We start from the raw sequence: 72,089 nt of genomic DNA, 5'->3' as shown, positions 1-72,089 counted from the left end.
GGTTGAAGCATTGAGATAAAACCCAAGATCTATCGAGTCAATAATGGGGAGAGAGTTCCATCTTTTTGAACTCCCCCACATTCTATTATTTGATGCTCTCTCTGACCAGAGATAGAAGCAATGAGGCACACCCCTCATCTCCTTTCATCTGCTTCACCTTGGCTCTCAATGTCAAGGTTAAGAGCACACTTCACCCCATTCCAGAGGTTTGTTTGTTGAGGTTGATATGACCCCTCGACTAAAACCTAACTCTTGTGTGAGCCTCTTGTGTGTATATAGTGTGTGCTATCTGTGATTGTGATTGCTTTGCTTCTTAGGCTAGCTTAGACTTGCTTCCTGTGCAAGTTAGGTTTAGTTTAGACTAATCCTTGTTTGCTTTCGCCCTCGTTGCGATCCTTTCTCTCGCCCTCGTTGCGATCGAGCCTTTTCCTTTCTCTTGCCCTAGTTGCAATCGAGACCTTTGTCCCTCCGTAGCCGAACTACGGCAACTCTGATTCTCATGTTCAGATGAGATACGTAGGCACGAGATGCGATGTCTTGTCGAGTTTGACTAACCGCTAACACTAACTCTTTTCTCTCACCCCTGTGTGATTGAGATCTCTCCTTTCTCTCGCCCTTGTTGCGATCGAGACCTCCCCTTTCTCTTGCCCTAGTTGCAATCGAGACCCTTGCTTCCTGTGCAAGCCGTGTCTAGGATAGGTTGGCCCTTGTGCCAGTTAGCTAGAAACCTTAACTTAGGGTCGACTTTGCATGACAACATTTAGGCTCGAGTCGTAGTCTCCCTAGTGTTGTGTCTCCCTCTGTTATCTGGTTAGGCTAGATCCTTTTTCCCTGCGTAGGGGAACTACATCGCCCTGATCTTCACACCAGATGAAGTATGTAGGCAGGAGATTGAGCTGATCTCTCCGGGCGCCTTTTCTTTTCTTTTGTGTGTGTTGTTTGACAGTTATAGGCTCGAGTCCCCGACTCCCTATTAACTTGTTATGTTGTTGTGTGCTTGGAAGCCGATGTAAGTCCATCGAGTGGCATTTGAGTTCCAGTGTGTGTGTGTTTTGGTTCGGATGCTGATGTAAGTCCAGTGATTGGCATTCGGGCTCCATGTTTGCCTGTGTTTGCTTTGCTTGTGTGCGTGTCAGCCGAGCTACGAATGCTCTGATTCTTCTCTCGTCCGAGGAGATACGTATGCATAGGATGCGATATCCTAGCGAGCATGTGTCGTTTCCCCAGTCCGAACTACTTCGACTCTGATGTCTATGCCTGATAGACTAAGTAGGCCCGGGATTCGATATCCTGCCGAGTCAGTTTCAGTCAGTTTCTTTTGTCTCTTTCAGCCAGTGTGTGTGAGTTTGAGCAGTGTTTAGCAACCAATTTATCCTTCCTTTTGTGCGTGGATCCCGTAGAGTACTACGGATGCGTAGGGGTGCTAATACCTTCCCTTCGCATAACCGACTCCCGAACCCATTCTCTTTGGTCGCGAGACCATGTTCTTTCCTAGGTTTACTTCGAGCGTTTCCTTTCCCTCTTTTGGGATAAATAACGCACGGTGGCGGCTCTGTTGTTCTTTCTTTTCCCGCCGGTTTTTCGCGTAATGCGACAGGCGGCTTTACTGGAAACTTGATATTTACCGATATCAATGTCAGCGAGGCCATTTACCGATGGCGGATGGGAAACAACATCCAAAGGAAGCGGGACCATTTACCGATGGTGGCTTCAACTGGGAATTTGTCATTAAAAGGAAGCAAGACCATTTACCGATGGTGGCTTCAAAACAACTTTTGATATTTACCGATATCAACGTCAGCGAGACCATTTACCGATGGCTGCTGGGGAACAGATGTCACAGAAAGCGAGGCCATTTATCGATGGCGACTAAGTTGGGCATTCGATATTTACCGATACCAAAGAAAGCGAGGCCATTTACCGATGGCGGCTTGGAATAGTCGACTTGATATACACTGATATCAAGGAAAGCGGGGCCATTTACCGATGGCGGCTTCGACTGGGGAGGAAAAAGATATTTACAACTGGAACCAGACAAGACGTTTACCGACGACTCTACTGGGGATTTTGATATGTACCAGAAAAGGGATACATGACCAGACATTGACCGATGACTGGGGAAAAGGATATACAACCATACGTCAATGGACGAATGGGAAAAACTCGACGTTTACCGACATCGAAAGATGATGTTTACCGACACCAATAAAAGGATGACCAAACATTTACCGATGACTGGCAAAAAGATACACAACCAGACGTCAATGGACGAATGGGAAAAACTCGACCCGACATCAACGGATGAATGGGAGAAAGAAGCCACGACCAGACATCGAAAGATGATGAATGGGAAGAGAAACCACGACTAGACGCCAACGGACGAATAGGAAAGACTCAACCAGACATCAACGGATGAATGGGAGAAAGAGGCTGATGTTACGGACATCGAAAGATGATGTCTACAGACACCAAAAAAGGACCCACACAGGGATCAACACGACACCCATTGGTATCACAAGGATGACATCTACATATGTCAGGACAAGGCCAGACACTTGCCGGGAACCACTCTGGGGAGTCAAGCTTTCCTTTCACTGACGGGTGAGGAAATAAACCTCTCTGGGGGATTATCAATCTTGAATGCTGTCTGTCAAGAGCAACTGCAGCAACTGTGCCATACAGATGTTTGCAAAACGGTCCACTTCTGCTGGGGATATCGTCCAATTAGTTTTAGCACATGTGTGCATATGTTTGAATTTCTACGGCGTAATGCTCCATATTGAATGGAAATGCTACGCTATTTGATGATGCAATGATTACTACATGCGAGATGCAAAATGAAGAAAACTCCCGCTGGGGAGAACTGGTTGCTCCGCTGAGCACACAATTCTGATTTGATCCTCCAACTCTGTGGGGAGACGCACTGCTGGGGGCGCTTTGCTGATCTGATACTCTGGGGACGACAGAGAAACCAAGTCAACTGGGGAGTCTCTGGCTAGGGAACACATCAACCTCTCAAACGGGCTGGGGAATAACACTGCTGCTGAAGAAAGGATAAATCCCACCGGGGATAACTTTCACTGAATCCAATCCACTTAGAGACTCCGCTAGGGGAAACAACCAATGCTCCCCTCCACTGGGGATAAATGCCAACCCACGGGCAGGAGTAACCCTACTAGGGATAATTCTCACCGAATCCCATTCACCTGGAGACTCCGCTGGGGAAAACCATCAAGACAAACCTCCGCTGGGAAGACTGCCCACTTCAGACTTGCTAGGGAAAACATTCACAACCCTGCTGGGGAAAAGCAAACTCAACCCTGCTGGGGATTACAGTACTTCAGACCCGACTGCTGAGGAACAAACTACCCACAGACACCTCTGCAGGGGAAACGGCAACCTTCAGACTCAGTGGGGACTAACAATCTTCAGACCTGCTGGGGAAAGATCAACTTTCAGGCCTGCTGCTGAGGGACACACTACCCACAGACGCCTCTGCCGGGGAAGAACAGTTCTAATAGTTTTCAGACTTGTTGGGGAAACGTCCTCAACCCTGCTGAGGAATCCCTGATCTCGAATACGCTAGGGAGACAAGTCCTGAACTTGCTTTAGACAACCCAACTTCTCACATTACTGGACAGTGCTGAAACGTCTCTGAACAAACCGTGGCTTATCTGCTTCAGCCAGGAATCAAAGGTAATCACCTGTAAAACAGCAAGACATACCCAGGGGATTGTATGGACAAGATACACCCGAGTGTATTCAACATTCAAAATGATTTTCAAATGTTTTATCTTTCTGCACGTTATTGCCTAGCCTTCATGTTTTTTATATGCAATGTTTATCAAAAATTTGGACGTTTTTGCAAACAAAACAGTAAAATAAAAAACAAGAGAGCAATTTAACTGAATAACGACTTTTTATTGATTGAAAATGGGGCCTATAAAGGCAAATACATCAGGAAGCAATTCCTAGGAAGAGGTAATTACGCACAAAAGGAAATAAACTATCCTATTGGCAATGTGAATACGGCATCCACTATTTTCCAATTCTGTTATGACTCGTATGTCCTCAATTTCCCCCAAATTCCTTGCTTTCTGAGAAGAATGATTGGACTGGTCATATCCTTCGAGATGGTAGATGATGAAGCGCGATGAAGTACAGATAACTCAGACTGTAGCCTTCGCTTTAATCCCTCTTTTGCCTGGATCTCCCTTTCGGGTTTTCAATCCACCGGGATACCTATTTTTGCCTAAGCCGCCCTTGCGGGTTTTCGACTTACCGGGTGTACATATTCTTTTCATTCTTTATCCCTAACTTTTGCCCGAACCTTTTCTCTTTTTTTTGGTTCGCCGGCATGCCCTTTTTTGCCTGGACTCTTTTATTCTTTTCGTCCAGCGGGTCAATTTATGCGAAGTATTTTTTGACTACATCTGAGTTAACAGGGGACGGAAAATCTTCACCATCCATAGTTGTAAGCATCAAGGCTCCACCAGAGAAAACTTTTTTAACAACATATGGACCTTCGTAATTCGGAGTCCATTTGCCCCTGTTGTCTGTACCGGGAGGAAGGATCCTCTTCAAAACCAAATCACCGGTCTGATAGCTTCGAGGACGCACTTTCTGATCAAAGGCATTCTTCATCCTTCTCTGATACAATTGCCCATGGCACACAACTGCTAACCGCTTTTCCTTGATAAGGCTCAACTCGTTAAACCTTGTTCGAATCCACTCAGCTTCGTCCAGCTTAACATCCAGCAAGACTCTCAGAGAAGGAATCTCCACTTCAACAGGTAGGACTGCTTCCATACCATACACAAGGGAGTAAGGGGTTGCCCCGGTCGACGTATGTACTGAGGTACGGTACCCATGCAAAGCGAAAGGCAACATCTCATGCCAATCCTTGTACGTCACGACCATCTTCTGCACAATCTTCTTAATGTTCTTGTTTGCCGCCTCTACAGCACCATTCATCTTTGGTCTGTAAGGAGAAGAATTGTGATGTTCGATCTTGAAATCTTTGCAAAGCTCTTTCATCATCTTGTTATTGAGATTCGAACCATTATCAGTAATGATTCTCTCGGGAACCCCATAACGACAGATAATCTCTTTCTTAATGAATCGGGCAACCACCTGTTTGGTAACATTGGCATAGGAAGCTGCTTCCACCCACTTGGTGAAGTAATCAATCGCAACCAGGATGAAGCGATGTCCATTAGAAGCAGTAGGGTCAATCTTCCCAATCATATCGATGCCCCACATCACGAATGGCCAAGGCGAATTCATGACATTCAGAGGGCTTGGTGGTACATGCACTTTATCTGCATAGATCTGACATTTATGGCACTTCCGAGCGTATTTGAAACAGTCGGATTCCATAGTCATCCAGTAATCACCGACTCTCAACAACTTTTTGGACATTGCATGACCACCAGCATGGGTACCGAAAGATCCCTCATGTACTTCCTGCATCAACATGTCTGCTTCGTGTCTATCCACGCATCTGAGCAGAACCATGTCAAAGTTCCTCTTGTACAACACATCATCCTGATTCAAATAAAAGCTTCCAGCTAGCCTTCTCAGGGTCTTCTTGTCATTCTTTGACGCTCCTTAAGGATACTCCTGGCTTTTGAGGAAATTCTTGATATCATAGTACCACGGCTTCTCATCAAAACCAAACTCGGCTGCAAACACATACGCAGGCCTCTCGAGTCGATTCACAGCCACATGTGGCCCATGATTCCACCAATGGACTTTGATCTAGAAGACAAAGTAGCCAAGGCATCAGCCTTCTGATTTTCATCTCGGGGTACATGATATAACTTCACTGTCTTGAAGAAAGTTAGGATCCTTCTAGTGTAATCTCTGTAGGTGTTTAATTGGCTGCATTATATGGTAAAACACTAGCTGGTTACTAATGTCTTGACTGATGTCATGACTTGGTATGTATGTGTGACTACATTGTAGGTTAGAATATCTAACTGTACTCTGATGTCTTGACTGATGTCATGACACACTTGAGTAGTCATTGCAGGATTAGCTAACACAGGATTTATTGAATGTCAAACTGGATGCTGTGACATTCATACCTGTCAGCAGATACTAAGGAATAGAACAGCTGGTGTTCTGTTAGAACTTAGTATTTATTTCCAGTCTAGTTATCAAGGAAAGACCAGATCTGGCATAAGGCCTACTGAATGTCAAACTGGATGTTATGACATTCATCATTGACAGCAGCTACTGAACATTAGACAGAGTGGTGTTCTGCTATACTTCAGCATGTTACTTAGTCTGTTCTTCAAGAGAATAACAGAACTAACTTAAGGCCAAATGTGTAAATGTTAAATTGGACACTTTGACATTTATTAATGTAAGCTGTTACTGTAGTATGGTCATTTTGATCATGTACAGGTCAGCAAAATTGTACAGTCTGTTTTCTGGAAAAACAGACTCAGCATATGGACCTTGATGTCAAGCTGAATGTCGTGACATTCATTCCTGACAGCATATGCTATATTGTAGGTTGTTCAGTTTTCTGTTTCAGCTTTTTCTCAGGCTATTCTTCAGGGATTCAACAGCTTAGAGAAAATCCAGGAAATCAACAACCAAGCTACATTTAATGAACCTAACAAATAGCCTATTTGTTAGTAACCTAAATGTTGAATTTATGGGAACTTGCGTGACCTTAAATTCAGGAAAATACAAGTGCAAAAGCCCAGGTACTGCAATATAAAAGGAAGGCGTTCCTTCATTCAGTTTCGGGGATTTTGAGGCGTGAAGATTTTGTGTGTCCATCATACTTCACTGCTGTATTTTTGTGAGTCTAGGATTAGACGTAACTTGTAAGCCAAGCCATTATCAAGTAGATGATTGTTGTGGCATAGGGTGTTCATTGAGTTGTAAGTGTTGTGTCACTAAAGCTTTTAAGCGTGAGTGCTGTGTATCTTGATTAAAGCTGTGAAGCACAATCAAGAGTTGTTTGAAGTGTGACTTCAAGTTGTCTTTAATATTGATTAAAGGTAGTAATCACTGAGGTGATTGAGGGGGAGTGAGTAGGAACTCTGATCTTAGTGTAAGATTGAAATTGCATTGGGTAGGGATTAAGTGATAAGTTGTAAACGAGTGAGTTTAGCTTTGAATTGATACTACTAATAATGGATTTCCTCCCTGGCTTGGTAGCCCCCAGATGTAGGTCATGTTGGACTGAACTGGGTTAACAATTACTTGTGTTATTTACTGCACTTACGTTTAAGTTCTGCATAATTCCTGTCTGTGCAGAATTGGATGTCATAACAACCCGTGTGACATCTAAAGTCTGATAACTAGAATTTCAATTGGTATCAGAGCAGGCACCCTGCCTGTCAATTTCTGGGTGAGATCTAGGGAAGTTACTTTCTAGTACCATGGACAAGGATATAGGACACTCAAATAGACCACCCATGTTGGATGGCTCAAATTATGATGACTGGAAGCCTCGTATGATAGCCTTCTTAAGTTCTCTAGATAGCATAGTCTGGAGAGCTGTCAACAAAGGATGGGAACATCCAACGAAGACAGGTGAGGATGGAGTCAGTGTGCAGATTCCTGAAGAAGAGTGGGACAAGGAGCAAGAGGCATTAGCTCTTGGAAATTCCAAGGCCTTGAATGCATTGTTCAATGGAATCAGTAAGAACATCTTCAGGTTGGTGCACCACTGTGAACTAGCTAAGGAAGTTTGGGATACCCTCAAGGTAACTCATGAAGGTACTTCCAAGGTGAAGATGTCCAAACTTCAGATGTTGACCACCAAGTTTGAAAATCTGAGGATGAAAGAGGATGAGACTATTCATGACTTTCACATGAATATTCTTGAAATTGCAAACACCTCTGGTGGACTAGGTGAAAAAATGGCTGAAGAGAAACTTGTAAGAAAGATTCTCAGGTCCTTGCCTAAAAGGTTTGCTATGAAGGTCACAACCATAGAGGAGGCACAGGACATCTGCAATATGAAGGTAGATGAGCTCATTGGTTCTCTCCAAACCTTTGAAATGGGCTTGGATGAGTATGCTGAGAAGAAGAACAAAAGTATAGCTTTTGTATCTAATGCTGAAGAGGAGTCAGAAGCAGGATATAGTGGAGGTGATGAAAGTATATCAGAAGCCTTAGCCATGCTTGGGAGACAGTTCAACAAGCTCATAAAGAAATTTGATCAACAGGGTAGACCTAATGTCAAGAACATCCCGTCTGACATAAATAAAAGATCAACTTCTGAAGAAAAGTTCAACCAAGGCAAGGGAATCCAGTGCCATGGATGTGAAGGATATGGTCATATTAAGGATGACTGCCCTACCTTTCTCATAAGGCAAAGGAAAGGGCTATCTGTCACCTGGTCAGAAGAAGACACTGAGAGTGAATCTGAAGGAGAATCGGCCAAACATGTCACTGCTCTGACCAGTGTCTGTGCCTCAGAGGATAACTCAAGTGGAGATGAACTCACCTTGGATGAACTTGCTTCCTCATATAAAGAATTATGTGTTAAAAGTGCAGAAGTTTGCATCCAAGGAGAAAAGCATAAGAAACTCATCAAAGAGCTAGAAGCTGAGAAACTAGAGCAGCTGAAAGTCATAGAGGGTCTGAAGGGTGAGATTTCTTTGCTGACCTCTAAGCTAGACCAAATGACCAAATCCATCAAAATGTTGAATAAGGGATCTGACACCTTGGAAGAGATCCTGAAGACAGGACAGAAGTCTGGAACCACATCTGGTTTAGGCTTAGGGAAAAGATCCTCAGCTGAACGCAAACGCCCAAAGGCTAAAGTTCAGAAATCCAAAGGGAAGTCACATCCAAAGTCACAACATCGAGGAACCAGAATGAACAATCATCAGAAGAAGAAATTCAAGAGATGGAAATGTCATTACTGTGGTAGATTCGGTCACATAAAACCATTCTGCTATAGGCTGCATGGTTACCCAAACCATACCTCTCAAGGTAGGCCTAAGAAGAAGGTGTCTACGCATAATGTCCCCATTAAGAAACAAACATGGGCGGCTAAGCAGACACCTCAGGTCAATCCTAAGCAGCTGGCATCTAAGATTCACTTCTCTCCTAAGAATCAACAGTGTGTTGCTAACCTTGCTCACACTTCTTCAAGGGGACATATCAGACAAGATTGGTACCTTGATAGTGGCTGCTCAAGGCATATGACTGGGATGAACAACCTAGTGGTGAATCTACATCCTTCTAACACCAAGTTTGTGACATTAGGTGATGGAACTAAAAGAGAAGTCATGGGTGTTGGGAAGCTGGACTGTCCAGAAACTCCAAAATTGAGTGATGTATTGTTAGTAAAAGGACTAACTGTGAACCTCATAAGCATAAGCCAGCTGTGTGACCAAGGATACAAGGTGGAATTTACCAAGGGAGGATGTGTGGTGTTGAATGGGTGCAATCAAGAAGTGATGAGAGGAGACAGATCCAAAGATAATTGCTATCTATGGAAATCTAAAGACTCTCTCAACTTTCCCAAGTGTCCTTTGGCCAAGGGAGATCAAAAAGGGAAGTTGGGACATGGAAGACTTAATCCCCTTCAGGTAAAAGGAGTGAAGAAGAGCATTTCCAAGGGAGCTATGAGAAGAGTCTCATATCTGTCTTTAGATAAAAGGACAGACTGTGGAAAGTGTCTGATCAAAAGTAATGAGCCCTTGGTACCCATTGGTCACCATACAACTGATATGACAGCAAGGGATAGACAGAGGTGTGTATTATTGACGTCTGCAGAAACTCAGTACCTAGCTTGTGGTAGCAGGTGGTCATCTCTAGTATGGAGGAACCTGATGCAGACAGAGTACAATGTCACCCGGAATGTCATGACATTGTACGTTACTGAGTGTGAAACTAGTAAGGGCAAAGAGGGAATGCGTGCGTCTGAAAAGTTATAGCAACTAATGAAGTTAGTTAGCTACCGTTTAATAAGTCAAATTATTAAACAACAAATAGTGAGCTCTGAGTGGTCAAAATCTAATAGACATTACTCTTGCATAAAGCGTTTCACATTCAGTCGCTTCAAACTCCATTCGTGCAAACCCTCGTCCAAAGAAACGGTTCATCTTCCCTCTGAGATTTTCAGCATGGCTCATCAATCTTATACCACCTCCTATACCACCGTGTCCGATTCTCACAGCACGGAGTTCAGCAATCCCAACCAGGAGAAAGTTAGTGTCAACGCTGCAACGTCATCCCATGCAAGAAGACCAAAAGAAACGGTCTCCAGAATCTCATCAGCTATTGCGCTGGACAACCCTTCCAAGGAAGGATCGAGGTACGTGCACAATGCCATTGCCTCTATGGTCACTAAGATTTTGTCAGGGGATCAAAATGTTCCTGGGGTTTCTGTACCCTTGAACACTATCGTTCCCGATGATGGTGCATGCCGTGAAACCGCAGTTGTGTTAAGGGAAAATGTGGTTGGGTTACCTGAAGAGGGTCCTACGAATGATAAACATGTAAGCCAGGTGAGAGGTGAGAAAGTAAGTGTCCCTCAAGATGTTAAAGCCAACCCTGTTGAAGCCAACCCTAGAGCTGACACAGTCAACCTGGACGAGTTCTCTGATAACGAACTGTTGGCCTCGGTTATCCCTAGCATAGCCAAGAGGGTCAGGACTAGGAGAGGGAAAAAGACAGTGATGCAAAGGTCTCCAGCCAAAGAAGTTGATGAGACAACTCCTCACAGGCAAACAGGGACAGAAAGTGCACTCAAAAGGAAAGGCCATGGACCTGCCAAAGCTTGGAGCAAAGAGTGCCCAAGAAGTTGAAGACCAAGGCGGTGGTGGTGGAGTCTGAATCTGATGTCCCATGTGATGTCACAACATCCATGTCCAGGACGATGCCTTCTTCGAGCAAGTTGGCTGCTAGTGTCCCAGAAGTTCCTATTGACAATGTGTCCTTCCACTTTGCCTCCAGTGTTAACAGGTGGAAGTATGTCTACCACAAGAGGCTGGCCCTGGAGAGAGAACTTGCGCAGAATGCACTGGACTGTAAGGAGATTGTGGATCTCATCAAAGAGGCAGGATTGATGAGAACTGTGTCTCAACTTCCTAAGTGCTATGAGACCTTAGTGAAGGAGTTCATTGTAAATCTGTCAGAGGAGTGTGCTGATGGGAAATCCAGAGAATTTAGAAAGGTCTATGTGCGTGGCAAGTGTGTGACCTTTTCCCCCTCAGTGATAAATCAGTATCTGGGAAGAGCGGATGAAGTGCAACCAGAGCTTGAAGTGACTGACAATACAGTCTGTCAAGTCATCACAGCAAAGCAAGTCCGAAAATGGCCTCTCAAAGGGAAGCTGGTAGCCAGCCAACTAAGTATAAAGTATGCAATGCTTCACAAAGTTGGAGCAGCCAACTGGGTACCCACAAATCACAAGTCAACTATGTCTGTGGCGTTAGGGAAGTTCATCTATGCAGTGGGAACCAAGACAAAGGTGGACTATGGTGCTTACATCTTTGATCAGACAATGAAACATGCTGGGAGTTTTAGTGTGAAGGGACCCATTGCCTTTCCATCTCTCATATGTGGAATTGTGCTGAATCAATTTCCACATATCCTGACAGATAATGACTTTGTGAAAAGAAGAGAGAGTCCATTGGCTTTCAGCTACAAACTGTTCCTGGGCAAGCATGTCCCTGACATTGTCTTGACATCGGGAGAAACATCCAAAGCTGGCAACCAACCAGACAAAGCTGATGTTATTGCAGTTCTCAAAGAGACCTGCAAAGAGCTGGAGGCTAGAAAGCATGCTCTGGAAAAGCTCATCTTGCAATTGGAGACTTCTGAGGACACGGATGGAGCTGATAAGCAAAGTTCTGAGGAGGAGGAGGAGGCCAGCTCTGAAGAGGAGGCTGATGATGAGGTTGAGGATTAAATACTTGTCTTTCTGTGTTTTCTGTCATTTGTGTAACTCTAATTACTATTTGTGGATCTGTAACTTAAAGTGTTACCTTGGCAACATTTTTGACAAAAAGGGGGAGTGACAAGTGATACCCCAAGACAACAGAAGTTTACTTTGTTAAACTTTGTTAAAACAGGTTCTCATTCATGACAGATTGAAGTTTTCCTCTACTGCAGCTAATGTGTGATGAAGTGTGTATGTGGCTTCTGTTTGTATGTTGTTATGTGTGTGAAGTTTTTATTTAACTTCTCTCCCCTGCAGCTATTGTGTGTTGAAGTTTGGAGTCAACTTCTGTATGTGTGCTGTTGTGTGAAGTTTTATTTAACTTCCATGTGTTCCATGTGTGTGAGTGTGCTGCCACTCTGAGTGTATTAGCTAGTATTATTTCCTGCTAGGTGTGTGATTCCGCTGCTATGAACTCTGTTATGGGGATTAAAGTGTTTTAGCCAAAAATTTGCCAAAGGGGGAGTTTGTAGGTGTTTAATTGGCTGCATTATATGGTAAAACACTAGCTGGTTACTAATGTCTTGACTGATGTCATGACTTGGTATGTATGTGTGACTACATTGTAGGTTAGAATATCTAAGTGTACTCTGATGTCTTGACTGATGTCATGACACACTTGAGTAGTCATTACAGGATTAGCTAACACAGGATTTATTGAATGTCAAACTGGATGTTGTGACATTCATACCTGTCAGCAGATACTAAGGAATAGAACAGCTGGTGTTCTGTTAGAACTTAGTATTTATTTCCAGTCTGGTTATCAAGGAAAGACCAGATCTGGCATAAGGCCTACTGAATGTCAAACTGGATGTTATGACATTCATCATTGACAGCAGCTACTGAACATTAGACAGAGTGGTGTTCTGCTATACTTCAGCATGTTACTTAGTCTGTTCTTCAAGAGAATAACAGAACTAACTTAAGGCCAAATGTGTAAATGTTAAATTGGACACTTTGACATTTATTAATGTAAGCTGTTACTGTAGTATGGTCATTTTGATCATGTACAGGTCAGCAAAATTGTACAGTCTGTTTTCTGGAAAAACAGACTCAGCATATGAACCTTGATGTCAAGCTGAATGTCGTGACATTCATTCCTGACAGCATATGCTATATTGTAGGTTGTTCAGTTTTCTGTTTCAGCTTTTTCTCAGGCTATTCTTCAGGGATTCAACAGCTTAGAGAAAATCCAGGAAATCAACAACCAAGCTACATTTAATGAACCTAACAAATAGCCTATTTGTTAGTAACCTAAATGTTGAATTTATGGGAACTCGCGTGACCTTAAATTCAGGAAAATACAAGTGCAAAAGCCCAGGTACTGCAATATAAAAGGAAGGCGTTCCTTCATTCAGTTTCGGGGATTTTGAGGCGTGAAGATTTTGTGTGTCCATCATACTTCACTGCTGTATTTTTGTGAGTCTAGGATTAAACGTAACTTGTAAGCCAAGCCATTATCAAGTAGATGATTGTTGTGGCATAGGGTGTTCATTGAGTTGTAAGTGTTGTGTCGCTCAAAGCTTTTAAGCATGAGTGCTATGTATCTTGATTAAAGCTGTGAAGCACAATCAAGAGTTGTTTGAAGTGTGACTTCAAGTTGTCTTTAATATTGATTAAAGGTAGTAATCACTGAGGTGATTGAGGGGGAGTGAGTAGGAACTCTGATCTTAGTGTAAGATTGAAATTGCATTGGGTAGGGATTAAGTGATAAGTTGTAAACGGGTGAGTTTAGCTTTGAATTGATACTACTAATAGTGGATTTCCTCCCTGGCTTGGTAGCCCCCAGATGTAGGTCATGTTGGGCTGAACTGGGTTAACAATTACTTGTGTTATTTACTGCACTTACGTTTAAGTTCTGCATAATTCCTGTCTGTGCAGAATTGGATGTCATAACAACCCGTGTGACATCTAAAGTCTGATAACTAGAATTTCAATCTCGATAAGGAATCAAATGCGGATGACGAGTATTCCAATCTCCATTGACCTGGTTAATCACTAGAGCGGAATATCCATATATGTCTAGAGTTTTGATTCTTAGATCGATGGCTTCTTCAATCCCCATGATACAAGCCTCGTACTCAGCCTCATTGTTGGTTACTTCAAAAGTTAACCTGGCAGAAAAAGGCAAAGGAGCACCTTTATGATTAATGAGTACTGCCCTAACACCGTTACCATTCACATTAACCGCTCCATCAAACATCAATGTCCACTTGTCATCAGGATCCGGTCCTTCCTCGACAAGAGGCTCTTCGCAATCTTTCATCTTTAGATACATGATGTCTTCATCAGGGAATTCAAACATCATCGGCTGATAGTCATCAATCGGTTGCTCGGCAAGGTAATCAGACAGAATACTACCCTTGATGGCCTTTTGCGACGTGTACTAGATATCACATTCTGTTAAAATCATCTGCCAACGAGCCACACGCCCGGTGAGAGCCGGCTTATCAAAGATGTATTTCACTGGATCCATCTTAGAAATCAACAAGGTAGTATTGTTCAACATATACTGTCTCAGTCGGCGAGCAGCCCAGGCCAAAGCACAACAAGTTTTCTCGAGCTCCGAATATCTTATTTCACAGTCGGTAAACTTTTTGCTAAGGTAGTATATAGCATGCACTTTTCGACCAGACTCGTCATGCTGTCCCAATACACACCCCATCGAGTTCTCAGTCACTGAAAGGTACATTATCAGAGGCCTCCCAGGAACTGGAGGTATAAGGATTGGAGGTTTCTGCAAATACTCTTTTATTTTATCAAAGGCTTTTTGACAATCATCATTCCACCTGATTGCTTGATCTTTTCTTAGCAATTTGAATATCGGTTGACACGTGGCAGTTAGGTGAGATACAAACCGTGCAATGTAGTTCAATCTCCCTAAAAACCCACAAACCTGCTTTTCCGTTCTTGGTTCAGGCATTTCTTGAATAGCTTTGACTTTCAATGGATCAACCTCAATCCCTTTCTCACTGACAATGAAACCCAACAACTTTCTGGATCTCACCCCAAACGTACACTTGTTTGGATTCAGCCTCAATTTGAACTTTATCAGTCTTTCAAACAACTTCTGCAGGTTTACCAAGTGCTCCTCTTCTGTCTGAGACTTCGCAATCATATCATCCACGTACACTTCAATCTCTTTGTGCATCATGTCATGAAAGAGAGTCGTCATAGCCCTCTGATAGGTAGCACCGACATTCTTCAGCCCAAATGGCATCACCTTATAGCAGAACGTGCCCCAAGGTGTAATGAATGTCGTCTTTTCCATGTCTTCTGGCGCCATCTTGATCTGATTATAGCCAGAAAATCCATCCATGAAAGAGAAAACCGAGGATTGAGCCGTGTTATCAACCAATACATCAATGTGAGATAATGGGAAGTCATCTTTCGGACTGGCTCTGTTTAAATCCCGGTAATCGACATACATCCTAACTTTACTATCCTTCTTCAGCACGGGTACAATGTTGGCCACCCACGGGGGATAGTTGGTCACTGCCAGGAAACCTGCATCCAACTGCTTCTGAACCTCCTCTTTGATCTTGACAGCCATATCTGGACTAGTTCTACGAAGCTTCTGCTTCACTAAAGGACAATCTTCTCTGAGAGGTAGCCTGTGCACCACAATATCTGTATCCAACCCAGGCATATCTTGATACGACCAGGCGAATATCTCCACATATTCTCTTAGCATTTCAATCAGCCCTCTCTTGACATCTTCCTTCAAAGCAGCCCCGATCTTGATCTCTTTCATGGCGTCCTCGGTACCAAGGTTAACAATCTCCAACTCTTCCTGATGAGGTTGGATGACCCTTTCCTCCTGCTTCAATAATCTGACCAGTTCTTTGGGGAGTTCACAATCTTCCTCACTCTCCTCTTCGGCTTGGTAAATGGGATTATCGAAATCATACTGAGCCATAACAAAACTGTTTTTAGTGGATTCCGCGAGATCGATTCTGCATGTTTAATGCTTTATTTTAGAAAAGAGTTCAAGAAAGTCACAAAGAAACAAAAACATTGCCATTTTTATTATTTTGAAAAACGAAAACAAAAACAGAAAGACAGTGACCACAAATTTGTTTGCAAAACGTCCTTTATTAATGATAATCATTTCAAAACATGATGTGGCCCTACAATGAACCACTACGCCTCGGGCAGAACGTAGGGTTTTTGTGCAGAATGAAAAAACAAAAGAAAATTACTCTGTCTGAAGAGTAACTTGGACCATTTCTTCGGCTGTCCAATTATTCACCATCTCCCCTGGAGCACACGGGCGCACCCAGTTGTCCATATCATAATCACTGTCCCTGTCTTCACTACCAGCTGCAAAGACGTCACCATGATTCATCAACCCATCGCTGGTGAAGGTACTCGGCCCTTTCTGCACACCCTGCTCTGCCTGAAGAGGCTGGTAAACAATACCGAATTTGTCTTCTTTGACGGGTAGGTAAACCATCTTGCCCCAGCCTTCTACATTGCCAGACTTAACAACCTCCACAGCCTGCTTGTATGACGCAATTGAGACACCCGACTTCTTCTGCTCGACAAAAGCCACCTTCTCGATAGCAATGGTCTTAAACGCTTGGCACAGAGTTTCATGAATCTCACCATCCATCTCCACATACTTGAAGGAAGACAGATGACTTACGAGAATATCATCCTCGCCACACACAGTCACAACCTGACCATTCCATACGTACTTTAGCTTCTGATGGAGAGTTGACGAAACTTCCCCAGCCCCATGTATCCAGGGACGCCCCAATAAACAACTATATGCTGGCTGAATATCCATCACATAGAAGACAATATCAAACACCTCTGGGCCAATCTTCACAGGCAAGGTGACTTCACCGAACATAGATCGCTTGGACCCATCGAAAGCACGGACGATGAGATCACTCGGAGTGAGGACAACCCCTTCAACATCCAGTTTGCTCAAAACCTTCTTGGGCAACACATTCAAGGACGAGCCTGTATCCACCAACACATGCGACAACACTGCGCCTTTACACTCCATGGTGATATGTAGAGCTCTATTATGGTTACGACCCTCAGGTGTTAGATCCAGGTCTGTGAACCCCAAACCATGTCTTGTGCTCACATTCGCAATAACACCCTCCAACTGGTTGATAGAAATCTCCTGAGGCACGTAAGCCAGATTCAACATCTTCAGCAAGGCGTTACGATGTGCCTCAGAACACAGTAACAATGAGAGGATAGAGATTTTGGACGGAGTTTGATTCAGCTAATCCACAATCTTATAGTTACTCTTCTTAATGATCTTCATAAACTCCTCTACATCTTTTTCAAAGGAACCCTCCAGCACCTCCTTCTGCATAGGTCCTTCTTCAACCACAGCTTGCTTACCTTTTACTTTGGCAAGAGCTTCAGCATTATTATCTCTCAAAGTCTGGGGTGCAAACAGGCGGCCACTTCTTGTAAACCCTCCAGGTCCTCCCACATTGTCCACAGCCGGACCAACAGTTACTGGAGCTTTAACTGGCACACCAATGGTCACTGGAGCCTGATGCACTGGTCGAGTCTGGCTTTCTGGCCTTCTGCTACTGCGGAAAGCATTATCATACCTCCAAGGAATGGCCCTACTGTTCTCAACAGGTCTTCTATTAGAAGCAACAATAGTAGTAGGAGTACCAACCGTTACTGGAGCAGATATGGTGACAGGGGTACCAACAGTTACAGGTGCATTAACATTTCTCGGAGCACGTCCAGGACCTTCGAACGGTTTGAAGTAAATGGTGACAGTTGATACCACTCCACGATCTTTTACAGCCCGAGCAAACTGCAAGCAACCATCATCAATCAGACCCTGGATACCGCTTCTCTACTTTTCACAGTCGTTCCCACGTTCATCACAGTCTGGACAACCTTCATCACAGCCCGGGAACACTCCCCCTTTCAACAGACGCTCTTTTACCACAAACAGCGACGTCTGAATATCTTCAACATCAACTACCAAATCCAAAGCCTCCTCATCTTCCACATTGTTTACCCTGGTCCCCCCATGTTGAGGCATATTCGGAACAGGAGCAAAGTTGATTGTCTTAGCATCAATCAAATCCTGGATCTTATGATGGAAAGCCCGACAGTTCTCAATATGATGCCCCGGAGCACCGGAATGAAAATCACAATGAGCATTGGCATCATACCCAGCAGGAATTCTTGTCAACGGAGCCATGGTGCGAAGCTCAACAAATTTCAACCTGAGCAGTTCAGGAAGCAATTCAGCATACGTCATGGGCAACAGATCAAAATGACGCTCGGGCATTCTCTGCCTTGGTTGAAACGGGCGTTGCTGTTGTTGTTGTTGTGGAGCTCTTTGTTGTTGTTGCTGAGGTTGAGTTGGGATGGTCACAGCAACAACCTGACGATACTGTCCTCTGTTTACATTCCTTCTGTGTTGCACAACGTTAGTCTCACCCTCTCTCCTTCGGGGTGCCCCAGAAAATGGCTTCTTAGAACTGGAAGATGAAGAACCAACATCTTGAATCTTCCCTGCTTTAATAAGGCTCTCAGTCCTCTCTCCACAGATTACCACATCAGAAAAGCTACCGAATGAGCAACTTCCCATCCGGTCCATGAACACCCCCTGTAGGGTCCTAATAAACATGTCAGTCAGCTCTCTCTCCAACATAGGAGGTTGCACTCTTGCAGCTAACTCACGCCACCTTTGGGCGTACTCTTTGAAACTTTCACCAGATTTCTGGAATAAGCTCTGCAGTTGGGTTCTGCTCGGAGCCATATCCATATTGTGCTTATACTGCCTCAAGAAGGCTTCCCCCAGATCTTTCCAGCTTCTAATGGATTCTCTCTTCAGCTCCATGTACCAGTCCAAGGAAGCTCCGGACAAGTTGTCCTGGAAAAAGTACATCCACATCTTCTCATCATCTGTATATGCTGAGATTTTTCTGTAGTAAGCCTGCACATGGGTGCGAGGACAAGAAGTGCCATTATATTTGTCAAAGGATGGCGCCTTGAATTTGTAAGGAATTCTCAGCCCATCAACCAAGCCCATATTGGTTACATCGAATCCCAAAGAGTTCTGACACTCCATGGCTCTGATCTTCTCAGCTAGGGCATCAACCTTCCTATCCCTCTCTTCAGTTCTTACCACTTCATCTTCATCACTAAGAAGGGTAAACATATCTTCCTGTCTGTCAACCAACGAAGCAGGATGGCGCACTGGAGCACGGGTTGCTCTGACATTAGCAGTCTCTGCAGCAAGAGGTTGTCCATTGATCCTGATACCACTCAACTCATCACCCACAACATAGTTGTTGACGGGAATAGTAGCAGCAACAACGTTGTCATTAACAGGGACCCCCTCTGGTGAAGCACGGTTGACTGGTGGAATCACAACCTCCTGTCTCTGGGCTAAGGCACGCAGCTCCTCTTGCCCTTGAACGACCCCTTGCATCATGGTCATAAACTGGGCCATGTTAGCCCTCATCTCTGCCAATTCAGCTTGAACTTGGTCCATACTTCTCAGTTGATTCAGTCTTGTACGGTAGCGGTGCGGACGACGATCAACAATCCTGCCTAAAACAGGAACCAGAATGATAAGCCTTGTTCAAGAACACCTGTAATTCAAGAATGATATGATGTGTATGATGCGTATGATGCGTATGATATGTTCATTTCTCAGGCATTTAAGAGCCTAATTCATCTTTTTGAAAAATGGCAACCTGCAATATAAACAACAAAGAAGCAACCTACACAAGACGATGAGCACAAGTGAACCATCAACAATCTCATCTATAAACATGGGCAACAAGGATCATACAACATGGTTCAATCAAAGATTCAAATCATCAGAATACAACAATGAATCCCATCCAACAATCCTGGAGGTGATTCTCATAATAAACAACAGATACAATCTAAGAAAGTCGTCCTCCAGGAATGAGAGTATTCAGATACTGGCACTGGTCTATCAACAGGTCACATTCTGAACACTCAGGTAAAGGAGTGAGCTTCTCCTTCAGTTGCTCCCTGAGTCCTCTCACTTCTTCTCTTAGCTGGCTCTCTGATGCATGTCTTAGGTCCACTTCCTACTTCAACTGAGCATCTTTGTCCCTGAGCTGCTTTTCCAAGTCTCATATCTTCTTTTGGTAATTAGCTTCCGCTTTTTGCAACCTCAAGCGCTCATGGTGTTCTCCATTCAGCATTGTCTCTATCTCCTCATAAGACCTCTTCTTGCTCCTCAATCTGCTAGCATCTTCACCTTGCACTCCTTTGAGTTGATGAGCCAAGTTCAACTTATCAGCTTTGGCTTTGTAAAGCTCCATCTGGGTATCTTGTTCCTTCTCTTTCAACTGGCGGTTCTCCATTAAAGCTCGTTTGTAGTACTCAGCGGGCACATTCTCAGAATGTATCAAAGGTGGCTGCTCTTGCAATGGTTCCATCCTATCATAGGGTAACAACAAGGTTCCAACTCTATCCTTGACCCACTCAATGTAGGCAGGCATAGCAATGGCGAACTTCTTCCCTAACACAGATCCATCTTTGACACCAATAGTCTTCCAAGCTCTTCCCACTTGCTCCAATCTAGCTGGGTCACTCTGCTTCTCAAAGTACACACTCTCAGCTATCTCAGCATCTAGTGGTCTTTCATTCATAACAAACCCCAACTGACCGAGAGAAAGAACCGGATTGTAATTGATGCAACCCTTAGTCCCGATGAGTGGCACATTACGAAACTCTCCACAACTCATGATGACATTACGCACATTAAGCCTGTAAGCTTGCCACCTGATATCATAGGATGTGAGAGACATGATCCTCTGAGTCCACTTATGAGTGCTCTGGGTATCCACAAAAGGTCCACTGGTTGGTAGAAAGGACAAGAACCATCTGAGTAACAATGGGAGACAACACCTGATAGCTCCACCCTTACCATGCCTGATGTGTATAGCATAATAAGTATCAGCTAACAAGGTAGGAATCAGGTTTCCTCCAATGAAAATAATGATAGCAGCAAGATCCATAAAATTAGGCATACTCGGAAACAACACAACTCCATAGATCATGATAGCCAACTGAGCGTTGAAAGCTTCCCAATTTCCTTTCTTTGCTTCCTCCTTAGCCATTCTCACCAAAAACTTCAAAGGCAAACCCACAACATCACCACTTGACTTCCAATTATCACTCACCTCCTTGATACTCAAATAAAGAGTCTTAGCAACAACCCTGAAATCAACCTCCCTCGGCACATCCAGAAAGGGTACCTGATATCTGATCGGGACATTCATCAGGATGGAATACTCTTCAAGAGTGGGAGCCAACTGATAATCCTGAAAGGTGAAGCAACGGAGCTCTGGGTCATAGAACTGTAGGAGAGTCTGCAGAGGTACTGGGTCAACCACCATCTTCAACAGTGCCAGAATATCCCCATACTGGTCATCAAACACCTTCTGATTACCGCCGGTCACAAGATTGCTCAACTCTACCAGAGATGTCAATGGCTCACGATGAAAACTGTAGGTGCAAGTCTTCCTCTTCAACTCTAGAATGGCTGCCATCTCTCACAGTGAACAGACTCCTGAATGAACATGAGAAATGATATGCATGAGGAGATTAGCTTTTTTCTTTTCTCTTTTCTTTTTTTTCATCATTTTTTTATTGCATTATTTTTTTGAAAATAAACATGCTATGATGCAAATGATGCAACTATGACTGGTTGGCTGTGTATCTCAAGGCACAGGTTCAGAACTTTGGCATGAATTCAGAACCGGAAATCACAGACCAAAGTCATCTGGAACCCAAGGTCATCTGGAACCCATACTTCAGAACCAAGTCACCAACAGGACCCAAGAGTCACCAACAGGACACGGTCACCAACACATCAAGTCACCAACAGTACCTGTAATGATTCATTCCCTCCCCAGTCACGGGTGTCATCTAGGCCAGGGTAAGGTCAAGAGAAACGCAGGATAAACAACCCTTTCAAGAGTATCATCATATACACACCAGATGTATGCAACGATAATACCCCATCAGGATCTGAACTGCTCGTGATGCCATGTTCCGCTAAGTGGCGCTATACCACCCGCTTCCCATGAATCACTCTATTACTAGGTGTCCTAAAGTTCACTCATAGCCTGGGTATTGGGCCTTTTACCTCTTGTAACTCCCCACCCAACAGAGAAACAGATACACAACCAGCACAATGATAATATGATGCATGCAAACACATAATGCACATATATACAATCACATCATAATCATAAATGCAATAAAAAAAATAGTAAAAGCAACCACAACTATCCTAGAGAGCGCTAGGATTGACTCGCTTAGGGAAGATGGACCAGCAAGAGGTCAACTTCTAGCTTCATCCCCAGCAGAGTCGCCAGCTGTCGCATTACGCGAAAAACCGGCGGGAAAAGACACAGAGCCGCCACCGTGCGTTATTTATCCCAAAGGAGGGAAAGGAAACGCTCGAAGTAAACCTGGAAAGGAATGGTCTCACGACCAGAGATTGATAGGATCGGGAGTCGGTTATGCGAAGGGAAGGTATTAGCACCCCTACGCATCCGTCGTACTCGACGGGATCCACATTCAAAAAGAATAGAAGAAAGGTTGCTAGATAACTACTCACAGAGTGCACACTGGAAGGAAACACAGATGAAAGACGGAAGAAGCGGACTCGGCAGGATATCGCATCCTGGGCCTACGTAGTTTGTCAGACACAAACATCAGAGTCGACGTAGTTCGGGGAAACGAGAAATGTGCTCGCTAGGATGTCGCATCCTATGCATACGTATCTTCTCTAACCAGAGAAAGAATCAGAGCACTCGTAGCTCGGCTAACGCACGCCAAACAAAACACAAACAGGAAACCGACTGCCAATCGCTGGACTTACGTCAGACTCCACACAAACAAACCACACACAGGAAACCGACTGCCAATCGTTGGACTTACGTCAGACTCCAAACACACAACCACACACAGGAAACCGACTGCCAATCGCTGGACTTATGTCAGACTCCAAACACACAACCACACACAGGAAACCGACTGCCAGTCGCTGGACTTATGTCAGACTCCAAACACACACAAGGGGGTCGAAAAAGAAAAAGGGCGCCCGGAGAGATCTGCTCATCTCCTGCCTACATACCTCATCTGGTATGAGGATCAGGGCGACGTAGTTCCCCTTAACAGGGAAAAAACTTCTATCCTAACCAGAGACTAGGGAGATAACAGACTACTAGGGAGACTACGACTCAAGCCTAGAAGTTGTCATGCATACGATCCCTATGTTGAGGTCCCTAATCAGCACCTAACTCGCACAGGGAACAAGCTAGGCTAAACAGCAAATAAGCAAACACAAGCACAAGAGAGCAAGCACACACACTATATGCAAACAAGTGGCTCATACAAGGCTGGGCTTTAGTCAAGGGGTCAAATCAACCTCGACAAACCAGCCAACTGGAAGGGGTGTTTTGAGCTCTTAACCCTAACATTGAGAGTTAGGGTGAAGCAGATGAAATGGGAATGAGGATCAGACCTCATAGCTCTTAACCCTGGCTTGGGTGAGCTTCAATCAATGAAAGTGTGGGAGTCCAGAATGAGGAACTCTACTCCACATGACTGACTCGATATACAATGATCTTGGGTATTTATTCAAATGCATCAGCACGTAGTGCGAGCAAGATGAATGACTCAACTGAATAGCAGGGGATAGATTGCACATCCCTTCTATCTTCCAATGCCTCTTCACTTAGGAGGTCTTTACATGTACGAGGCACAAAGATAAACAAGCACAAACATTGCCTCTTAAGGAGGGCTTCAGACAGGTGCCTGCCAAAATAACATGACAGGTCTTCCAGACTACATGGAGAATAGGAAGTTACCTAGGTGGTATGCCAACCACAAGCAAAGCAACTCAAACAATGAGTTAAAGCGGCTAAAGTACCTGTAAGAAAAACTAAATAATCAGTACTATGTTCAGACAAACAACCAACAGATAACAACAGTCAGACAACCTATATACACAACATGCAAGCTTTATGTGCAAGCATTCAAATTGTTTCATCATCTCAAATGACCTACAAACAGCAAGGGTTAGTGGACAAAGTAAATAACAACACTCAAATGATGAGGCAACATCAACCATGGAGAGGTCCTGAAATACACAACTCAAATGTGAGTTCAAACCCCTAGGGCAAAGCCTAGGGTCAAAGGTGGAGAAAAAAGTCAAAACAGCAACCAAAATTCAACATGAAGCATGTTTATTCAATCAAGAACATGTCCTAAAAAGGACCAAGTTAAAAGCATTAAGCAAATCCATTTCATGTGCAAGAGAAAGCAAAGGCAAATTCAAAACATGTAATTGATCATCAAGAATCAAAATTCCATATTAAAACAGAAATGACTCAAACAATTCTGGAATTTTTTGTGAGCAATCAACATGTCTAACACAATCACCATGCCAAAAATCAGGATCAACAGAACTCAAATGACCTAGAAATAAAATGCACTAGCAAGACATCCAATTGTGTGACACACATTGTCACACCTAAAGTACATGTGTCCCAAACAGAGAAGGAAATAGCAAAAAACGCCAAATAAAATCACACAAATCCATTAACATGTTAAGAATCATCATGCAAAATTTCAGGGCAATTGGATCATTATTGAGCATTTCACAACAATTGGAATGAGGCATGTCACAAAAGCATACATGTCCAAAGGATCAAGCACATTTTAATTTCCAGAAATGACAATCATAAAATCACAACCAAAAAATAATCGACATCTCAAGGATCATGTAGAAAAAAACCTGGAATTATTTGGAACATTATACTATTTTTGGTGATTTTTTGAAGATCATGGAAAAAAATGAAATAAACATTGAAATATCATGAAAATAATAAAACGAAATGAATAAAATGGCAATTGCTTCAGCCGGATTCGAACCGTGCGCCTCAAAACGCACAACATCATTAAATGATGTGGCAATCCACATCATTGGTCCTAGCTTGCATGGAAGCAGTCAACACACACAGGCCAATGGTTGTGACACCAGGACGCCACACAAGCACCAGTCAACAACGAATTAAGCAAAACAAATGAAATAAGGAAGGATCGAACGCGCATCTCTTTGGCAACGGGCGCTTCTACAGTGCACATGCATGAACAAACCAGAGCCAAACCCTAAGTCGTGGCGCATGGTGGAAACCACCATCTTCTTCATGAAGACGGTGGATGAACAGTATCATCACCAGAAATGTTTTCCAGAATTCAATAATACTTATACCAAATGAAAGCTCCTTCAACGTAGGTTACATGTTAATCAAAATTTCATCAAAACAAGCCATGGATTTAAAGAATCGAGCAAAAACATTATTGGTTTCAAAACTTCAATCAAGCATATCTCAGCCAATAAGCCACCAAATCACATGAAATTTCCATCAGATTAACCAGCATGATAAGAACTACAAGATCATGGCAAAAGATTTGACAATTAGGAGCTTCGAAAAACCTACCTCTTGAAGATCAATTTCTGGATTCAGTAATTTCAAGGCCTGGCAAGCTTCAAATTCACTCCTCTATCACTGTTATGAAGCTTTATGAAGGAATTGAGGCTTGTAGTGGCTTAGATCTTGCTCAGATTTGAACTTCCATGTTTGTGTTCTTGAACTTGCACAACACGATTCTGGTCCAAATTTGATGATCCAATGCTTGATCTACACTAAATCAATACCAGAGAACAAGAATATGGAAAAAAATTGAAGGCTTATGTGGAAGAAATTTGAATTTGGATTGAGAGAGAAATTTGGAGGGAAGAAGATTTTAGATCTAGAAAATGGTGAAAATGAAAATTCTGTTATGATTAGCTATTTATATGACATGTTAATCCATTTCCTAATCATGCTTAGGCTTGGCTAATTAAATTTTAATGAGAAAAGAGGTGTTATGCAAAATTTGGTTTTTTCACCCTATGCATGCAATCCCACGTGAACAGTAGCAATGGCCTTGCAATTTCACTCAAAATCCTCTTATGAACATGTTGAATGGTTAAAAAGTCCACATGATGCACCAATTTCAAATTCATGATTTTCCCTCCAAAATAAGCATGAATGAACAAATGATTATGCGATGAAATTTCATGCAATGTGATTAATGATTTGGAAACTACATGCCATGAGGAGCAAAAGGCAAAAAGAGCCACTCATTTTGGAGTTCTAGATCAAAAGTTATGGCCTTTGGAAGTTCCATGCACACTTGGAAATGATTTGATCATATCTCCTCAACCATTCATCAGATGCTCATTATCTTGGACTTTTTCGAAATGGGAGAGAGAGATCTTCAACTTTGATGTTGGACAAAATTTCATTTGAAGCCTCCTTGATGTTGGAAAGTCAAGTTGAAGTTGGTCCAAAAACTTGCCATTTTTGGAAACTTAAAATTACAGGTCACTTTCCATTTTTGGAAACTTTTGGTCTGGCTTCAAAATCTTCAAGGTGGATGTTTGATATGATGAATAAACCTCTTTTAGACATGAATGAAGTGTCTCAAACCATTTCTCAACCTCCTAGCCCTCGGTTGACTATGCAGTTGACTTTTATGGGGCCCAGATGACCTGAAACGGCACTGTGGACTTTGAGCCTCTAACACTTGGTCAAGTTGCTTCAAAATGAACCTTGGGTTCACATAAGCTCATTGGAACACCCATAGAGCCTTTTTCTCATGGAAAAACCTTGCTCTTCCTGCACCAATGACTTCTCCTGATGCCAGTCTTGATTGATGGGGTGCAATGCACTATGTAGTGTTAATGTAATGTTAAGGTAATGTCAATGACCTAAAAATGAAATGAATGCATGAATGGGGGGTGCAAATTTGAGGTGCTACAACATCAGATCTGAGATGTCGAAGGTAATGTCACGATACTTATATCTGAACAATATAAATAGGATAAAAGATAAAGAACAGTAGTACAAGTGACACAAGTAATTGTTAACCCAGTTCAGTGCAAACTCACCTACGTCTGGGGGCTACCAAGCCAGGAAGGAAATCCACTAAACATAATTAGTTCAAAGACTCTCAGTAAACAACTTCAAGTTACATTCTTTTCACCTAATCTCTACCTGTGTGACTTCTATCTAAGAACTCTTAGATATCAGATCCTACTCACTCTCCCTCAATCACAGCAGTGATGTAAAACAAATATTACAATGAAAGAAGCCACTCTTCAAGAACACATACTTGATCTTGCTTAAAAGCTTCAACCAAGTAAACACACACTCATGCTTCGAAGCTTAGAATGGACAAATTACAACTCAAAAGTCAGTCCAATTCAATCATCTATGGATGAATGAATGACTCACAATACACACGACCACACAAGACTAAAACCCTTATTCTCTCTCACAATTTCGTTCGTTATTTCTTGTGTGTTAAAACCAGGTTTTCCATGCCCTTTATATAGAAGTGTTTGACTGGGCTTGGACATTACAAAACCTTAAAACTATTTTCCATTCGTATCTTCTTATGACAGCCGATCATATCTTATTGGAAAATAAATCACTCTGGTTTTAATTACTGATTGAATGGCGTGTTCAATCATCTCATCAATCACATATAGATTAGCATAAAAAGCGCAATCACAAAATACATAACATTCAGACTGAATGTTCTGTATACAGATGTCTTGACATCGGGTCTGACATCTCAGCTAAATCCTGCACATTCACATTTTAAACACCCTGCAGGATCCTGTTATCTTATGTCAAGACAACACTTGTGACAACTTGTGAACACTATAGGTTTTACCAAAATTGATGCCAACACATAGAACCAACAAACTCCCCCTTTGGAAAATTTTGGCTAAAACATACATCAGACCATTTGTTTCACAAGAGAATAATCACATCATCAGTTTAGCAGCAGACATAATAAAATACACATTACTAGCTAAAAAAACAACTAGTAAACACATATTAAACACACATGCGCTTGTGCTCCACCTCCCCCTCAGTCTGCTCAACACAGACAGAACATCTCTCCTCTTTATCATCACCTATAACATACACCTCCCTATATGACATCACCTTCAACATCACCTGTAACATACACCTCCCCATCTAACATCACCTGTACTAAACAGATTATCTCCAACACACATCATCTTCAACATCATCTGTCATCTGTTTATAGTATATCATAGCTACTTTAGCTACTTCTCCCCCTTTTTAGCCAAAAGAGACCAAAGAGACAAAATAAATGTCTATTAGTCGAACAAAATGTCACATAGAATGCCAAAGCAGATTGTTAAGTGTTACAGATCCCAGAAGACACACAGCTATACAAGCTGAGATAAAAATTCAGAAAAACCAAAAAGAACCAAAAAAAAATACATCAAGGTAGCAGAACATGACTACCAAAAGAAACACCAGAACATCCATCACAGCACATCATCAGAAGAGTGTGGGACAACTTCAATAAAACTAGTCAGAGGAGCTTGCATCATTATCAACATCAGAACCAGAACTGCCACTTGATTCATCTTTAGATTTAGACCTCTCACTAGAGGTTTGGGCTTCTGTTTCCTTGGTCTGTCCAACATTTTCTCTTTCAGCTTTCTCCAAGCTTTCAATTAGAGCCTCCAAAGCTTCTTTCCTGGCTTTTGCTACCCTTATCCCTGTATCCAATTCTTTACAAGTTTCTTTCAGTTCAACAATAAGACCACCTTTTGAGGCTGGCTTCTTCACAACAGATGTCATGACAATGTCTTCGACATGACTGCCTTCAGACAATTTGTAATGAACTGATAGAGGAGGTTTTCTTCTTCTAGGAAGATCATTTATGCTCAGAATTCCAAGGTGTTGGCTCAGGATAATCCCACAAATCATTGAGGGAAAAGCTATGGGTAGTTTCACTGCATTTGTAGAAGCATGTTTGATAATTTATTCAAACATAAATCTACCATAATCAAATTTTAGCTTGGTTCCAACAGTAAAGATGAACCTTCCAAGGGCATTTGAAATTGTAGAGATGTGGTTGGTTGGTACCCAATTTGTTGACTCTATCTTGTGCAATATAGCATATTTCACAGTCAGCTTCCCAGCAGGGAGATGCTTCTTGCTAGGCCACTCCTTGACCTGTCTTGCAGTAATTTCCCTACGGACCTCATTGTCTATGGCTTCTAGTTCACATGCACCTTCTGTTGCTCTTCCTAGAAACTTATTAATCACAGTGGGAGAAAAAGTGATACACTTCCCTCTTACAAACACTTTCCAAAACTCCTTGTTGTTTTTATCAGCAATGTCTTCAGGGATGTTGACCATAAATTCTTTCACCAGTCCTTCATAACACTGAGATAACCCATCAACAGTTTTCATTAATCCATCAGTTTTAATAAGGTCCATGACCTCTTTGACCTCCACAGCATCCTTGCCCAAGTCTCTCTCCACCGCCACCCTTCTTTGGATTACAAACTTCCATTTTGCTGCTCCATCTTCAAGATGGAAAGAAATATTGTCCAGGTGTACAACAACAACTTTTATAGGGGATTTCCTAACAGTTGTCCTCTTGACAGGGGAGATGTCAGGGACATCTTCTTCAACATCTTCATCTGACTCAAAAATTTCTCTCACTTTCCTCTTTTTCACCTCAACTTTGCTCCAAGACTTTGAGGGGCATACAGCAGTAGCCTTCTTAGCAGTTTTGTCTGACATCATTTCATCCACATACCTACTCTTTCTGGTCTTCATCCTCTTAGCTACACTAGGCTTCAAGTGATGAAGCAAGCTATCATCTTGATCATACGAACTATCAACTTCTATATCAATCACCTTCTTTGCAGAACCATGCTTCTTAGACTGTGAAGCATTGGCAGTAGGTGATGCCACAAATTTCTTACCAGACAAAGTTTTCCCTAAAGAGCACAAACCTTCAGCAGCCATATCTTTTTCAGACCTAGAGGAATCATCATCCTTCTCATTATGAGGTCCAACCTCAGGAGAGGGGTCCCTTCTTGATAGAGGAGTAGAAACTCCTTTTATATAATGTCCTTCATTGAGAATCCTAGTGACTAGGTTTCTTATGACACGATCAATGTGATGCATGTCGTCCTTAGAACTAGGAATATGAGTAGAGCTGGAGGGGATATTAGAACTGTTACCTTGAGCAGGGCATGCAGTAGCGGATGAGCCAGGAGCTTCGCCTGGAATGACAGACATGGGAATCACGTCCAAAATATCTTCATCAAGAAAGTCCATAGAAGGTGTTCTATCTTTGTGAGTAGGTTTGGTAGTTTTAGAACCAGATGGTGTTGTATGTTGTGACATCTTGTTGTTTTTGTGGAAAGGTTTTAGTTGTCCTAGCAGAGAAGTTTGATGAAGTTGCAGGAAGTTGGAAATGTTTGAGTAGAGGTTACGTGTGAAAAGGCAATAGATGGAATTTCCAATACTAGGTGATGATTTACCATAAATGGGGCACTTTATTTTAAGTGGGCAGACAATATTTTTATTACCTTTTCCACTCCAAATTAATTGCTACAAATTCTCATAAATACAAATCCCTAATTTCCCTCTTAGAGATTCAAATTGATTTGCATCCAAGGCCTTTGTAAAGATATCAACTAACTGCATTTCAATAGCAACATGCTCTAGGACTATGATTTTATCTTCCACTAGCTCTCTAATAAAATGATGACGAATATCAATATGTTTTGTCCTGCTGTGCTGAATAGGATTCTTAGAAATATTTATAGCACTCAGGTTTTCACAGTACAATGTTATGACATCTTGTGTGACATTGTATTCAGTCAACATCTGTTTCATCCAAACCAGTTGAGAACAACTACTTTCAGCTGCTATGTATTCAGCTTCAGTAGTGGACAGAGACACACAATTTTGTTTCTTACTGAACCATGGTATTAAGTTGTTCCCCAAGAAGAAGCATCCTCCTGATGTGCTTTTCCTATCATTAGCACTTCCAGCCCAATCAGCATCATAATATCCAGTCAGCACGGATCCAGATCCATGAGTGTATAGCATCCCATAGTCATTGGTGTCATTGACATATTTCGGTATCCTTTTCACTTGGTTTATGTGACTGACTTTTGGTTCAGCTTGATATCTAGCACAAGCACCTACTGAAAAAGCAATGCCAGGTCTGCTTGCTGTGAGATATAGAAGACTCCCTATCATGCTTCTATAGAGACTTTGATCTACACTAACACCATTTTCATCTTTAGAGACTTTCAAATGAGTAGGAGCAGCTGTCCTTTTATGACTTGCATTCTCCATGCCAAACTTCTTAACAATGTTTTTGGCATATTTGCTTTGAGATAGAAAGATAGAATCTTCCATCTGCTTGACTTGTAGCCCAAGAAAATAGGTCAGCTCTCCAACACGGCTCATTTCAAATTCAGACTGCATTTATTTAATAAAATGTTCGACCATCTTATTTGACATCCCACCAAACACTATGTCATCCACATATATCTGAGCCACCATGAGTTTTCCTCCTTCATTTTTAACAAATAAGGTCTTATCAATGCCTCCCTTTCTGCATTCATTGTCAATGAGAAACACTATGAGTCTATCATACCAAGCCCTAGGAGCTTATTTCAAACCATAGAGGGCTTTCCTCAACTTATACACATGTTTTGGAAGATTTGGATCTGTAAACCCTTTAGGTTGTTCAACATACACTTCCTCATTTAAGTAACCATTCAAGAAGGCACTTTTTACATCCATTTGGAACAGTTTAAACTTCAGAATACATGCCACTCCAAGCAATAGTCTAATGGACTCAAGGCGAGCTACATGGGCAAATGTTTCATCAAAGTCAACTCCTTCAACTTGACTGTATCCTTGTGCTACCAATCTTGCTTTATTTTTAGTAACCACCCCTTGTTCATCAGATTTATTCATGTAAACCCATTTTTTTCCAATAACATTTATTCCTTCAGGTCTTGGAACCAGTTCCCATACTTAATTTCTCTTGAATTGGCCTAACTCTTCCTGCATGGCATTGATCCAGAATTCATCAGTTAAGGCTTCCTTGACATTCCTAGGCTCAATCTTGGACACAAAACAGCCATGTAAGATCACTTCCCTTGATCTAGTTGTGACCCCTTTATTTGGGTCTCCTATAATGAGATCTTTAGGATGATCCTTTTGAATTCTGATAGAGGGTCCCTTATTAATTTTGTCAGCTTCAGGTTTAGCTTGAGTGAGTTCACTCTCATTACTTTTGTCTGAGAAATCAGTTGGGGCATCATTTAAAGATGTCTCAACATCGTCTGTGACATCAGTCTATTGATCATCAACCACAACATTGATAGATTCCATCATTACTTTTATTCTGGAATTAAAGACTCTAAATGCTCTGATGTTTGTTGAGTAACCCAGAAATATTCCTTCATCACTCTTGGGATCCATCTTCCTTCTTTGTTCATGATCAATCAGGATATAACATTTACTACCAAACACATGGAAGTATTTGACAGTAGGTCTTCTTTCTTTCCAGACTTCATATAAAGTAGTAGGAGTCCATTTCTTCAAGGTTACTCTATTGTGAACATAGAAGGCTGTGTTCATAGCTTCAGCCCAGAAGTGGTAGGGCAATTTCTTAGCATGAATCATAGCTCTGGCAGATTCTTGGAGAGTTCTATTTTTCCTTTCTACCACACCATGTTGCTGAGGGGTAATGGGAGATGAGAACTCATGAATAATTCCTTCAGATGAACAGAATCCAGCAAATTTTTTGTTCTCAAATTCTTTCCCATGATCACTTCTGATTCTGATAACCTGACTTTCTTTTTCTCTTTGAAGTCTTAGGCAAAGATCTTTGAATACCTCAAATACATCAGATTTTTCCCTTATAAAATTGACCCAGGTGTATCTGGAGAAGTCATCCACCACCACATATGCATACTTTTTCCACCAAGACTTTCCACCTGCATAGGTCCCATCAAGTCCATATGGAGAAGTTCCAGCACTCTGGAAGTGGTGTCATGTCTGAGCTTCTGATGTGACATCTTTGTCTGTTTTCCAATCTGACACTCCCCATAAACTCTTCCTTCATTAATTTTTAAGTTTGGGATTCCTCTGACAGCTTCAACAAATATAATCCTCTTCATTACTTTAAGATGCAGATGGCCCAATTTTTGATTCCATAACTTCACTTCTTCTTCTTTGGCTAGAGTACACATTGATGAATAACCAGTTTCTTGAGAACTCCACATATAGCAGTTGTCCTTAGACCTGACTCCTTTCATGATCACTTCATTTTCTTTATTAGTAATCAGGCATTCGGTTTTTGTGAAGTTTACATTTATACCTTGGTCACATAGTTGACTGATGCTGATTAGGTTTGCAGTCAGCCCTTTAACAAGTAGCACATTGTCAAGGTTAGGGACTCCAGGGCAGTTTAGCTTTCCAATCCCCTTGATTTCACACTTTACTCCATCACCAAAGGTTACATAGCTGGTGGCATGAGGATGAAGGTCAATTAGCAGGTTTTTGCTTCCATTCATGTGTCTGGAGCATCCACTGTCAAAATACCAATCTTCTTTGGCTGAAACTCTGAAGGAAGTGTGAGCTATCAGGTTAGTAGCACCATTCCTATGAACCCATTATTTTCTATTGACAGGGATGTGGTGTTTGGGTCTAGGTTGATGATGAGAAGGACTAGGATAGTCGTACAACTTAAAGCAAAATGGTTTTATGTGGCCAAATTTTCCACAATAATGACATCTCCATCTTTGGTGTTTTCCTTTATGTTGTCTTTCCTTATGATGTTGTGACACATGCTATGACATCTTTGGTTTGCTACCAGTGTGACTACACTCAGGTTTGGATTCATTGAACCCAAGGCTAGACTTGTCTCCTGCCATTTTTCCAGTCTGGAGAATTTTGTCTAAGGTGTCAGATCCATTGTTTAGCATTCTGACATACTTTGTCATCTCATCCAGTTTTGAGTTCAAGAACACTACTTCAGTCTTCAACTTAGATATGGTTTCCAAGTGTTATGTCTTCTCATCCTCCAGTTGTGTTATCAATTTCTTCTGACTTTCCACTTGTTGACACACTTCTTCACTTCTGTAACACAACTTTTTGTAGGTAGTGTGTAACACCCTTCTAAAAAAAACCCAATTATTTAATTAAAATAACAAACATATAACAATTCAGAGTAATTATGCCCTTCAAGGGTGTCACACATAATATTCACACCATTCAACAATATAACGGTCATGCTCTTTTATTAAATCAAAACAGTTGCATAAAACACAGCGGATGTAAGTTTCATCAATCATGTAAAACATTACATGTAAAATGGTTCTCAACCAACAATAAACATTCGAAACAAGTTAAACAACCCATCCCGATGTTACATCTATCAGAGCACGACCCACTACGGAGACTACACTAGACTCCAATAATTAGCTTCTACTCAACTCATTTCTCGTTACCTGAAAAAGAGTTGTAAGGGTGAGTTTCTCAATCAATATAATGAGTATTATAAAATATCATGTTATGTTAAGTGATTCAACACACTTCATCACCCTAATCAAAACACACATTCAGGAACAGCATATTAATTCAACATCATACTAAATAACAACACAACAAATACCAACACAAACACACGTGTAATATTGGAATACATCCATTCATATTACACGCCATACATATATTATGCAATGAGACTCCATGCATGCGGTACCGACTATTTGTGAACATATAGTTCAACCTCACCGTCCAAATCCAGGAACGGCTACCAAGCTCACCAGTCCCACTCATTTGAGACATAGTGACTCACTCACTAATTCCTCACCATGGGAATTAGCTACCACCCCAAATGGGCCATGCTATGCACGCTAATCACCTAGCATGCAAACATCAACAACAACAATCAAAATGATTTACTCACTAATTCCGCACCATGGGAATTAGCTACCACCCCAAATGGGCCACAATATGCATGCTAATCACCTAGCAATGCAACAACAACAACGACTCAAGAATAGACGTATGCTCACACTCTAAGCCATAAAACAGTCTATTCACAAATGCATACATTCACATCATCATGTATACCATCACATATCATCAACAAAAGCATATCATATCATGCCACATAATCAATCATAGTATTAGCGCACTCTACTAATACCTATACTCTTCAAAACAACGGGAAATGATCCCTACCACATCATACCTTAGCTAAGTACATCACTCAGCCTAAACCACCAAAAACTGCACGACCACTGTTCAGGAAAATCACAAATCTGCCCATACGCGTATTGCCTATGCCCATACGCGTATTGCCCAAACCTGACCAAGTCCATACGCGTAATGCCCACGCCCATACGCGTATGCTACGCGTACCACATCCTCATACGCGTACCAACAGAGACACTTTCACGTTCAAAACATCATCTCCTTCACTCATACGCGTATAGCATACACCATACGCGTACCACTCCAGGGATACGCGTATCACACGCGTATGGCGCGTACCAGCGCCAAACCCCCATTTTCAAGCCATCCCATACGCGTATTGCCTAGTGCCATACGCGTATGACCAGAATCCAGTGTTCCAGATCTGCTATGGGTTTTCTCTGCTACGAGATCCTTCAGATCCAACCTCTCACAGTCCAATTTTCATACACGTTCGTTCGTTTTATCAATTACAACTCAGATACATTCAACTTCTCAAATCGCTAACCTTACTACATCTAATTCCTACAATTTCATCAATTATCATCCAATTTTCATTCATCAATATTTCACAAATTCATCACATATCATTTCAATCAGAGTCAAATTCAGAGGTTCATCACTACCCATTACATGCTATCCCATAAGACCCATCAAACGATGATAAACCCCCCTTACCTGAGTTAATCCGGCAGTCTCTGAGCTCCAAGCTTTTCCTTCCTTCAACCTTCGTTCTCTGGCTTTTGCCCTTTTCCCTTTTCTGCCTCTTTTCCCTTTTCACGTGAAATTAACCTTTTTACCAAAAAATGGGATTTTTCTAAATTCCAACTTATATACTCCAATAATAAAACCCAATAATATTATCCCAATAATAATATTAATAATCCAATAATTTTCTAATTATTTAATTAAATTAATAAATAAAATATTAACTTAATTTAAACAATTATCTTAATTTCATCGGGGTGTTACAACTCTCCCCCACTAAAAGAGTTTTCGTCCTCGAAAACATACCTCAAGCGAACAACTCTGGGTAAGACTCCTTCATCTTACTCTCCAGTTCCCAAGTCACGTTGCCACCTGCTGGTCCTCCCCAAGCTACCTTCACCAAGGCGATCTCTTTACCCCGCAACTGCTTCAACTCTCGATCCTCGATTCTCATAGGTGATGTTTCAACAGTCAGGTTATCTCTCACCTGTACATCATCTACTTGGACTACATGCGACGGATCATGAACGTACCTCCTCAACTGAGACACATGAAAAACCTCATGCAAATTCGCAAGCGACGGCGGTAAAGCGATACGATAGGCTACCTCCCCTATCCTCTCCAAAATCTGATAAGGACCAATAAATCGAGGTGTCAACTTCTTCGACTTCAAAGCTCGACCAACTCCAGTTATCGGAGTAACACGAAGAAACACATGATCTCCCTCTTGGAACTCAAGTGACTTCCTCCTCTTATCATGATAACTCTTCTGACGACTCTGAGCAATTCTCATCTTCTCCTGAATCATCTTAATCTTTTCTGTAGTCTGTTGAACAATCTCCGGTCCAACCACAGCACTCTCACCGGACTCATACCAACATAACGGTGTCCGGCATCTCCTACCATACAAAGCTTCAAACGGTGCCATACCAATGCTCGAATGAAAACTATTGTTGTAGGTAAACTCAATCAAAGGTAAATAAAAATCCCAAGCACCTCCCTTCTCCAAAACACAAGCTCTCAAAAGATCCTCTAGCGACTGAATCGTCCTCTCAGTCTGACCATCAGTCTGCGGATGATATGCAGAACTCAATCTCAGCTTAGTTCCCAAAGCCCTCTGCAAACCTTCCCAGAACTTCGACGTAAATCTAGGATCTCTGTCCGAAACAATACTAGACGGAATACCATGCAAACTTACAATCTTCTCAATATACAACTCGGCTAATCTTTCTAACGGATAATCCATTCTGATCGGAATGAAATGAGCCGACTTCGTCAATCTGTCAACAATCACCCAAATAGCTTCAAAATTCCTACTTGTCCTCGGCAAACCCGAGACAAAATCCATACTGATACTATCCCACTTCCACTCTGGAATAGCCAACGGTTGCATTAGCCCAGACGGCTTCTGATGCTCAATCTTCGACTTCTGACAAGTCAAACAGGAATAAACAAAACTCGCAATTTCTCTTTTCATTCCCGGCCACCAAAATAGCTTTTTCAAATCATGATACATCTTTGTAGCTCCAGGATGAATGCTCAAGCCACTACGATGTCCTTCCTCCAGAATACTCTTCTTAAGTTCGGTAACATCCGGAATACACACCCGATTACCAAATTTCAAAACACCATTCTCATCAACTCTGAATTCACCACCTTGGCCTTGATTCACTAAAGTCAACTTATCAACCAAAAGCATATCGGATTTCTGACCCTCTCTGATCTCATCCAAAATATTACTCGTTAACTTCAACATTCCCAATTTAACACTATTGTGAGTACTCTCACACACCAAACTCAAATCTCTAAACTGCTCAATTAAATCCAATTCTTTAACCATTAACATAGACATATGCAATGATTTCCGACTCAATGCATCAGCTACTACGTTTGCTTTACCCGGATGGTAATTCAAACCAAAGTCATAATCCTTCAGAAATTCTAACCATCTCCTCTGTCTCATATTCAGCTCTTTCTGATCAAACAAATACTTTAAACTTTTATGGTCACTGAAAACTTCAAATCTCGATCCGTACAAATAATGCCTCCATAACTTCAGAACAAATACCACGGCTGCCAACTCTAAATCATGTGTCGGATAGTTCCTCTCATGAACCCTCAGTTGTCTCGAAGCATAAGCTATAACCTGCTTATTCTGCATCAACACGCCACCCAAACCCAACAATGAAGCATCACAGTAAACCTCAAATGATTCCGACGAGCTCGGTAATATCAGAATAGGAGCAGTAGTCAACCTTCTCTTTAACTCTTGGAAACCTTCTTCACATTTTGAATCCCAAACAAACGCTTGCCCCTTTCTAGTCAACATCGTCAACGGTAACGCCAACTTAGAAAATCCTTCAATGAACTTCCTATAATAACCAGCCAAACCAAGGAAACTTCGAATCTCAGCAACAGACTTCGGAGCTTCCCACTTAGACACCGCTTCTATCTTAGAAGGATCAACAGCAACACCACCTCTTGAAATCACATGACCAAGAAAACTCACCTCTTCTAACCAAAATTCACACTTTGACAGTTTAGCAAATAACTTCTTTTCTCGGAGAACTTCTAAAACCACTCTCAAATGCTCAGCATGCTCTTCTTCAGATTTCGAATACACCAAAATGTCATCAATAAACACCACAACAAACTGGTCTAGGTACGGATGGAAAATCCTATTCATATACTCCATGAATACTCCAGGCGCATTAGTCACACCAAAAGGCATTACAGAATACTCATAATATCCATACCTTGTTCTGAAAGCAGTCTTCTGAATATCCTCAGTTTTCACACGTATCTGATGATACCCAGATCTCAAATCTATTTTGCTGAACACACTCGCACCAACCAACTGATCCATCAGATCATCAATCCTCGGCAAAGGATACCGATTCTTGATCGTCACTTTATTCAGTTGCCTGTAGTCCACACACAACCTCATAGTACCTTCTTTCTTCTTAACCAATAACACTGGTGCACCCCACGGTGACACACTCGGACGAATAAATTTCTTATCCAACAGATCTTCCAACTGACTCTTCAACTCAGTTAACTCAACAGCAGACATACGATACGGAGCCATCGATATCGGTCTAGTACCAGGTACCAATTCAATCGAGAACTCAACTTCACGCTCTGGCGGCAATTCATTCACTTCTTCAGGAAACACATCAGGAAAATCACACACCACAGCCAGATCACCAATCACCAATTTATCTTTAGCCTCCAAAGTCGCTAACAGCATAAACAACTCTGCTCCATCTGCTACTTCCTCATTCACTTGCTTTGCAGATAGAAATAAACTCTTTCCTTCTTCAATCTCAGGAAAAATCACAGTCTTATCAAAACAGTTGATGTAGACTCGGTTAAACACCAACCAGTTCATACCCAGGATAACATCAACCTGCACTAGTGGAAGACACACAAGGTCCATCCCAAAGTCTCTACCAAAAATACTCAAAGGACAATTCAAACAGACTGAAGTAGTAGTCACTGAACCCTTTGCAGGAGTATCAATCACCATACTACCATACATCTCAGATATCTCTAACTTAAGTTTCACAGCACAATCCAAAGATATAAAGGAATGAGTAGCACCTGTGTCAATAATAGCTACAAGAGGAAAGCCATTAATATAACACGTACCTCGGATCAAACGATCATCTGCAGAAGTCTCAGAACCCGATAAAGCAAAGACCTTGCCTCCTGACTGATTCTCTTTCTTCGGCTTAGGACACTGTGGACTGATATGACCCAACTCTCCACAGTTGAAACAAGTCACAGTCTTCAACCGGCAGTCTGCAGCCAAGTGACCACCTTTTCCACACTTGAAACATTTCTTCTCATTACTGGTACACTCATGGATACGATGCCCAGCCTGACCACATCTATAACACTTAGCAGGAGCACTAGAGTCTCCCCCACTAGGCCTCTTCATCCCACTCTGTCTCTGAAAACCTTTGCCAGCTGCATTCGGTTTTCCACGATCATTCTGACTCTTACCTTTCCTATCAACCCTTTGCTGATAGCTCTCTGCTCTGGCTTTGGAATCTTGTTCAAAAATCCTGCAACAGTCAACCAAGTCAGAAAACACCCTGATCCGCTGATATCCAATAGCCTGTTTGATCTCGGGAAGCAGCCTGTTCTCAAACTTCACACACTTTGAAAATTCTCCAGCAGCCTCACTATAGGGAGTATAATACTTCGACAGCTCTGTGAACTTAGCAGCATACTCTGTAACAGACTTGTTACCCTGCTTCAATTCCAAGAACTCTATCTCTTTCTTCCCTCTAACATCCTCTGGAAAATACTTCCTCAGGAATCTCTCTCTGAACACAGCCCAAGTGATTTCAGCATTCCCAGCAGTTTCCAACTCAGTGCGGGTAGCAACCCACCAATCATCAGCTTCTTCTGACAGCATATGCGTACCGAACCTGACCTTCTGGTTATCGGCACACTCAGTCACTCGGAAGATCCTCTCAATCTCCTTCAACCACTTCTGAGCACCATCTGGATCGTATGCTCCCTTGAACATTGGAGGATTGTTCTTCTGGAACTCACTCAGTTGACGAGCAGCTCCCATTCCCACAACATTCGGATTTCCTCCAAGTACTCCAGCTAGCATACCCAGAGCCTCAGCAATTGCAGCATCGTCTCTACCTCTTCCAGCCATCTCTATTCTGAAAACCCAAACAAACTAAAACAATAAGTACTGATAGGTTACACAACACCTATACCGTACAGGGGAAACAGAATAATTACGACTCGACTCGACCGACTATGCTCTGATACCACTAATGTAACACCCTTCTAAAAAAAACCCAATTATTTAATTAAAATAACAAACATATAACAATTTAGAGTAATTATGCCCTTCAAGGGTGTCACACATAATATTCACACCATTCAACAATATAACGGTCATGCTCTTTTATTAAATCAAAACAGTTGCATAAAACACAGCGGATGTAAGTTTCATCAATCATGTAAAACATTACATGTAAAATGGTTCTCAACCAACAATAAACATTCGAAACAAGTTAAACAACCCATCCCGATGTTACATCTATCAGAGCACGACCCACTACGGAGACTACACTAGACTCCAATAATTAGCTTCTACTCAACTCATTTCTCGTTACCTGAAAAAGAGTTGTAAGGGTGAGTTTCTCAATCAATATAATGAGTATTATAAAATATCATGTTATGTTAAGTGATTCAACACACTTCATCACCCTAATCAAAACACACATTCAGGAACAGCATATTAATTCAACATCATACTAAATAACAACACAACAAATACCAACACAAACACACGTGTAATATTGGAATACATCCATTCATATTACACGCCATACATATATTATGCAATGAGACTCCATGCATGCGGTACCGACTATTTGTGAACATATAGTTCAACCTCACCGTCCAAATCCAGGAACGGCTACCAAGCTCACCAGTCCCACTCATTTGAGACATAGTGACTCACTCACTAATTCCTCACCATGGGAATTAGCTACCACCCCAAATGGGCCATGCTATGCACGCTAATCACCTAGCATGCAAACATCAACAACAACAATCAAAATGATTTACTCACTAATTCCGCACCATGGGAATTAGCTACCACCCCAAATGGGCCACAATATGCATGCTAATCACCTAGCAATGCAACAACAACAACGACTCAAGAATAGACGTATGCTCACACTCTAAGCCATAAAACAGTCTATTCACAAATGCATACATTCACATCATCATGTATACCATCACATATCATCAACAAAAGCATATCATATCATGCCACATAATCAATCATAGTATTAGCGCACTCTACTAATACCTATACTCTTCAAAACAACGGGAAATGATCCCTACCACATCATACCTTAGCTAAGTACATCACTCAGCCTAAACCACCAAAAACTGCACGACCACTGTTCAGGAAAATCACAAATCTGCCCATACGCGTATTGCCTATGCCCATACGCGTATTGCCCAAACCTGACCAAGTCCATACGCGTAATGCCCACGCCCATACGCGTATGCTACGCGTACCACATCCTCATACGCGTACCAACAGAGACACTTTCACGTTCAAAACATCATCTCCTTCACTCATACGCGTATAGCATACACCATACGCGTACCACTCCAGGGATACGCGTATCACACGCGTATGGCGCGTACCAGCGCCAAACCCCCATTTTCAAGCCATCCCATACGCGTATTGCCTAGTGCCATACGCGTATGACCAGAATCCAGTGTTCCAGATCTGCTATGGGTTTTCTCTGCTACGAGATCCTTCAGATCCAACCTCTCACAGTCCAATTTTCATACACGTTCGTTCGTTTTATCAATTACAACTCAGATACATTCAACTTCTCAAATCGCTAACCTTACTACATCTAATTCCTACAATTTCATCAATTATCATCCAATTTTCATTCATCAATATTTCACAAATTCATCACATATCATTTCAATCAGAGTCAAATTCAGAGGTTCATCACTACCCATTACATGCTATCCCATAAGACCCATCAAACGATGATAAACCCCCCTTACCTGAGTTAATCCGGCAGTCTCTGAGCTCCAAGCTTTTCCTTCCTTCAACCTTCGTTCTCTGGCTTTTGCCCTTTTCCCCTTTCTGCCTCTTTTCCCTTTTCACGTGAAATTAACCTTTTTACCAAAAAATGGGATTTTTCTAAATTCCAACTTATATACTCCAATAATAAAACCCAATAATATTATCCCAATAATAATATTAATAATCCAATAATTTTCTAATTATTTAATTAAATTAATAAATAAAATATTAACTTAATTTAAACAATTATCTTAATTTCATCGGGGTGTTACATAGTGACTAACTCATCAAAGGTTACTTCATCATCACTTGAGCCTTCATCAGAACCCCATCTTCCAGTCAAGGTAGTCACAAGATTTGCAGACTCTCCTTCTATTTCACTTTCATCAGACCAAGTAGCGGCAAGACTCTTATTTTGTTTCTTGAGATAGGTTCCACATTCAGCTCTAATGTGTCCATACCCATCACATTCATGACACTGAACTCCTTTTCCTTGTTTGGACTTTTCATCAGATCTTGTTCTTCTTCCAGCATGATTGGACCTACTGATGTTAGATGAGATGTTCTTGACATTAGACTTAGACCTTACATCCATCTTTTTCAGAATTTTGTTGAACTGTCTCCCCAATAATGCTACATCATTTTCCAGTTCTTCATCAGTATCTTGACCACTTTCTTCCTCTTTCTCTTCAGTGTTTGACATGAAGGCTATGCTTTTGACTTTATTTCCAGATCCATCACACATTCCCAACTCAAATGTTTGGAGGGATCCAATTAGCTCATCCACTGTCATATTGCAAATGTCTTGAGATTCTTCTATGACTGTCAATTTCATGGCAAATCTCTTGGGAAGTGACCTGAGTATTTTCCTCACTAGTTTTTCATCTGACATCTTCTCACCCAGGGCTCCTGAGGCATTAGCAATTTCAAGGATATTCATATGAAAATCATGAACATTTTCATCTTCTTTCATCCTCAAATTTTCAAACTTGGTAGTGAGCAACTGCAATCTAGACATGTTCACTCTAGAGGTACCTTCATGAGTGGTTTTGAGAATATTCCAAGCATCTTTAGCCACCTCACAGTTGTTCACCAGTCTGAAGATGTTCTTATCAACCCCATTGAATATATCATTCAATGCTTTAGAGTTTCCAAGGGCTAATTCATCCTCCTCCTTGGTCAATTGTTCATCATCCTTCTTATCAGTTGTAACTTCTCCTTCCTTAGTAATAATTGGATGTTCCCAGCCTGTTAGAACAACCTTCCAAGCCTTATTATCTAAAGATTTCAGGAAGGCTACCATTCGAGGTTTCTAGTAGTCATAGTTAGATCCATCCAGAATTGGTGGTCTGTGAACAGATCCTCCGTCTCTATCCATAGTACCAGAAAGTAACGCCACTAGATCTCACCCAGAACCAGAGCAGGATGCCTACTCTGATACCAATTGAAATTCTGGTATCAGATATAAGATGTCGAAGGTAATGTAACGACACTAATATCTGAACAATATAAAAAGGATAAAAGATAAAGAACAGTAGTACAAGTGACACAAGCAATTGTTAACCCAGTTCGGTGAAAACTCACCTATGTCTGGGGGCTACCAAGCCAGGAAGGAAATCCACTAAACAAAATTAGTTCAAAGACTCTCAATAAACAACTTCAAGTTATAGTCTTTTCACCTAATCTCTACCCGTGTGACTTCTATCTAAGAACTCTTAGATATGAGATCCTACTCACTCCCCCTCAATCACAGTAGTGATGTAAAACAAATATTACAATGAAAGAAGACACTCTTCAAGAACACCTACTTGATCTTGCTTAAAAGCTTCAACCAAGTAAACACACACTCATGCTTCAAAGCTTAGAATGGAGAAATTACAACTCAAAAGTCAATCCAATTCAATCATCTATGGATGAATGAATGGCTCACAATACACACAACCACACAAGACTAAAACCCTTATTCTCTCTCGCTATTTCGTTCGTTATTTCTTGCGGGTTAAAACCAGGTTTTCCATGCCCTTTATACAGAAGTGTTTGACTGGGCTTGGACATTACAAAACCCTAAAACTATTTTCCATTCGTATCTTCTTATGACAGTTGATCATATCTTGTTGGAAAATAAATCACTCTGGTTTTAATTTATTGATTGAATGGCGCGTTCAATCATCTCATCAATCACACATAGATTAGCATAAAAAGCGCAATCACAAAATACATAACATTTAGACTGAATGTTCTGTATACAAATGTCTTGACATCGGGTCTGACATCTCAGCTAAATCCTGCACATCTATATTTTAAACACCTTGCAGGATCCTATCATCTTATGTCAAGACAACACTTGTGACAACTTGTGAACACTCTAGGTTTTACCAAAATTGATGCCAACACATAGAACCAACACAAAGATTGGCATGAAATGTTCCCATTTTCTTTGCATAGGTGTCGTACATCCGTCCGCACTTCGACAGGGGCAATCCCTTTCTCTCTTGTTTATGGCATGGAAGTTGTGCTCCCCATGTAGGTTGAGATCCCACCAATCTGTGTGTTGATGGAAGCCAAGTTGACTAAAGCTGAATGGTATCAGAGAAGATATGATCAGTTGAATTTGATTGAAGAGAAGAGATTGACTGCCATGTGTCATGGTCAGTTATATCTGCAGAGAATGAAGAAAGCTTTTGATAAGAAGGTTAAGCCCCGTGTGCTCCAAGAAGGTGACCTCGTGCTCAAGAAGATTTTATCTTTCAAACCTGAATCTAGGGGCAAGTGGACTCCTAATTATGAAGGCCCATATGTTGTCAAGAGAGCCTTCTCAGACGGTGCATTGACTATTACAACTATGGATGGTAAAGAGTTCACTTGTCCTGTGAATGTCAATGCAGTCAAGAAATACTTTGCCTAAAAAAAAGAAAAGAACAACTCTCTAAGCTGATAACCCGAAAGGGTGGCTTAGGCAAAAATGAGTGTTTTGGTGGATTGGAAACCCGAAAGGGAGGTCCAGGCAAAAATTAGAGACATAAAACAGAAAAATCATCCTAGTAGATGGAGTACCCCACCTTAGGGCAATCTAGGCAAAAATTAGGGATTATGGCAAGTAACGGCATCTGGCTAGACCTGATCGTTGTAGAAATATTGCCAATCATTTGGTTCTGATTCATCATTCTCAACCAAGGACTAAAGCATAGTGGATTGCCACACTTTTTCCAATCAATAAAATGCATATTCAGTCAAATAATTTTGTTTTGTTTTCATTACCGCTTTGATTGCAAAAACATCCGTTTATTTTGATAAAGAATCTTTGCATTTCGAAACATAGAGATCCCTTCCAATGCATGTTCATAAGATTGAAAACTTGAAATCTTATTTGGAAGGTAGAGTGACCTAGGTGTTGAAATTTTGGCACGCCTGGGGCACATTTTTATCTAACGATCTCTTTTGCAGGTGCTGTTAGATATTTTCACTCACTTGCAGGTTGTGATGTGAAGTTTTTGACAAAAAAATCCCCGTGGAGTCCAATCAGGGACAAGGGATTGAAGAATGGTGAAAAGACGACGGAAGAACGTGCGACGATCCTGGAGAATTAATCAAGAAGACTCTTCAAAGTCTGAGGACTGGAAAGTTTGTATGAATCCAGGGAGTTTGATCTCCGTGGAGTACGGAGAAGTCGAGAATACAAGGTGATGAATCAGAAAAGTCCAGACGAGTCTGGGAGCTCTCAAAAGTGGAAAGCTGACACTGGATTTAGATGTTGAATACCAGGGTTCGACGAGTCGACAGGCGTTCTGTGCCAGACTTTCCTTATTTCCCCAAGCAGAGGCGGAATTATTATCTCCCCAGCAGTTTCGAGATTGATATTTCCTCAGCAGCCAGGCCGGAAGGTTGCTACTTCCCCTAGCAGGGTTGGAGATTACTATTTCCCCAGCGGGGGTGTCCGTTGCTAGTTTTTTTTCTCAGCAGCGAGTCTGAAGATTGTTGTTTTCCCCGCAGAGTGCGTTAGTGGTTTATTCCCCAGCGAAGTCCCCGAGCGGATCGGGTTCAGTGGAGGTCATCCCTGGCGAGGGTGGTCTTTTTCCCAGCAACAGTGCTACTCCCCAGCAGGGTGGAGATTGGAGTGTTGTCGAGTTCCTCAGCAGAGTGCCTCGGGCTCCCCAGAAGAGTCCCTTGAGGGGGATACTTTTTATGCATTCATCATGTAGATAAGTATAGCATATTACATAGCTAATTGCGTAGCATTTCCATGATTATGGAGCATTACGCTAAAAAAATCAGAATCATGCATCAGCATTGCAAGCATAAGCTAGTCTCAAGCCGTGGTTACTGTTTGAGGATTGGTTTCGCCGGATGGTGAGGATGTTACTCTGAGGAGTTCGGCATCGTGATTCTGAATCAACAATATTCCCCAGTAGTGCGATATTGGAGGAAGGATTTCTGTCGAGCGGAGGTGGAAATGATAATCAAAGAAGTTTCGGGGTCCAAAAAGAAAAGTAAAGAGAGAAAAAGTTCCCAGCTGAGCGCAAATTGTTCGTTTGCTAGGGTTGAATAGAGGATAGCATGCTCATGGCTTGTTATCCCCAACATGGGTCGTTGGCACGCGTGCCGCCTCATTTATCACAGTCCCTTATTTCTGCCGATGCTGACCGGCATGATAAGTTTTTTCGGGTATTCAGACCGATGTGGCCTTCAGGCCAGTTTTTCGAGTATTCAAACCGAAGTGGCATACAGGCCAGTTTTTCGGGTATTCAGACCGTTGTGGCACTCAGGCCAGTTTTCCGATTTTCAGATCGAAGAAGTTTTCGACGTTCAGGTCAACGCACTTGTGGCACTCAGGCCAGTTTCCGATTTTCAGATTAAAGAAGTTTCCGACGATCAGGTCGAAGTACTTGTGGCATTCAGGCAAGTTTTCCGATGTTCAGATCGAAGAAGTTTCCGACGTTCAGGTTGAAGCACTTGTGGCACTCAGGCCATTTTTCCGATGTTCAGATCGAAGCGGCGTTCAGGCCAATCTCTCGGTGTTCAGACCAATATTGATAATCTCCTATCGTTCGATGCTCAGATCGAAGTCACTTCCAGTGTTCAGACTGATGAGCGGCGTTCAGGCCATGGTGGTTCCTGTGTTACCATTTATTTTGGTATCCAGGTCAATATTCTTTTCGGTACTCAGGCCGACTTTCACCGTACTAGACGGATTCTTCTTTTGAGATCGCTTCTCTGTCGATTCTGACAGGCTTTGTTAATTATTTTCCCAGCGGAGTGCAAATTGTTCGTCTATTCTTGGTATTCAATCACTCTTCGCCATGATCATCTGAAAGTCGAGGCTATTCATATCGACAGGTTCACAGTGGATTGAATAGGGGCAGCTGTAACACCTCAAAATTTGCCCTCCACTTCTTGGGACTAGCTTAGCATATTGCATTTCATTTTTAGGACATTAGTCATTGCATATTGCATATCATGTGGAAATAAGCAAGTCATCCTCTAAAGTCTTGTCAGAGATGGAGAGGTTAAGAGGTTCAAGCCTGAGGGTCTTATTGAATTGTTCACTAGCCATCTGAGGGTTTGTGCTTCAATTAGGGTTTTCTTGATTCTTCAAGAGGTTGAGCATTATCTTGGTTGCAAGGATACATCATCATCATCATGGCTATGTCCTTATCAAAGGTTTCAGAATTTATGCTCAGGTTCCTTGGGATTAGGGTTTTGACCTTTGGTCAAACCTAATCAATTGCATTCTACCAATCAGGGTTTCTCAAGGAGATGGGGGTTTATTTCTTGGATGGAGATTATATGGTCATTATCTTGAGCTTATTTGAGTTAGGGTTTCATTTTGGAGCCAATTCCTCAAGTGATTGAGGCTCAAGCTAATCAGAGCACTTCTAAGTCATCTGTCAACCAGAAAGTCAACAGAAAGTCAATTGAGGGCTATGAACTGGGAAAATGAGTTTCAACATCTCATTCATGTCCCAAAGATGTTTATTCATCATGTCAAATACATATCTTGAGGAATTTGAGGTCAAATCAAAAGTTTCCAAAAATGGAAAGTGGCCTGTAATTGAAAGTTTCCAAAAATGGAAAGTTTTTGGACCAAATTCAACTTGATCTTACATCATCAAAGAAGTTTCAAATGAAATTTTGTCCAACATGAAAGTTGAATATCTTTCTCTCTCATTTCCAAAAAGTCCAAGATTATGAATTTATGATGAATGGTTGAGGAGATATGATCAAATCATTGCCAAGTGTGCATGGAACTTCAAAAGGGCATAACTTTTGACTCATAACTCCAAATTGAGTGCTCCTTTTTGCATAATTCTTCTCATGACATGAACCTTCCAAGTCATTCATCACATTGCACGAAATTTCATCATATGATCATTGGTGCTTACATGTGATTTTTGGAGGGAAAATCATGAATTCAAAATTGGTGCATCATATGAGCTTTTTGACCATTCCAACATGTTCATAAGATGATTTTAAGTGAAAATGCATGGCCATTGGTTACTGTTCACGTAGGATTGCATGCATGGGGTGAAAAAATCATTTTTTGCATAACACCTTATTTCTCACTAATCTCCAATTAACCAAAGCATGATTAGGCAAGCATATAAAAGGTTAATCCTAACAGAATTGCTCATAATCTCAAATTCTAGATCTAGATCTCATTTTCCCTCCAAATTTTCTCTTCTTCCAAATTCAAAAATTCTTCAAAGAACACTTGATTTTTATTGCATATTCTGCTTTCTTGATCCCCAATTAGTAGAATTCAAGCCATTGATTGAAGAAATTGGTGAAGAATCAAGCAATTCCACACATGAACATGAACATGGAGTTTTGAAGATCTAGCTAGATCCAAGCCATTCCAAGAGTTGATTTGTGCTTCAGAGGTGATAACAAGGTTGATAGAAGAGATTTGGATGCTGCTAGACACTTGAATCCACCACTGCCATTGTTGGAGCTTCAAGAGGTCAAATTTTCGCATCTCTTAATTCTCCATTTTATGGCCATAGACTTGTAGGTCTTTACTTCCTGATTATCCTGATCTAAATTTCACGTGATTTGGTTGAATATTGGTTGAGTTATGGCAAATTAAAGTTTTGTATGTCAATATGTTTTCCTTCGATTCTCATTGTCCATGGCTTATTATGATTAATTGAGACTTGATCTGTAATGTACGTTGCATAAGCTTTCAAATGATATAATTATTTTGGAATTCTGGAAAAAAAATTGGACGAACACTGTTCATCCACCGTCTTCATGAAGAAGACGGTGGTTTCCACCGTGCGTGTACAGTACGCTCCGCCTCTGGTTTTATGTTAGGGTTTTATCCCAGTCACGTCCACGCAAGCGTCCAATTGGCGAGATGATTGGCCATGAGCGTTTGACCACATTCCACGCAGGCGTAGACCATGAGTTGGCGCGCCATGTCATTTAATAGAACGATCGCGTTTTGGCCAAACGCGTTCCCCCTTCGATCCTCCGCTCTGGCGTTTTGTTTAAATTCAATCAATCTTTTTCATTTCCCTCCATAATTTCATGTACATGTCACCTTTTATTTCAAATATTTTGCCAACTTCAAAAATTCATATCAAATTGAAAAATGATCCAATTAATTCCAGGTTTTTTGCTACATGATCCTTGAGATGTCTAGAATTTTATGGTTTTGATTTTATGATTTTACCATTTCTGGATTTTGAATTGTGGTTGATTATGTGAACATATATGCCTTTGTGACATTGCCTCATTCTTTCTATCATGAAATGCTCAATAATGCTCCAATTGCCATGAAATTTTGCATGATGATTCTTAGCATGTTGATGGATTTATGTGATTTTATTTGGCATTTTTTTGCTATTTCCTTCCCTGTTTTGGACACATGGACTTGTGGTGTGACAATGTGTGTCACACAATTGGATGTCTTGCTTGTGCATTTTATTTCTAGGTCATTTGAGTTCTGTTGATCCTGATTTTTGGCATGGTGATTGTGTTTGATATGTTGTATGCACATAAAAATTTCCAGAATTGTTTGAGTCATTTCTGTTTTGATATTGAATTTTGATTCTTCATGTCCAATTGTGATCACCTTGTGTACCTTTTGCCTTATCTTGTGCAATTAATGACTTTGCCATTTGATTTTGATTTGGTTCTTTTTAGGACATGTTCTTGATTGAATGTAGTTGCTTCATGTTGAATATTAAGTTCTGTTTTGACTTTTTGATTCACTTTTGACCCTAGGCTTTGTCCTAGGAGTTTGTACTCACATTTGAGCTTTGAATTTCAGGTTCAAGCATTCATCTGCATGATTGATGTTGCCTCATCATTTGAGCTTGGCTATTTGCTATGTTTGCTAACCTTTGGTTCTTTTGTAGGTCCTTTGGTGAATCACTTGAGTGTTTGCCTTATGGCTTACATGTTGTACATATTGGGATTGTCTGTTTGTTGTTATCTGTTAACTGTTGGTTGTTTGTCTGGGTATCCTACTGATGGTTTAGCTTTTCTTACAGGTACTTTAGCCGCTTTAACTCATTATTTGAGTTTCCTTGCTTTGCTTGTGGTTGGCATACCACTTAGGTAAATTCCTATTCTCCATATAGTCTGGAAGACCTTTCATGTTATTTTGGCAGGCACCTGTCTGAAGCCTTCCTTAAGAGGCAATGTTTGCGCTTGTTTATCTTTGTGCCTTGTACATGTGAAGATCTCCTAAGTGAAGAGGCATTGGAAGATAGAAGGGATGTGCAACCCATCCCCTGCTATTCAGTTGAGTCTTTCATCTTGCTCGTACTACGTGCTGATGCATTTTGAATAAACACCCAAGATCCTTGTATATAGAGTCGCTCAAGTGGAGTAGAGTCCCACATTCTTGACTCCCACACCTTCATTGATTCAAGCTCTCCCAAGCCAGGGATAAGAGCCATGAGGTCTTACCCTCATTACCTTTTCATCTGCTTCACCCTAACTCTCAATGTTAGGGTTAAGAGCTCAAAACACCCATAACAGAACCGGCTTGTTTGTCGAGGTTGATTTGACCCCTTGACTAAAGCCCAGCCTTGTATGAGCCACTTGTTTGCATATAGTGTGTGTGCATGCTCTCTTGTGATTGCTTATTTGCTGTTTATCTGCTGTTTCAACTTGCTTCCTGTGCGAGTTAGGTTATGTTCAAATACCTCAACCTAGGACTATTGTGGATTGCATGACAACTATTAGGATCGAGTCAGTCTCCCTTTTAGTTTGTTATTTCCCGGTCTCTGGTTAGGAGAAAGTTTCTCCCCTGTTAAGGGGAACTACGTTGCCCTGATCCTTATACCAGATGAGGTACGTAGGCAGGAGATCGTGCGAGATCTCTCTAGGCACCCTTTTTCTTTTTGTGTGTGTTTGCTTGACAGTTATTAGGCTCGAGTTCCAGACTCCCTATTAGCTTGTCTGTTTGATAACCTCTTATGTGTGGGTGTGGAGTCTGATGTAAGTCCAGCGATTGGCATTCGGTTTCCCGTTTGGGTGGTTGTTTGTGGAGTCTGACGTAAGTCCAGCGATTGGCAGTCGGTTTCCTGTTTGTGTTCGTGTGCTTGGAGTCTGAAGTAAGTCCAACGATTGGCATTCGGTTTCCTTGTTTGTGTTTGTTGTTTGGAGTCGGATGTAAGACCAGCCATTGGCAATCTGTTTCCATTTGTGTGTTTGCTTTGACGTCTCAGCGTCTGTGCGTGTGTTTTGTTTCGGCGTGCGTTAGCCGAACTACGGTAGCTCTGATTCTCATTCCAGATGAGATACGTAGGCATAGGATGCGATATCCTAGCGAGCCCATTTCCCGTTTCCCTCGAACTACGTTGACTCTGATGTTTGTTTCTGACTAACTACGTAGGCCCAGGATGCGACATCCTGCCGAGTCACCTTCCTCCGCCTTCTTTCACCTGTTTATTCCAGTGTGTGTGCATTCTTTGAGCAGTTATTCAGCAACCTTATTCTATTCTTTTTGAGCGTGGATCCCGTCGAGTACGATGGACGTGAGGGGTGCTAATACCTTCCCCTTGCGTAACCGACTCCCGATCCTTGTAATCTCCGGTCGTAAAACCATTTCCTTTCCAGGTTTACTTCGAGCATTTCCTTTCCCTCTTTTGGGATAAATAACGCACGGTGGCGGCTCTGTTTGTTTGTTTTTCCCGCCGGTTGTTTTTCGCGGATGCGACAGCTGGCGACTCTGCTGGGGACATATACAGAAGTTGACCTCTTGCTGGTCCATCTTCCCTAAGCGAGTCAGTCCTAGCACTCTCTAGGATAGTTTTGGTTGCTTGTGTTGCTCTATTTATTGCATTTATGATTATTATGTTGTGTATATATTTGCATATATGTTTGCATGCATCATATTATCATTATGCTGGACTCTGTACAGGTTGGTTTCTTTGACTTGGGGTGGGTGTTCTGAGTGGGGCTAAAACCCAGGCCCGAGTATACATCTAGGATTAGTGTGGTCTCACGTTTCCTCACATGTTGGATCAGCATGTTGTTGCGACGTGACATACCACAAGCCGGACGAGGTTCTTCTGAGTGAGCTCTTCCGGGTGGAGTATTCCACTTTGGTTGGGTTATCTCTTTAGGGCTGTTGACTTCGGTGACCGTTCTTTCCCGGATCTTTGGTTTAGACGATCTTATGAGAGCTGCAGCGGCACACCCGAAAGGGCAAACCCGTTGAGTATCTTGTCCGATTGTCGAGACCATTATCCGCCTTAGGATGACCTGATTAGAATTCACCTGTGAGGGGAGGGTTGATTCTTACAGATGCATGTTCTGATGGTGACTTTGATGGTGACTAATGGTTCAGTTATTGATCAGAGTCTTATTTATAAGTCAGATTTATGGATTTTTTTCCGAGACGCCAGAGTTCTGTCCGTGATATTTATCAGTGGGGATCCGTTTATTTTAGGATTCCCTGGGTTGGTACAGATGATTGTGTTGCTATCAGACTAGTGGTTCTCCAGTGATGATGGTGATACATCTTTCGGTTCCGTTTATTTCGGAACTCCTGAGTTGGATTTATGGTTATTCAGTTCCTCAGATGGTTGTGATCAGTTCAGGAACCAGGGCTTCAGTACAGATGTTCATATGACTTGGAGGATGGCACAGTGCATTGCATTCATACATCAACATCATTCACATTTTGCATTTATCTGCATCTAACTCATGTTTATCCATATGCAGGGGACATTCTTGATCGAGATCCTGGTTGAGAGACTTCTTTGTTTCAGACATGAGTCCCGGCTTGAAAGATGACGTCGTCTACAGTTTCTTCAATCCAGAGATTGATGTGTTGGAGGATATGATATCATTGATTACACCTGACCATGTGGGGATGTTCCGTGAGGATTATGGTGGTATTCTGAAGGTGGTTTTCAGGCTTACTGATACAGATAGGAGTGTCGTCCATACTCTTCTCCAGTTCTATGACTCGAGCTTGAGATGCTTCGTTTTCCCGGATTACCTGTTGGGGCCTTTGATGGAAGACTATGCCAGTATCCTGGGTCTTCCGATCAGGGACCAGATTCCGTTCTATGTCACTAGGGATGAACTTGATGTTGCTGAGATTTCTCGTGCTCTTTATTTGAGCTCAGAGGTGGCTAAGGGGGGTTTGAAGGAGAAGGGATAGTTGCCCGGTTTCCATCTGAGTTTCTTGGAGGCTAAAGCCAAGGAGCATGCTGTTGTGGGTAATTGGAGGGCCGTTTGTGCTTTGATTGCTGTGAGCATCTATGGGACCATCATGTTTCCTAATCAGAAGAACTTTGTGGACATTAATGCCACCCGGGTGTTTATGCAGAGGAATCCTATTCCTACCTTGGTTGAGGATGTGTATTACTCGGTCCATAATCGGAACGAGAAGAGGCGAGGGGGATTAATCAGATGTTGTGCTTAACTGTTGCACAAGTGGTTCATGGGATATCTGCCTTCCAGAGGTGCTTTTGTTTCTCTTGATCCTACGGTTAATTGGGCGACCAAGTTGATGGGTTTGCGAGCCAAGGACATAGCTTGGACTCACAATGGTATGGCTGGACGAAACTTCCTTTACAGTTGTGGGAGCTTTCCCAATGTGCCTCTTATAGGAGTTCAAGGTTGCATTAATTGCAACCCGACGCTTCTTAGGAGACAAATGGGATTTGCTATGGAGGTTCCTCCTCTCGAGTGTGAGATTCAGGAGTCTTTCTACTTCCCGGCTGAGGGTAATCTGTCACAGTTGAGGCAAGCATCCGGGGCATGGCGTAACATTCAGAGGAAGGGCAAGGTTCCTTTTGGTAAGGTTAATAGCAGGTCTTTTCCTCCATTTGATGATTGGCTTAGGAAGAGGATTGAGCTCACACATTTACCATTTCCTGGAGGTGATCCTTGGTGTCCATTGATTGAGGGGCCACGTTCTTCTGTCAGCATGGAAGAGTTCCTTGAGATGAAGAAAGCCAGAGATCAATTGCAAGCAGAGAAGACTGAATTGGAGATGAGTGTTGCTAGGATTCAGATTGCTAATCAGGAAATCAAAAGGAGAATAGAAGATCAGGATAAGAGACATGCCATGGAGGTGAAGCGCTTTGATATAGACACCGCTTATTATCATAAGATCAGCCGAGCGTTGGAGTCGTCTACAAAGGAGCATGACATTACCAAGGAAAAGTTGGCTAGAGCTTTGAGAGATATTGAAGATGAGAAGAGGAGACAAATCCTTGTGAAGAATCAGAGAGATGTCAGAGCTAAAGTCCTTGCCACAGAATGGGAAGCGGAGAAAGCGAAGATTATTGCTGAGAGAGATCACTATCTTGCTGAGAGGGATCATTACTTCAGACATATGAAGATTCACCAGAAGGATATAGGAAGATTGCAGCAGGAGAACACTGAGCTTAGGTTCGCCGTGAAGTTTACCAAGATGGTCGATGATGCAGAGCCCTCTGGGGGACCTTCTTCAGTGTAGACTTTTGTTATCATGTGTTGGATTACCGTCAGGCCTGTTGACGGAATTCACTTGCTTGTATTTTCTTTCTGATTCTGGAGAATTGTAATTTGATTTGTATCAGCCTGATGTATGACTCTTGCACGTGCAGTGCACTTTTGATATGTAGTGGTCGTTGTCATTCATTGATTGATCTTCAAGCTTTATTTGCTTTTCTGCGCCCTCACATCACACACACATGGTTGGGTGATATCTTTGCTAAATCATATATCTCTGCTCTGAATGGAAAAACCAGATGATTGATGTCAGAATGTTGCTGTCAAATTATTATCTATCTCGATGAAACCAGGATCGAAAGACAGAGTGTTCCTCATGTGGATAGACATTGCATTCATGCATGAATCATAATAACTTGTCTTCTATTTTGTAGGTGTCGGTTTCTAACGTGCTTGATTGTTTCAGGAATCATTGCCCGCGCACGTAGAATCATTCCTTTGCACGCAGCCCGTCCACATAGATACCCTACTAGGCACAACACATCCAGGCTGATGGATCTACCCAACGCAGATATTCTCGAGCTGAAGGAGAAAATGAGCGAACTGATTAATGTCATGCAAGGGTTTGCCGTGGGGCAAAAAGCACTTGCTGATAAAGTAGAGAAGCTCGAGCGGGCTTCAGCTGCCAACAGTGGTAACAATCTTGAGGGTGTTTCTAACAATGGCCTTAGTGGTTCTAGGGATGGAGGAGATCTCAGAAAAAAGACAACTGCTGGCGTAGTGATAAATAATGGTGGAGGTTTTGGTGTTGCCATAGGCGGTGGACCAGGTCCGATGGGTAACAATCTGAAGGATAGCCTGTTTCCTCCTTTCTTAGGGGCCGAGGAGGATAGAGAAGAAGACCAGTTCTCCGTGCTTAATGAACAGTTTGGTCAATATGGTGTCCAACCACCAAATGAAGAGATTCATGTGTTGGCGGAGAAAATCAGGGCTCTTGAAAGTTATGCTACTCCGGGGGTTGTTAATATGTCGAACATGGGGCTGGTTGAGGGGATTGTGATCCCGCAAAAGTTTAAAGCGCATGCGTTTGACAAATATAATGGGAGTTCTTGCCCGGAAACTCATCTCCAGGCTTTCGTCCGAAAGATTTTTGCCTATACAATGGACCAGAAGCTTTGGATGTATTTCTTCCAGGATAGTCTGTCTGGGGGGTCGTTGGAATGGTACACCAAGCTGAGGTCGTCTGATATCAAAAGCTGGCAGGATCTCGGAGATGCATTCTTTAAACAGTACCAATTTAATGCTGATATGGCTCCTAGCCGTACTCAATTGCAGGGTATGTCTCAGAAGCCTAATGAGGGGTTTAAAGAATATGCACAGAGGTGGAGGGAGCTGGCTGCCCGAGTCCAACCTCCGTTGGTAGATAGAGAAATGTCTGATCTATTCATGGGTACCCTTCAGGGGACGTTTGCAGAGAGGATGGTTGGATGCCCAGTTACCAACTTTGCTGATATAGTGGTGGCCGGTGAAAGAATAGAAAGCTGGTTAAAGATGGGGAAAATACAGGGTAATGCTTCGTCGTCTGGATCGAAGAAGCCCTTTGGGAATGGTCAGAGAAAGAAGGAGGGTGACACCAGCGCTGTGTATGCCCAGAGGGGACAGAGTAGGGATCGTTACTACCAGCACACTGCTGCGGTAACCATTCCTGCTGATAATCAACAACAGCAACAACAACAACCGCCACAACAACGACGACCGTTTCAACAGAGACCGCAAAGGGCCGGGTATCAAGTAAGAGGACGAATGACTGATCATCAATTTGATAGGCCACCTGTAACCTACTCATTCTTGCTGAAGAAATTGAAAGACTTGGGGTTGGTTCAGTTGAGAACTTTGGCTCCGGTGAGACTCGATCAAAGGCCTGCCAGTTATGATGAAAACGCCAAGTGTGAATTCCACTCTGGTGCTCCTGGACACAATGTGGAAAATTGTAAAGCTTTTAAGCATGTTGTCCAGGACTTGGTGGATTCTAAGGCAATCAACTTTGCACCGTCTCCAAATGTGAATGCTAATCCCATGCCTGCGCATGGTCAAATGGGGATGAATGCAATTTCTGAAGATGGTAGAACCGTTGGGCTGATGAATGTAGATCAGTTGAAGACTCCATTGGCTGAGGTCAAGAGACAACTGTTGAAGAATGGGGTCTTCCCGGGCTGTGATGATTGTTGTGCTGCGTGCACCGTTGCTCTTAATGCGTGTGTTTTATTGAGGGAAGCTGTTCAGAGCATGGTGGATGAGGGAAGCCTCAGATTTGAGAAGGTGGATTTGGGGAAAGAAGATGTCTCCACCATAACTATTTACTTTGACCCGATCGATTTGTCAACGCTGGCAGATGCGGCTCCAGTTACTATCACGGTACCTGGGCCAATTCCTTATGACAATGATGATGCGGTGCCGTGGCATTATTGTGGGGAAGTTTATTGCAATGGGGAGAAGTTGGATATTCAGACTGGAGGTGAAACCACCGTTTCAAAGGTGGATAATTCCGGACCCAGTGGTTTCACTCGCAGTGGAAGGTTGTTTGCACCTGATGCTTTGAGGAGTGGGGATGGAGAGAGAGAAAAGAAAGATAAGGCCGAGGCTTTAGCCAGGGCAAGAGGGAAGCAGGTGGTAAATGAGGGTACTCCTGTGGTGACACCGGCGCCTGGTGGGTCGGAAAGAGAACTTGATGATGAAGCTGAAGAATTTTTGAGAATCATCAAGAAGTCAGAGTACAAGCTTGTTGACCATCTGCAGCAGACCCCATCCAAGATCTCAATCTTGTCCTTATTGCTGAGCTCCGAGGGGCATAGGGAGGCTTTGCTGAAAATACTGAAGAGAGCCTATGTTCCTCAGGAGATCACGATCAATCAGTTGGAGACGGTGGTGTCAAACGTCAATGCCAGCCATGGGCTGGGTTTCACTGATTTGGATCTGACTGTGGATGGGCGGAATCATAATAGGGCATTACACATTGCCATTGAGTGTAAAGGAGCCATGCTCTCGCACGTGTTGGTTGATACCGGCTCATCACTAAATGTGTTGCCAAAGAAAGCCCTGGCAAAGCTGGACTGTGAAGGGTTAATCTTGAGGCCCACTGACCTGGTTGTTAGAGCCTTTGATGGTTCTAAAAAGGATGTGTTTGGGGAAGTGGAGCTTCCTGTGAAGATAGGGCCCGAGGTGTTTAAGTCGGTATTTTATGTCATGGATATTCAGCCGGCATACAGTTGCCTGTTGGGTCGCCCATGGATACATGCTGCTGGGGAAGTAACCTCGACTTTGCACCAGAAGCTGAAGTATATCTGGGACGGGCAGGTCATCACCGTTTGTGGAGAAGAAGACATCTTCGTCAGCCATCTGTCATCGTTCAAATATGTTGAAATGGACGGTGAAATTGTTGAAACACCGAGTCAAGCATTCGAAACCGTCAAGGTGGAGAATGTTATTTTTGCTAAAGAGGAGAAGCCGTCCATTTCTTTGTACAAACAGGCTGCTGAGGTGGTGAAGAATGGAGAAGCTCCTGGTTGGGGGAAGATGATGGACATCGCCGCCAAGAAAGACAGATTTGGGGTTGGTTATCAGCCGGGCCAAGGCTCGTCTGGCCAGAGCAAGGGACGTCGTCAGCCATTCACGTTCACCAGTGCTGGAATGCTGGATCCTGATCACATCTGTATGATGGGTGAAGAGGTCGACAGTGACTGTGAGCTCGATGGTTGGATAAAACCGTGCGTACCATGGATGGAAGTCCAGAACTGGAAGGCCGAAAAGATCATCATTGTCACTCTACGTGAAGAGTAATATTTCCTGTTTTTCAATACAGTTTGCATGAAAGCCATGCGTTTTGCCCGAAACGTAACGGTTCATTGTAAGGGCCACCTCATGTGTTTCATTTTGCAATATTTGCATCATAAATAAAAAGGATGTTTTTCATTAAAAGCGGTGTTCTCTGTTTTTCATTTATTTTTGCAGTTTAATAAAAACAAAAATAAAAAATGGCAATGTTTTCATTTTCCTTTTTCAATTTGTCTCGCTCCGGTTCTAAAGCAATGCATGAATCCACATTCATGCAGATGCGATCATTCGCCGGATCTCATTGATAACAATCCTGTTACACCCTCATATGACTTCGACAATCTGATCTATCATGCCGAAGAAGAAGGCGAAGAAGATTGTGAACTGCCGGAGGAATTAGCCAGGTTGTTGAAACAAGAGGAGAAGGTGATTCAGCCGCATGAAGAGCAGATCGAGGTTGTGAATCTGGGTACCGATGAGGTCAGAAAGGAAGTGAAAGTGGGGGCTGCTTTGGAGGAAAATGTCAAGAGCAGAATGGTAGCCTTGTTGAAAGAGTATGTTGATATCTTCGCCTGGTCTTATCAAGATATGCCAGGGTTGGATACCGATATCGTTGTGCACAAGCTACCGTTGAGAGCAGATTGTCCTCTAGTGAAGCAGAAGTTGCGCAGAACTTGACCTGAGATGGCCATGAAAATTAAAGAGGAGGTGCAGAAGTAGTTAGATGTTGGTTTCCTCGCTGTCACTAATTATCCGCCTTGGGTCGCAAACATTGTACCGGTGTCGAAGAAGGATGGAAAGGTGAGAATGTGTGTGGACTACCGGGATTTGAACAGAGCTAGCCCGAAGGATGATTTCCCATTACCTCACATTAATGTCTACAACAAACAAGACCTTAGACAGCGCTTTTTTTAGCCTTAGACAGCGCTTTAAAGCGCTGTCTAAACCTCCGCTGCTAAAGGTTTAGACAGCGCTTTTTTAAATCTTAAAAGCGCTGTCTAAGCCCCCCCCCCCTTAGACAGCGCTTTGGCCAAAAGCGCTTTATAAGACCCTTTTATTTTAAATTTTTTAGGTATACCTTAGACAGCGTTGTCTAAGCCCCACCCCCTTAGACAGCGCTTTGGCCAAAAGCGCTTTCTAAGACCCTCCTATTTTAATTTTTTTAGGTATACCTTAGACAGCGCTTTTCAAAAAGCGCTGTCTAAGCCCCCCCCCCCCTTAGACAGCGCTTTTGCCTAAAGTGCTTTCTAATCCCCCCCTTAGACAGCGCTTTTTACCAGCAAAACCGTCAGCTTTCTCAATGAGATCATCAATGGAAACAACACCTAATTGATCTTTATTTTCACCGAGCAGTGATGAAGAAGGATACATGTTAGTCCCCATCCCTAGACGCCTTCCCGTTTCCTTACCTATTGCGAGTTGATCACCTGAAAGTTTTTTTTGTAGCATGAGTATAGTTTGCATTATATAAAATCATTGACTCAATTTCAAATGACGGTGGTACTGTGATACAACGTACCAGTGATCATTTTGACACTAACACCAAGATCAAGAGCTCTTCTGATTGTTTCTGCGCTATCATGTCTCGGAGGGTCAAAAAGAGGGAGAAGAGCAACAAACTCCCATGGTCCTCCTGCACTTTCCTTACTTCCCTCCGGTACTTCCTATATGAAAAAAAAAACTTCGGTGCTAAGGAAAGAATACATGATAATTGACTTATCCGATTATGAAGAATTCGTAAGAGGGAAATAAACCTGTCTTGCAATCCCAAGAGAACGAAGTCCACGTTCTGCAAACTTGTCAATCATCGCATGAACCTTCCGTTCGATTTCTGCCTTGTTTTGTGCAAGATTGAGAATCTACACAGTATATGAGAAAAGTTTATCAATGATCGGTAGGTTGCGTGGTTCTTGAAAAGTGAGAATGAATTATGTATTACCTGCTCTGGTGCACCTTTGCTAACCCTGTGCATATTACCAGCACCATCAATGTATGTAAGGGCAGTTCTTTTATCAGTTGGATTAAACGGAAGGAAATGAACTTCTTTTATTCCAGCTCGTGCCTTGCGAAACCAAAGGACTATTAGTAGACTAACCAAATTTCAACTACACAACATGATGGAAAACAAACTTTGAAGAGTCTGTACCTCCTTTGGGTCTGCCAACATTGAAACGATTGCGCAATCAATTGCATCTTGGTTCTCCATCCTTGATGCTCTTGCAGCCATAAGTACAACCAAATCCTTGCCAACACCTTTGGCAAAAACCTGCCAGATATTCATGATTGTTAGGGGAAACAAAGTTAATATACATCCTGGTCAAAGATTGTTTCAGTCAGAATTCAAACTCGGGTTTTTCCGAATACTAATATTTATCTGTTTGTATACTTTTGACAAAAAAAGAAACTTATGTCTCAAGTAATTGCGATGTTCTATTTTATCTTTAGAAAGAATAAGATTAAAACCTCAATCATTTCCTTGTCCACTGTAAGCTTGTTAAGAGTTAATGTGCCTGTTTTGTCACTGCATAACACATCCATTCCGGCCATTTCTTCAATAGCAGTCATTCTCTTTGTTATAGCACCCTGCAACAATGATGCATATGATCAAAACTTGACAACATCTTTAAAAAGCTACTGAAATGTTGGAATAATCAATGTACTAATTGCAAACCTGCTGAGATAACTTATGTGAGCCAATAGCCATTGTAACTGAAAGAACAGTTGGCATTGCAATAGGGATTCCTCCAATTAGTAGCACTAGAAGGTTATCAATACCGTTTCTGTAACCATATCCGTGGACGCCGTATATCACAATGATTTCAATAATCATTCCAATAGCAATTGAACAGATGCAGAAATTTCCAATAGATGTCAAAACCTGTAATAATATTTGTCACGCAGTGAGCATTACTATCACAACATTCGGTGATGTCAAATAGTGGCTATAACAATGTAAGTATAGCGGAATTTGAACAAATCGCTTTTGTCTGCGATACATTATTTAGTATATTATGTACCTGTTGGAAATGTCCAACGTGTGTTGTGTTTTCGACGAGATGAGCTGCCTTTCCGAAAAATGTGTGAACTCCAGTTGCTATGACTACGGCTTCAATTTCTCCTTGCTTGCAAGTTGAACCAGAATATACTCCTTCTCCAGGATGTTTAGTCACAGGGAGTGACTCTCCGGTAAGAGCAGACTAAAAGTACAAATAGCAAAAACATAACTTCAATTATAAGAAATCTAGAATCTGATATCAACATCAATAAACTCGTGGAAGATATTATTTGTTGTGACGCTTGAATCATGCATCAGTAATTTCAAAGTACTTTATAGATTTTACCTGATCAATCTTCAAAGGGTCACCTTCAAGGAGACGTGCGTCGGCAGGAATGATGTCCCCTAGCTTGATGCTAACTATGTCTCCAGGGACCAATACCGAAGCATCTTCTTCGCTCCATTTTCCGTCACGAAGTACCTATTAATCAAATATAATTAGAAATCAAAGAAACTATGAGCAAGACAAGATAACAAAGAGATTATAAGAGAAGAAGAAGAAGAACCTTTGCTTTTGGAGCCAATCTTGCCATAAGGGCAGCAGCTGCATTACCAGCATTATTTTCTTCTATGAAACTTATGGTTGAGTTTATAATTAGCAAAATAATTATGCCAACAAAATCTTGATAATCTCCTCGCTTTCCCTGCATAATCAAAGCGTTGTCATATTAAACCGGTTGATATTAAAAACCATTGTTTTAAAACCAGGACCGAAGATCTAGCGGTGAGACTTCTAGATAATGGTTCAATAAGTTGAAACACACTGATTGAACCAGCAGACGGACTAATCGGTTCTTAGTTCAACCAGTTAAACTGGACGGTCTGGTTTTAAAAACACTAGTTGAAAGTTCAAACATGACTTTTCACCTTAACAAACTTCTACCACCAAAATCTTTCTTGTATGTATTCCATAATCCTTTTGTAAAATGAATAACATTTGTAACTTTCAAATCAAGTTAACCAAAGGTTATAAGAGTACAGTTTCATAGTTATTCTAATTTTGTATGATTTGAAATAATGAAAACCATTGAGAAATAACAAAATAAACAAAAAAAGGAAGAGACTTACCCCTCCATGTGCCATAGCAATGGCCATGAGAGCAGCAGCTTCCATAACCCATGACAAAGGATTCCACATAAACCCTAAAAACGCAACCTTAGTGGGAACTGCCTCCCTTCCTCTCTAATTGAGTACCACAAACCCAATAACCAAATTAAAACAACTAATGTAGATTGAATTGAAAAAAAATCAAAGCCAACATATTGGAGTTGAGATACGGAGAATCCAAGGGAAGAAAATCCCACTTTAAGCAAAAAATAAAAGGATAGCCACTAACAAAATAGTAGAGCAGTCGCAACACAATGATACGAATTACATACATAATTATGTAGCTGTAATTGAAACAAAATCGAAGTGATTTACAATTGGCACACCTAATGTACCTGATACACAATGCAATTCAAATGAAACCAAAAGAGATATTATAGTGGCCACATATTGCAAAGACAACACAAAACAAGTTTTGATTATTTTCTAGCTACACAGTTGCGACATAGTCAAAATGGTTTATAGTTTGAAAGAACATAATATATTAAATATGTAATGCAAATAAATGGAAACCAACATGGATATCATAACAGTAACAAAGCATGTCACCACAACGTGTGATTATATGCAGGGCTATTGTAATATTAACACGAATATACATGCAACCCGAAACACACTTCGACATAAAAGTATACTGCATCAAAACGAATTTACACAACATAGACAACACGACAATGGAATCCTATCGAAACAGAAATGGATATAACAACATTAACTCAAATGCAAAAAAAAAAACAGAATGAATTATGATCATTTACAATGTTATTCTAATGACAACGATCCAACTTTTACCCTGAAACACATTCTGCCATAAAAGCAAATGTAACCAATCAAACCATACCCTGAGACACATAATTATTCACAATATAGCTATTATGTAACCAATCAAACCATACCCATTCTTGGACCAATTGCCTATTAATCATTAACTGTATTAAAAAGAATTATTACCGACGAGATTTTTGCAACGTTGTTGTAGCTTCTCTTGCCGTCTGTACCATGTTGTTGCAAGGGTTTGTTGTTGTTGTAAATTTTGGGAATATCGGCACGGTTGAGATTGTTGAGATGAGGAGTGCGGTGGCGGAAACGGTGGAGGTTCGGAGGTGAGAGGCGAGTGCGGCGGTCGATTGTTTGGGTGATGGCGGAGGGACCCTCGAAGGCGGAAAATAGGGTTTTCGGAAGTTGAAGGAAGAGAAAGTAAAGGATCTGTTTTAGATATTTTGAGGAAGAAGTGGGTGATATGGGGATGTCGTGTTTTGGAGTGTCTGCGTGATGTTGTGTGAGTTGAGAAGAAGGTTATGGCTGATGGAGATTGAGGGGAAGAGGAAATGGCGGAAGTTTGTGAGGTGAGTGAAGAAGAGGGAAAACAAAAGAACAGAGAACGAAAATTGAAATGGAGTCTGAAATTTTATTTTAATTAGACCTTAGACAGCGCTTTTGTGGAAAGCGCTTTCTAAGGTATGCCTTAGACAGCGCTTTCCAAAAGCGCTTTCTAAACCCCCCCTTAGACAGCGCTTTTGGTTTTAATTTTTTTTTTAATTTAAAGACTTTAGACAGCGCTTTATCAAAAGCGCTGACTAAGGTCTATATTTAAAAGCGCTTTCTAAAAGCGCTGTCTAAGGGGGGGTCTTAGACAGCGCTTTTAGAAAGCGCTGTCTAAGACCCCCCCTTAGACAGCGCTTTCATTATTTTTTTGGAACATTTTCCGTGTTTTATTTTAATTTTAACCTTAGACAGCGCTTTCTTTTAAAAGCGCTGTCTAAGATGCGCTGTTAAAAGTCATTTTTGGCGTAGTGATTGGTAGATAATACGGCTCAGTTCTCGGTGTTTTCCTTCATGGATGGCTTTTCTGGATATAATCAAATCAAAATATCGCTAGATGATATGGAGAAAACAACGTTCATCACACCGTGGGGAACTTTTTGTTATAAGGTGATGCCATTCGGTCTCAAGAATGCTGGTGCAACTTATCAGAGGGCTATGGTGACTTTGTTTCATGATATGATTCATCATGAAATCGAATGCTATGTTGATGACATGATAGCAAAGTCCCAAACAGAAGAGGGGCATTTGGTAGATCTGGCCAAGTTGTTTGATCGGTTGAGACAGTTCAGACTGAGGTTGAATCCGAACAAGTGCACTTTCGGAGTGCGGTCCGGTAAATTGCTGGGGTTCATTGTAAGTGAAAGAGGAATCAAGGTTGATCCTGCTAAAGTAAAAGCAATACAAGAAATGCCTGAACTGATAACAGAAAAGGAGGTTCGTGGTTTCTTAGGGAGATTGAACTACATTTCACGGTTCATATCTCATCTAACAGCCACGTGTGAACCTATATTCAAGTTGTTAAGAAAAGATCAGACGGTCAGGTGGAATAATGATTGCCAAGCGGCATTTGAAAAGATAAAAGAGTATTTGCAGGAGCCTCCGATTCTGATGCTTCCTGTGGAGGGACACCCGTTAATTCTGTATTTGACGGTCCTCGAGGGGTCTATGGGGTCTGTATTGGGGCAGCATAACGAGTCTGGTCGAAAAGAGCATGCCATATACTACCTTAGCAAAAAGTTTACTGACTGTGAAACAAGATATTCACTGCTCGAGAAAACTTGTTGTGCTTTGGCCTGGGCTGCTCGCCGACTGAGACAGTATATGCTGGTTCATACCACTTTGTTGATTTCCAAGATGGATCCAATCAAGTATATTTTTGAGAAGCCAGCATTGACCGGACGGGTTGCGAGATGGCAAATGATTTTGACTGAATATGATATCCAGTATACCTCTCAGAAAGAAATCAAGGGGAGTGTATTGTCTGATTACCTCGCCCAGTAACCCATTGAGGATTATCAACCGATGAAGTTTGAATTCCCTGATGAGGACATCATGTTTCTCAAATCGAAAGATTGTGAGGAACCAATCCCGGAGGAGGGGCCTGACCCTGAATCCGAATGGATTCTGATGTTTGATGGGGCCGTTAATGTGAAAGGTAGCGGAGTTGGTGCTGTTTTGGTTACGCCGAAGGGATCCCACATTCCTTTTGCTGCCCGGCTAACATTTGAGTGCACCAATGACGTGGCTGAATACGAAGCTTGTATCTTGGGGATTGTAGAGGCGATTGATTTGCGGATCAAGAACCTTGTTATATATGGAGATTCAGCTTTGGTTGTGAATCAGGTTAACGGAAAATGGTATACGCATCAGTCTCATTTAATTCCATATTGGGATTATACGAGGAGATTGTTGACGTTTTTCACCAAGGTGAAATTACATCATGTGCCGATAGAAGAGAACCCTTTAGCAGATGCTTTGGCTACTTTTGCTGCCTTGATTAAGGTACAGTGGTGGAATCAGTTCCCCAGTGTTGAGGTGGGACGTTTGGATAGACCGGCTTATGTGTTTGCTGTTGAGACAGTGCTTGATGATGAGAAGCCGTGGTATTACGATATCAAACGCTATCTGGAGACCCAAGAATATCCTGAGGGAGAATCCAAGAAGGACCGGAAGACTCTAAGGAGGTTGGCCATGGTGTTCTATCTGAACAAGGATGGGGTTTTGTACAAGCGGAATTTTGATTGGGTTTTGCTCAGATGTGTTGATGATAGAGAAGCAAGCCAGTTGATGAAAGAGGTTCACGAGGGGTCGTTTGGTACCCATGCCAGTGGGAATGCAATGGTGAAAAAGTTGTTACGGGCTGGTTATTATTGGATGACAATGGAGGCCCAATGTTTCAACTTCGTGCGGAAATGTCATAAATGCCAGATTTATGCTGACAAGGTGCACGTGCCTCCAAATTCGTTGAGTTTAATGTCATCTCCGTGGCCGTTTGCTATGTGGGGCATTGATATGATCGGAAAGATTGAGCCTACGGCTTCGAATGGGCACCGGTTCATATTAATGGCTATTGATTACTTCACCAAGTGGGTGGAAGCAGCCTCTTATGCAAACGTGACGAAACAGGTTGTCGCCAGATTTCTGAAAAGAGACATCATTTGCAGATATGGGGTTCCCGAGAGAATCATTACTGATAATGGTTCTAATCTCAACAATAAGATGATGGCAGAACTGTGTCGGGAGTTCAAGATTGAGCATCACAATTCTTCTCCTTATCGTCCGAAGATGAATGGGGCGGTTGAGGCAGCCAATAAGAATATTAAGAAGATTGTGCAGAAGATGGTCGTGACCTACAAAGATTGGCACGAGATGTTGTCGTTTGCATTGCATGGGTATCGAACCTCGGTGCGCACGTCTACTGGGGCAACGCCTTTCTCGCTTGTGTATGGGATGGAAGCCGTGCTACCGGTTGAGGTTCAGATTCCGTCGTTGAGAGTCCTGATGGACGTGAAATTGCAAGAGGTTGAATGGGTAAGGACTCGGTATGAAGAGTTGAGCCTGATTGAGGAAAAGAGGCTGGCAGCCATTTGTCATGGGCAGTTGTACCAGCAGCGAATGAAGCGTGCTTTTGACCGAAAGGTGCGACCCCGTGTGTATCATGTGGGAGATATGGTGTTGAAAAGGATCCTTCCTCCTCAGAACGATCGTAGGGGCAAGTGGACACCCAATTATAAGGGTCCATTCGTGGTCAAGAAGGTTTTCTCTGGCGGAGCCTTGTTGTTGACGACCATGGATGGCGAGGACTTTCCATCCCTTGTGAATGCGGACGCAGTTAAAAAATACTTCGTATAAGAGACCCGCTGGACGAAAAGAATAAAATAGTCCAGGCAAAAATGGGCATCCCGCGCGAACCAAAAGAGAAAAAATAAAAAGGTTCGGGCAAAAATTAGGGATAAAAAGGAAAAAACTGTACACCCGGCAAGTCAAAAACCCCACAAGGGCGGCTTGGGCAAAAAAGGGTATCCCCGTGGACTGAAAACCCGAAAGGGCGGTCCAGGCAAAAGAGGGATTGAAACGAACAACTGCGTCTGGCATGATCGTTTGTACTTTGGATATGACATGGATAATCCCCGGCAGGGATCAGTCGGAATCGTTTTGTTCAGAAGGCAGAAAGCACGGAGAGTCTGAGGACATATGGGGTGTAACCGAGTTGGAATTCGATGAGATCACGGGTTCACATTGCCATTAGGATAGATTTTTCCTTTTGTGCGCAATTACTTCTTTTCAGGAATTACTTCCTTTGTATTGCTCAGTTATGAGCCACACTTTTTCCAATCAATAAAATGCATATTCAGTCAAATAATTTTGTTTTTGTTTTCATTACCGCTTTGATTGCAAAAACATCAGTTTATTTTGATAAAGAATCTTTGCATTTCGAAACATAGAGATCCCTTCCAATGCATGTTCATAAGATTGAAAACTTGAAATCTTATTTGGAAGGTAGAGTGACCTAGGTATTGAAATTTTGGCACGCCTAGGGCACATTTTTATCTAACGATCTCTTTTGCAGGTGCTGTTAGATATTTTCACTCACTTGCAGGTTGTGATGTGAAGTTTTTGACAAAAAAATCCCCGTGGAGTCCAATAAGGGACAAGGGATTGAAGAATGGTGAAAAGACGACGGAAGAACGTGCGACGATCCTGGAGAATTAATCAAGAAGACTCTTCAAAGTCTGAGGACTGGAAAGTTTGAATGAATCCAGGGAGTTTGATCTCCGTGGAGTACGGAGAAGTCGAGAATACAAGGTGATGAATCAGAAAAGTCCAGACGAGTTTGGGAGCTCTCAAAAGTGGAAAGCTGACACTGGATTTAGATGTTGAATACCAGGGTTCGACGAGTCGACGGACGTTCTGTGCCAGACTTTCCTTATTTCCCCAAGTAGAGGCAGAATTATTATCTCCCAAGCAGTTTCGAGATTGATATTTCCTCAGCAGCCAGGCCGGAAGGTTGCTACTTCCCCTAGCAGGGTTGGAGATTACTATTTCCCCAGCGGGGGTGTCCGTTGCTAGCTTTTTTTCTTAGCAGCGAGTCTGAAGATTGTTGTTTTCCCCGCAGAGTGCGTTAGTGGTTTATTCCCTAATGAAGTCCCCGAGCGGATCGGGTTCAGTGGAGGTCATCCATGGCGAGGGTGGTCTTTTTCCCAGCAGCAATGCTACTCCCCAGCAGGGTGGAGATTGGAGTGTTGTCGAGTTCCTCAGCAGAGTGCCTCGGGCTCCCCAGAAGAGTCCCTTGAGGGGGATACTTTTTATGCATTCATCATGTAGATAAGTATAGCATATTACATAGCTAATTGCGTAGCATTTCCATGATTATGGAGCATTACGCTAAAAAAATCAGAATCATGCATCAACATTGCAAGCATAAGCTAGTCTCAAGCCGTGGTTACTGTTTGAGGATTGGTTTCGCCGGATGGTGAGGATGTTACTTTGAGGAGTTCGGCATCGTGATTATGAATCAACAATATTCCCCAGTAGTGCGATATTGGAGGAAGGATTTCTATCGAGCGGAGGTGGAGATGATAATCAAAGAAGTTTCGGGGTCCAAAAAGAAAAGTAAAGAGAGAAAAAATTCCCAGCTGAGCGCAAATTGTTCGTTTGCTAGGGTTGAATAGAGGATAGCATGCTCATGGCTTGTTATCCCCAGCATGGGTCGTTGGCACGCGTGCCGCCTCATTTATCACTGTCCCTTATTTCTGCCGATGCTGACCGGCATGACAAGTTTTTTCGGGTATTCAGACCGATGTGGCCTTCAGGCCAGTTTTTCGGGTATTCAGACCGAAGTGGCATACAGGCCAGTTTTTCGGGTATTCAGACTGTTGTGGCACTCAGGCCAGTTTTCTGATTTTCAGATCGAAGAAGTTTCCGACGTTCAGGTCGACGCACTTGTGGCACTCAGGCCAGTTTCCGATTTTCAAATTGAATAAGTTTCCGACGATCAGGTCGAAGTACTTGTGGCATTCAGGCCAGTTTTCCGATGTTCAGATCGAAGAAGTTTCCGACGTTCAGGTTGAAGCACTTGTGGCACTTAGGCCATTTTTCCGATGTTTAGATCAAAGTGGCGTTCAGGCCAATCTCTCGGTGTTCAGACCAATATTGATAATCTCCTATCGTTCGATGCTCTGATTGAAGTCACTTCCAGTGTTCAGACTGATGAGCGGCGTTCAGGCCATGGTGGTTCCTGTGTTACCATTTATTTTGGTATCCGGGTCAACATTCTTTTCGGTACTCAGGCCGACTTTCACCGTACCAGACGGATTCTTCTTTTGAGATCGCTTCTTTGCTGATTCTAACAGGCTTTGTTAATTATTTTCCCAGCAGAGTGCAAATTGTTCATCTGTTCTTGGTATTCAATCACTCTTCGCCATGATCATCTGAAAGCCGAGGCTATTCATATCGACAGGTTCACAGTGGATTGAATATGGGCAGCTGTAACACCTCAAAATTTGCCCTCCACTTCTTGGGACTAGCTTAGCATATTGCATTTCATTTTTAGGACATTAGTCATTGCATAAACCATATCATGTGGAAATAAGCAAGTCATCCTCTAAAGTCTTGTCAGAGATGGAGAGTTTAAGTGGTTCAAGCCTGAGGGTCTTATTGAATTGTTCACTAGCCATCTAAGGGTTTGTGCTTCAATTAGGGTTTTCTTGATTCTTCAAGAGGTTGAGCATTATCTTGGTTGCAAGGATACATCATCATCATCATGGTTATGTCCTTATCAAAGGTTTCAGAATTCATGCTCAGGTTCCTTGGGATTAGGGTTTTGACCTTTGGTCAACCCTAATCAATTGCATTCTACCAGTCAGGGTTTCTCAAGGAGATGGGGGTTTATTTCTTGGATGGAGATTATATGGTCATTATCTTGAGCTTATTTGAGTTAGGGTTTAATTTTGGAGCCAATTCCTCAAGTGGTTGAGGCTCAAGCTGATCAGAGCACTTCTAAGTCATCTGTCAACCAGAAAGTCAACAGAAAGTCAACTGAGGGCTATGAACTGGGAAAATGAGTTTCAACATCTCATTCATGTCCCAAGGAAAGTTGAATATATTTCTCTGCCATTTCCAAAAAGTCCAAGATCATGAATTTATGATGAATGGTTGAGGAGATATGATCAAATCTTTGCCAAGTGTGCATGGAACTTCAAAAGGGCATAACTTTTGACTCATAACTCCAAATTGAGTGCTCCTTTTTGCATAATTCTTCTCATGACATGAACTTTCCAAGTCATTCATCACATTGCATGAAATTTCATCATATGATCATTGGTGCATACATGTGATTTTTGGAGGGAAAATCATGAATTCAAAATTGGTGCATCATATGAGCTTTTTAACCATTCCAACATGTTCATAAGATGATTTTAAGTGAAAATGCATGGCCATTGGTTACTGTTCACGTAGGATTGCATGCATGGGGTGAAAAAATCAATTTTTGCATAACACCTTATTTCTCACTAATCTCCAATTAACCAAAGCTTAATTAATTTTTCAGCATGATTAGGCAAGCATATAAAAGGTTAATCCTAACAGAATTGCTCATAATCTCAAATTCTAGATCTAGATCTCATTTTCCCTCCAAATTTTCTCTTCTTCCAAATTCAAAAATTCTTCAAAGAACACTTGATTTTTATTGCATATTCTGCTTTCTTGATCCTCAATTAGTAGAATTCAAGCCATTGATTGAAGAAATTGGTGAAGAATCAAGCAATTCCACACATGAACATGAACATGGAGTTTTGAAGATCTAGCTAGATCCAAGCCATTCCAAGAGTTGATTTGTGCTTCAGAGGTGATAACAAGGTTGATAGAAGAGATTTGAATGTTGCTAGACACTTGAATCCACCACTGCCATTGTTGGAGCTTCAAGAGGTCAAATTTTTG

At 42.0% G+C, this 72,089-nt stretch overlaps 1 protein-coding gene across 1 annotated transcript; it reads right to left on the bottom strand.

Moving 5' to 3' along the window:
- Window positions 1-28,392: 28,392 nt before the first annotated feature.
- Window positions 28,393-63,547, bottom strand: LOC127132000 (plasma membrane ATPase 1). Its single transcript, XM_051060869.1, has 15 exons — window positions 63,288-63,547; window positions 62,726-62,863; window positions 62,506-62,640; window positions 62,182-62,361; window positions 61,836-62,042; window positions 61,628-61,747; window positions 61,311-61,430; window positions 61,104-61,226; window positions 60,919-61,023; window positions 60,684-60,828; window positions 60,442-60,591; window positions 30,069-30,266; window positions 29,740-29,822; window positions 29,074-29,259; window positions 28,393-28,500 (listed from the first exon to the last, which is right to left on the bottom strand). Exons 1-15 carry the CDS (start codon window positions 63,354-63,356, stop codon window positions 28,393-28,395), a joined length of 2,067 nt encoding a protein of 688 aa, XP_050916826.1. The 5' UTR covers window positions 63,357-63,547.
- Window positions 63,548-72,089: the final 8,542 nt, after the last annotated feature.

This window comes from Lathyrus oleraceus, chromosome 3, assembly GCF_024323335.1.
Source record: "Lathyrus oleraceus cultivar Zhongwan6 chromosome 3, CAAS_Psat_ZW6_1.0, whole genome shotgun sequence".
Taxonomy (NCBI): Eukaryota; Viridiplantae; Streptophyta; class Magnoliopsida; order Fabales; family Fabaceae; genus Lathyrus; species Lathyrus oleraceus.
Note: the sequence above shows the minus strand (reverse complement) of the source record. Positions and strands in the feature narration are given on the sequence as shown.

Bases quoted from the DNA above. Each gene is read 5' to 3' on its own strand.
- LOC127132000 (XM_051060869.1), bottom strand. From the start codon at position 63,356: ATGTGGAATCCTTTGTCATGGGTTATGGAAGCTGCTGCTCTCATGGCC. The intron at 62,864-63,287 runs GTAAGTCTCTTC...TTGATTATGCAG, and splicing joins TTGCTATGGCACATGGAGGG to GGAAAGCGAGGAGATTATCA. The intron at 60,592-60,683 runs GTACGTTGTATC...AAAAACTTTCAG, and splicing joins TAGTGTCAAAATGATCACTG to GTGATCAACTCGCAATAGGT.